Raw genomic sequence first — 72,089 nt, forward strand, 5'->3', positions numbered from 1 at the left:
GGAAATTTATAGCACTAAATGCACACAAGAGAAAGCAAGAAAGATCTAAAATTGACACCCTAGCATCACAATTAAAAGAACTAGAAAAGCAAGAGCAAACACATTCAAAACCTAGCAGAAGGCAAGAAATAACTAAGATCAGAGCAGAACTGAAGGAAATAGAGACATAAAAAACCCTTCAAAAAATTAATGAATCCAGGAGCGGGTTTTTTGAAAAGATCAACAAAATTGATAGACTGCTAGCAAGACTAATAAACAAGAAAAGAGAGAAGAATCAAATACACGCAATACAAAATGATAAAGGGGATATCACCACTGATCCCACAGAAATACAAACTACCCTCAGAGAATACTATAAACACCTCTACGCAAATAAACTAGAAAATCTAGAAGAAATGGATAAGTTCCTCAACACATACATCCTCCCAAGACTAAACCAGGAAGAAGTTGAATCTCTGAACAGACAAATAACAGGCTCTGAAATTGAGGCAATAATCAATAGCTTACCAACCAAAAAAAGTCCAGGAACAGATGGATTCACAGACAAATTCCACCAGAGGTACAAGGAGGAACTGGTACCATTCCTTCTGAAACTATTCCAATCAATAGAAAAAGAGGGAATCCTCCCTAACTCATTTTATGAGGCCAGCATCGTCCTGATTCCAAAGCCTGGCAGAGACACAACAAAAAAAGACAATTTTAGACCAATATCCCTGATGAACATTGATGCAAAAATCCTCAATAAAATACTGGCAAACCAAATGCAGCAGCACATCAAAAAGCTTATCCATCATGATCAAGTGGGCTTCATCCCTGGGATGCAAGGCTGGTTCAACATGTGCAAATCAATAAATGTAATCCAGGATATAAAAAGAACCAAAGACAAAAACCACATGATTATCTCAATAGATGCAGAAAAGGCCTTTGACAAAATTGAACAACGCTTCATGCTAAAAACTCTCAATAAATTAGGTATTGATGGGAGGTATCTCAAAATAATAAGAGCTGTCTATGACAAACCCACAGCAAATATCATACTGAATGGGCAAAAACTGGAAGCATTCCCTTTGAAAACGGGCACAAGACAGGGATGCCCTCTCTCACCACTCCTATTCAACATAGTGTTGGAAGTTCTGGCCAGGGCAATTAGGCAGGAGAAGGAAATAAAGGGAATTCAATTAGGAAAAGAGGAAGTCAAATTGTCCCTGTTTGCAGATGACATGATTGTATATCTAGAAAACCCCATCGTCTCAGCCCTAAATCTCCTCACGCTGATAAGCAACTTCAGCAAAGTCTCAGGATACAAAATCAATGTACAAAAATCACAAGCATTCTTATACACCAATAACAGACAAACAGAGAGCCAAATCATGAGTGAACTCCCATTCACAATTGCTTCAAAGAGAATAAAATAACTAGGAATCCAACTTACAAGGGATTTGAAGGACCTCTTCAAGGAGAACTACAAACCACTGCTCAATGAAATAAAAAGATACAAACAAATGGAAGAACATTCCATGCTCATGGGTAGGAAGAATCAATATTGTGAAAATGGCCATACTGCCCAAGGTAATTTATAGATTCAATGTCATCCCCATCAAGTTACCAATGACTTTCTTCACAGAATTGGAAAAAACTACTTTAAAGTTCATATGGAACCAAAACAGAGCCCACATTGCCAAGTGAATCCTAAGCCATAAGAACAAAGCTGGAGGCATCACACTACCTGACTTCAAACTATACTACAAGGCTACAGAAACCAAAACAGCATGGTACTGGTACCAAAACAGAGATATAGACCAATGGAACCGAACAGAGCCCTCAGAAATAATGCCGCATATCTACAACTATCTGATCTTTGACAAATTTGACAAAAACAAGCAATGGGGAAAGCATTCCCTGTTTAATAAATGGTGCTGGGAAAACTGGCTAGCCATATGTAGAAAGCTGAAACTGGATCCCTTCCTTACACCTTATACAAAAATTAATTCAAGATGGATTAAAGACTTACATGTTAGACCTAAAACCATAAAAACCCTAGAAGAAAACCTAGGCAATACCATTCAGGACATAGGCATGGGCAAGGACTTCATGTCTAAAACACCAAAAGCAATGGCAACAAAAGCCAAAATTGACAAATGGGATCTAATTAAACTAAAGAGCTTCTGCACAGCAAAAGAAACTACCATCAGAGTGAACAGACAACCTACAGAATAGGAGAACATTTTTGCAACCTACTCATCTGACAAAGGGCTAATATCCAGAATCTACAATGAACTAAAATTTACAAGAAAAAAACAAACAACCCCATCAAAAAGTGGGCAAAGGATATGAACAGACACTTCTCAAAAGAAGACATTTATGCTGCCAAAAAACACATGAAGAAATGCACATCATCACTGGCCATCAGAGAAATGCAAATCAAAACCACAATGAGATACCATCTCACACCAGTTAGAATGGCAATCATTAAAAAGTCAGGAAACAACAGGTGCTGGAGAGGATGTGGAGAAATAGGAACACTTTTACACTGTTGGTGGGACTGTAAACTAGTTCAACCGTTGTGGAAGTTGGTGTGGCGATTCCTCAGGGATCTAGAACTAGAAATACCATTTGACCCAGCCATCCCATTACTGGGTATATACCCAAAGGATTATAAATCATGCTGCTATAAAGACACATGCACATGTATGTTTACAGTGGCACTATCCACAATAGTAAAGGCTTGGAACCAACCTCAATGTCCAACAACGATAGACTGGATTAAGACAATGTGGCACATATACACCATGGAATACTATGCAGCCATAAAAAATGATGAGTTCATGTCCTTTGTAGGGACATGGATGAAACTGGAAACCATCATTCTCAGCAAACTATCGCAAGGACAAAAAACCAAACACCACATGTTCTCACTCATAGGTGGGAATTGAACAATGAGAACACATGGACACAGGAAGGGGAACACCACACACCAGGGACTGTTGTGGGGTGGGGGTGGGGGGGGTGATAGCATTAGGAGATATACCTGATGCTAAATGACGAGTTAATGGGTGCAGCACACCAACATGGCACAGGTATACATATGTAACAAACCTGCATGTTTGCACATGTACCCTAAAACTTAAAGTATAATAATGATAAAATTAAAAAATAAAATAAAATAAAGTTGCTCTAATTTTTAGGCAAAGCCATAATTTACTTTGTATTCATAATGTCTTAAGTTTACTGAGCTTTTCATTTATGAAAATTTATATTCTTTATCAAATTGTGGATTTTTTTGGCCACTGTTCTACAGATTTTTCCTTTCTCATCCTTTCTCTCTTTTTGTTAAGAACTTTAATTATGCATATGTGAGTTCCTTAGATGATGTCTCAAAGATCTCTTAGGCTCTGCTTCTTTTTATTTAAATGTTTTTTTCATCTTCCAATTAGATGATTTTAGTTCTTTCATCTTAAAGTTAACTGCATCTGTTCTGTAATAACTGTTCTAAATAAATCTAGTTATTATTTTTTACCCAATGTATTACATTTTAAGCTCTGAAATTTTCAGTTTTTTTATGGTTTCTATTTTTATGCAGACCTTTTGTATCTTCTCTATCATTGAAAGCATTTTTTTCCATTATCAAGAAAAATAATGATAGCTATCTTAAAATTCTTCTTTGCTAATTTTAACATCTGCATAACCCCGTGATATGGTTTGGCTTTGTCTCCACCCAAATCTCATCTTGTATTGTAGCTCCCATAATTCTCATGTGTCATGAGAGGGACCCAGTGGGAGGTAATTGAATCATGGAGGCAGGTATTTCCCATGCTGCTCTCATGGTAGTGAATATGTCTCACCAGAACTGATGGTTTCGTAAAAGGGTAGCTCCCCTGCACAGGCTCTTACCTGCCACCATGTAACACATGCCTTTGCTTTACCTTTGCCTTCTGCCATGATCGTGAGGGCTCCCCAACCATGTAGAACTGTGAATCCTTTAAAGTTATTTTTCCTTATAAATTATTCTGTCTACCTATTTCTTCAGAGCTGTATGAAAATGGACTAATACAGTAAATGGGTACCAGTAGAGTGGGGTACTGCTATAAGGACCCAAAAATGTGGAGATGACTTTGGACCTGGGTAACAAGCAGAGGTTGGAACAATTCAGAGGGCTCAGAGGAAGACAGAAAAATGTGGGAAACTTTGGAACTTCTGCACCATGCACCTGGAAAAGCCATAGACACTCAAGGCCAGCCTGTAAAAGCAGCAAGAATGGGGAGCCACAGGGAGGGAGCTGCCCAAGGCTGTGGGAACCCACTTCAGCATGACCTGGATGTTAAACATGGAGCCAAAAGAGATCATTTCAAAGCTTTAAGATTTGACTGCCCTGCTGGATTTCAGCCTTCCACAGGCCCTTAGCCCCTTCATTTTAGCCAATTTCTCCCATTTGGAATGGGTGTGTTTATCCAATGCCTGTACCCCCATTGTATCTAAGAAGTTAACTAACCTGCTTTGATTTTATAGGCTCATCAATGGAAGGCATTTGCCTTATCTCAAATGAGTCTTTGGAGTTGGACTTTTTAGTCCAACTCATGTTGAAATGAGTTAAGACTTTGGGGGACTATTGGCAAGGCATGATTGGTTTTGAAATGTGAGGACCTGAGATCTGGGAGAAGCCAGGGTGGAAAGATACAGTTTATTTGTGTCCCCACCCAATTCCTATCTTGAATTATAGCTCCCATAATCCCCATGTTTCAAGGGAGGGACCCAGTGAGAGGTAATTGAATCATGGGGGCAGGTATTTCCCATGCTGTTCCCCTGATAGTGAATAAGTCTCATGAGAACTGATGGTTTTATTAAAAGGGCAGTTCCCTGCACATGCCCTCTTACCTGCCACCATGTAAGACATACCTTTGCTCCTCCTTCACCTTCCGCCATGATTGTGAGGCCTCCCCAACCATGTGAAACTGTGAGTCCATTAAAGCTGTTTTTCCTTGTAATGTACTTAGTCTTGGGTATTTCTTCATAGCAGTACAAAAATGGACTAATACACAAGGCAAATATACTAATGATAATGACCAATGTACTTTTTATGGTAAAACAATTTGTGGCCAAAACAAAACAGGAAAATGAGAAATAATGTCTGCTAGATATGATTCTCCTAAAAAAAATTTCTGCATTATTTAAGTTGTAGCACACATTTTGTGGCTAGCTTGTTACCTTCGCTATAGTGAAATATGTATCTTCTAGATGTTTAATAAGAAGACTTCTCATAGCTGCTTATAATTATAATTTATCTTTATGAAAAATTAGTTTCAATGAGTATTCAAATAATTTTAAATGTCTTGTATTTTATAATTTTGTATTTGTACAATATGTAAATTATTGTATTCATATTTTAATTGCTTTGTTTTTTAAATATAAACTGAAAGCTAACATGTCAACATCAAAATCAATTTTCAAAATAGTAATAGAATGCATTAGCATCATTAATAATTATTAGTTAATAGGATTTGTTTTCTATGTCAAAAACACATGTTTATAATTTATATGAATTTGTTAGCAAAATTATATATTATATTTCTTTTCACTATTAATATAACTATTAATTATAGTTCCTACAAATTAACATCCATGTGACAATGTATCCTAAAAATCTCATGTAGTCCATTACTTATCAAAAAACTTTTAAAATTGTTTTACATTTTTTCAGTTTAAAAATTTTACGAAAAGAGAACAGATAAATTCCTACTGTATTGTATAAATAGAAGTTCCATAAGGAAGTTTTAAGGGATGAATAACTTTTTAACAGCATAACTTAAAATGAAGGTCACAGTGTTTTACAGATATGTAAGAAGAAATCCTTCACAGACTCCATCACTATGATGTCCAGGATGAGGACATGCTGGGAAATTAAAAGGAATATTAAGTATCTTTTTCAAAAACGAATTACAATGTAGATGAGGAGTAAAAAATACACACATGAGGCAGTTAAGTAGAAATATAAGGTAAATATGCTAAAGCTATTTTATGCAGATGATTTTAAGTGCAAATGAAAATCTTCAGAAAAGAACCAATGAAGCATATGGGTCTTGAGATAAGCCAAGCTCTATTGAGAAGGCCAATGAAAAGAGAAGTGCCAGGCTGTTCTAGAGCAATGTGAAGAAATTAATCAAGTCTAGAGAGCAAATGTATGTAATTTTCTGTGGTCCTGGAGCAAAAAGAAAGAGATTTAAATGTACAATAGAGGTCTTCAGAGTCTCTAACAACTCCACGTACATCATGTATAGACTTTCTATGTATGCAGTTTTGTTAGAGAGTTGAGTAACCCTGATTCTTAGCTGTAATAATTAATGGATGATTGAAAGAACTTTGACAAAAGTAAATGTAAATAAATATAAGTATATATATATGTATGAGATCAAGTTATCATTGTTAACACAATATAATGGAGATTCTGCACCTATAGAAAATGTGCCTTAATATTACTGCTTTCTGAGGTGCTTAAAAAGCAAGGGTAGGGTTGATACAATTTGAAAGTTTATATCCCCCCTAAATTTATATGGGGAATCCTAATCCCCAGCATCATTGTAATGGGAAGGTGAAGTCTTTGGAAAGTGATCAGAAGTAAGGATTTTGGGTAAACCCCTCATGAAGGGGATTAGTTACCCAAAGTGTCCCCAGGGATCTGCTTTGCCTCTTCCACCATGTGAGAACTCAGTGAGAAGGGGCTATCTATAAGAAACTGAGTCCTTGCCAGACACTGAGTCTGCCAGTATTTTGATCTTGAAATTTTCAGTGTCTAGAACTGTAACAAATGTTTTTCTGCTGTTTACAAGCTACCCAGTTAATGGTATTTTGATTTATTAACCTGGATATATTTAAATAGGGGCTACTAAAATTATTATGAATTTAAGTGAAGATAGAGGCATACTTTCCACATTTGCTATAGAAATAGCATACTTGTTTTAATTATAGAAATTATATATTTTAATGCATTCACAGTATAAGTCTAATTGTTACAATTCTAGTCACAATGAGTAATAGCCTCTTACTTAAATAAGATAATAAGACAAGTAATCTCAGTGTTTAGTTTGTTTTGTAATGTTGTAGAACTTAGGAAAGGAAATCTGGGTATGAATGACTTTGATCCCTCCATTATTCACAAAGTGGAAGAAGAAGAGTCTAGCTGTTATTTTAGCACTATTTTCCCTGTGGTTTATTATAAAGTCATTTTAAATGAGTCTTTAAAACAAAAACTAAAGAGGAAATCTTTTTAAATTTTAAAAAAACGTTAAAAATAACTTTAAAAAATTATTTGAAAGTCAATATTTATCTTGCAGGAAAATATAAAATAAAGGGGAAAAAAAGCCTGTTGTATTAGTCTGTTTGCATACTGCTAATAAAGACATGCCCAAGACTGGGTAATTTATAAATGAAAGAGGTTTAGTTGACTCACAGTTCCACATAGCTGGGTAGGCCTCACAATCATGGTGGAAGGGAAATGAGGAACAAAGTCTTACATGGCAGCAGTCTAGAGAGCTTGTGCAGGGGAACTCCCATTTATAAAAGCATCAGACCTGGTGAGACTTATTCACTACCAGGAGAGAATAGTATGGGGAGACCACATCCATGATTCAATTATCTCCATCTGGGCCTGCCCTTGATATGTGGGGATTATTACAGTTCAAAGTGAGATTTGGGTGGAGACACAGCCAAATCATATCATTGCACCCCAGCCCCTCCCAAATCTCATGTTCTCACATTTCAAAACCAATCATGCCTTCCCAACAGTTCCCTGAAGTCTTAACTGATCTCAGCATTAAATCAAAAGTCCACAGTCCAAAGTCTCATTTGAGATAAGGCAAGTCCTTTCTGTCTATGAGCCTGTAAAATCAAAAGCAAGTTAGTTAGTTCCTGGGTACAATGGGGGTACAGGCATTGGATAAATACACCTGTACCAAATGGGAGAAATTGGCCAAAATGAAGCAGCTACAGGCTCCATGAAAGTTCAAAATCCAGCAAGCAGTCAAATCTTACTGCTCCAAAATGATCTCCTTTGACTCCATATCTCACATCCAGGTCACACTGATGCTAGAGGTGGTTGGCCATGCTGATGCTTGAACAGCTCTGGCCCTGTGGCTTTGGAAGGTATAACCCCCTCCTGGCTGCTTTCACTGTCTGGCCTTCAGTGTCTGGAGCTTTTCCAGGTGCACTGTGAAAGCTGTTCAATCTACCATTCTGGGATCTGTAAGACAGTGGCCATCTTCTCACAGCTCCACTAGGTAGTGCCCCAGTGGAGACTCTGTGGGGGCTCTCACCCATATTTCCCTTACACACTGCCCTAGCACAGGTTCTCCATGAGGGCTCCATCCCTGCATCAAACTTTTGCCTGGACATTTAGGTGTTTCTGTACATCCTCTGAAATCTAGGCAGAGGTTCTGAAACCTCAATTCTTGACATCAGTGCACCTGCAGGCTCAACACCACATGAAAGCTGCTAAAGCTTGGGGGTTGGACCCTCTGAAGTGAGTGCTTGAACTTTAATTTGACCCCTTTTAGCCATGGCTGAGATGCAGGGCACCGAGTCTTGAGGCTGTATGAAGAAGCAAGGCCCTGGGCCTGACACTTGAAGCCTATTTTTCCTCCTAGGCCTCCAGGCCTTTGATGGGACGAGCTGCCTTGAAGACATCTGACATGCTCTGGAGACATTTTCTTCATTGTCTTGGTGACTAACATTTGGCTGCTCATTACTTATGCAAATTTAGCCAGCAGGCTTGAATTTCTCCTCTGAAAATGGGCTTTTCTTTTCTATTGCATCATCAGATTGCAAACTTTCCAAACTTTTATATTCTGCTCCCCTTTTAAACATAACTTCCCATTCCAAATCATATCTTTATAAATACATAAAACTAAATGCTTTTAATAGCACCAAAGTCATCTATTGAACACTTTGCAGCTTAGACATTTCTTCTACCAGTTGCCATAAATCATCTCTCTCAAAGTTCCACACATCTCTAGGGCAGGAACAAAATGCTTCCAGTCTCTTTGCTAAAATATAGCAAGAGTCACCTTTGCCCCAGTTCCCAAGTTCCTCATCTCCACCTGAGACCACTTCAGCCTGGACTTTATTGTACATATCACTATCAGTATTTTGGTCAAAGCCATTCAACAAGTATCTAGGAAGTTCCATACATTCCCACATTTTCCTGTCTTCCTTTGAGCCCCACAAACTGTTCCAACCTCTGCCTGTTACCCAGTTCCAATGTCGCTTTCATATTTTCAGGTATCTTTAGAGCAGCACTCCACTTGACTGGTCCCAATTTACTGTATTAGTCTGTTCTCACACTGCTAATAAAGACATACCCAAGACTGAGTAATTTATAAAGGAAAGAGGTTTAGTTGACTAACTTTTCTACATGGCTGGGGAGTCCTCACAATCATGGCAGAAGGAGAATGAGGAGCAAAGTCACCTCTTACATGACAGCAGTCAAGAGAGCTTCTGCAGGGGTACTCTCATTTATAAAACCATCAGATCTCATGAGACTTTTTCACTACCATGATTACGGTATGGGGGAAACTGCCTCCATGATTCAATTATCTCCACCTGGCCTTGCCCTTGACAGGTGGGGATTATTACAATTCAAGGTGAGATTTGGGTAGAAACACAGCCAAACCATATCATCTGTCAAACAATATTTTATAAATTTTCAAACTTTAGGTAACTATACAAAAATCTAACAGATAATCCAGAAATGATGTCCATGACAAATATAAACAAATCTGGATTTATGTAAGGAGAGACTTTATTTGAAAAGACTATTACAATAGGGAGGTCATTTTACTATTTATTTGTGTCTCTCAAAGTTCATGTGTTAGAAACTTAATCCCCAATTCAAAAGTGTTTTAAGGTGGGCCTGATAAGAAGTGATTACATCATGAGGGCTCTACCCTCTTGAATGGATGAGTGTAATTGTTATGGAAACAGGTTAGTTATTGCAAGAGTCAGCTTATTATAAAACAAGTTCAACCCTTGATCTATAGCTCTCTCTCTCAGGCTTTCTCACTCTTCTGTCTTCTTTCATAGGGAGATTCAGCAAGAAGTCCCCCCATCAAATGTGGGTCTCTTGACCTTGGCCTTTTCAGCCTGTAGAACCATAATATATATATCCTATTGTGTAGTATTCTGTTTAGCAACACAAAACAAATACACACTTTGACCTCTGAATTTCTGGGCATCTCAAAAATCAAAGATAAAAATACTTTTCTTTTGAAGAAAGGGTTAAATATTAAACATGTATAGCCTGAACTTTATGAGCACTGAAGGTGAGCAGACAGCAGGATCATAGAGGTTTAACAGCATATATTTATGTGGCCTGCCAATTCTTAGTGTGAGTTGCTTAAAAGGAATGTTCTGTATCTTAGTGCTTGCTTATATGTGGGGACAAAATAGAGTTCAGGAAACTGTGAGTTGGAGAGGAGTCTGACAAGTCTTTGACAAGCCAAATGGATGGGTAAGTTATGGATAATTGTGAGCACTTGGTCACTGGCAAACAATAGTCACATGTGAAAGTGGCAGCCTAGTGATACTTTGACTTTTATACTTTCTGGGCTGAGTGTTGTGGCTCACGACTGTAAACCCAGCACTTTGGGAGGTGGAGGTGGGCGGATCACCTGAGGTCAGGAGTTCGAGACCAACCAGGCTAATGTGGTGACACATCGTCTCTATTAAAAATACAAAAATTATTCTCTTGCCTCAGTTTCCCAAGTAGCTGGAACTACAGGTGCTTGCCACCACACTTGGCTAATTTTTTGCATTTTTAGTAGAGACGGGGTTTCACCATGTTAGCCAGCTTGGTCTCGATCTCCTGACCTCGTGATCCGCCTGCCTCAGCCTCCCAAAGTGCTGGGATTACAGGCGTGAGCCACGCCACCGCACCTGACCTGTAGTAATATAATTTTATAAAAGAAGAGACATTGAAAAATGTTTGTAATGGCAACTAACCTTTACTGAGTGTTTACACTCATGTTTACAACTACTTCATGGATTAGGAATTATCTAAATGAGAAGAAAATGTAGGCTTAAAGATGTTAAGTAATAAATCCATTTAACAACAGGTAATTACAGAGAAATGTTTCAAACTGATGTCTAATAATGCAGAGCCTAGGCACATGAGAACTGCTTCCTCTGACATGATGGACAAGAAAAAAATGATTAAATAAGGATAGGATTAACAAAGAATATATATACCTTGAAATATAGAATACTATCTAGGGACAGATCACAAATTTTCTTCGGACGTGTCTACCAGCCACAAGCTAAGGAAAAATAAAGATAAAAACCAGACATTTTAGAAAAAAATCATCTTTGCCTTTTTTTGACATTCAAAAGTTAAAAGTTTATTTAAAAATCTAAGATAATCTCGGGGACATGATAGAAACTTATTATTTGTTGAAATGGAATTTAACACTAAGAGCCCACACATTTTCTTTGAAAATTATTTTCAATCAACCATTCTACCAGAGGTTTAATAAATATTTTAATGTCATCTTTTCATAGTTTTGAATGGCTCATGATTTGTATATTTAATGAATTAATATATAGTGTATTCACTTCTGTACGTCATGATCTATGATTTAACATATTTTTCAAAATGAAAGAAATGCCACTCAATTTATTGACTGATAATGCTCTTCATCTTTGATTTGTTACAACTATGTAAACTATGTAAAAAATATATTGTATTATATTACATAGTTACATATTTTATTATATATGTATGTCTGTGATACATGTGTAATATGTATGCACATGTATACATGCATATATGTATATAAAATATAAGTTTACATACATATGTACTAAATATGTGTACCTTTTAGTGTTTATTGTTGAATTATTTTAGTGCTCTAAATTTTGTGTCATACTACAAAAGTTTTATATAGATTTACATTTATGACCTAGAATGGAAAATCATTCCTTTTACTGTTCTTTTGAAAAATACCTTTATACTTTTGCTTCTGTGGATAAAAATTAAAATAATTTCGTTATATTAAATATAAAAATAATTTAAGAACTTATATTTTGCAGTTGTTGTTGTCCTCAATGAAGAACATGATGTATACAAATACATAGATTAAAAAATAATTTTCTCTGTTGCATGGGAATGTAAAGTTTGGAGAAAAAATATTCAGCTCTGTCACTATAGTAATCTGATGACTGGAATTCAATTATTGTTTAGGCAACCTATTTATAACAAATAAATGATTCCTAATAGAAAAATGTCATCTAGTCTATTTGGAACTATGAATGAACTTTAAATACCCAGTGTGGACACTATAGCATTGGGTATCTCTGAAGACATAACTCTTATAGTGAGAAGGGTAAATAGATGCTGTACAAAGAAATGTTAAAGGTGATATTTATTGCTATGGGAAATAAAGGTTTTAATCCAGAGGATGTTATGTGAGGGCAGCTCCCACACCTGCCCAATATGCATCTCCTCTATTCACACCTGGACTGTTCGCTGAGGAGAGACTAGCTCCCAAACTGTCCTAGAGACTACTTTAGGAACTGCTGCCACCAGGGTTCTTGCTGAAAGAAATGCCTGGCAATGCTATACTGTGAAGCTGTTGTTCCTACCTGGTCATCTTCTAGGTAACTGATGCCATGTGTTGGCCTATGGTAGTCTTTGATTCGGAATATTTATTTGAATCCTAGACAATTTCCTGGTCCTTATTATGGTGAAACTGAAACTTCAAATAATATTTAAATCCTTTTTTGTCACTTAAGCCCCCTACTCGTTCTACAACACCTACCTTTAAAAAGAAACAATCACCACTCCCCAGTAAGCAAATCCTTCTGCAGGTTCTGACCTCCAAGTCTCTTACATGTTAAAGATTTTGAAAATAACAAAAGACTATTATTTATATTTTTCTCTAAAGTTTACATGACATGAGAAAAAAAATCTACATTATTTTAATGAAAGCTACTTTTGTGTATCTTGTTCATGATAATTATTTTTCATTTAAAATTTGATATTTAACAGTAATGTTTCAGATGAATTTTTTTCCCTATTGACAGCTTATCAAAATATTGTTAGTTGTTTCTTCTCATTTATTCCATTGAATCCTCAGAAAATATGTTGTAAACACTTCTGGGAATTACATGTTGCACTTGATGACCCAAGTAGCCTTACAGGGTGTTCTAAAGGTTAATGGATTTTTGTGTGTTGATTGATTTTTTTTTAAGAATCAAAGGGAAACCATTTCAAGTGTCATCTTCCTTTCTCATTTTCTCTAAAATCTATATTATAACATATTCATTTGAATATTCATATTTTATTCTATTGCTGAGACAGTTTTTAAAAGTTTGTCAAATTCTTTAACTGTTAAGGTTAGGTGAGGCATGTATGTTAATCTTGATAAGATTAAATCAAATGTTTATATTTTACTTAAAATTTATTATTATAGAAATAAATTCCAAGACTATTTTTGTCATAACATTAATGACTATGGTTTAAGTCACACTACTAGAAAGCCTATATGCATACAATGCACATTTTTTTGCATCATATTATGATGTTATAGATTTTAAGAGCATCTAAAAAATAATAAAAATTATCTTCAAGTAATCTAGGTTCACCAATGGATTTAAGGAGTTGATTATACTCAGATACATAAGAAAATGTCTGAATTTGCTCCTAAAATGCACAAACCAATGTGGCTGGAATACCTATTTGATATGTTTATTGTATTAGTCTACTCTGGTTGCTGTAACAAAAATGTCACCAACTGGCTTATAATAATAGAATTTATTTCATACTTCTAGAGGCTTGAAGTCCAAGATCAAGGTGCCATCAGAGTTGGTTTTTGGTGAAGCCTCTCTCTTGGGATTACAGATAGTGACTTCTTGCTGTGCCCTTACATGGTGTTTTCGTTGGTGTCTCCTCCTCTTCTTTTAACGACATCAGTCCTATTGAATTAGGCCTTCACCATTTATAGTGCCAAACTAATGTATATCTGGGCTTAATTTACAAAATCTTAAACTAAGTAAATTCTAATAACATGGATATGTGGCTTGAAAACATTACTATGAAGAAATAATTTTTTAAAATGATAATGAAGTCACCCACAAACATCAGGGAGATGACACTTCCCTTGCTTTTAGTTCTAGGAAATCATAAAGCACAGGAGGTTAAAAAAAGAAAATAATTTAACCATAATTCCCTTATGAATGGCCCTATCTTGAAAAACAGTCACACTGGGGGTTAGAACTTCAACATGTAAATTTGGCAAGGAGGGTGCATGGTTTAGTCTATCCAGTTATAGACTGGATAGATTCTCACCAGGGACTTTTTCAGCCCATACAATCATAGTTCAGTAAAAGATCCAAGAAAGCTTCAGTGAATCTCAAACAATTCCAAAGAGATTCAGAAAATTCAAAGCTAATATTACATTCCTCCTATATTCAATTAAAATGTGTAGGATAACTAAATTCTATTTCTAATGTCTACAAAGTTTTCTTATAAACTTCATTCAATAGATAAATATCAGCAAGTATCCTTTATATTCAGGATTACCTTAGATTATATCGGATATTTCCTTAATGAGGTTATTCTTGAATTTTTCTTTTTCCTTACATCACCCACCCAAGTCTTCAGCAAGTAAACTTAGCTTCTCATCATATTAATTTCTACAATCCCAAGGAAATGTATTATTGAAAGGTCTAGTAATAGTAGGCAGTCTACAGGTCTTTATTGATATTTAACATTCTAATTGATACTGATACTTTTCCTCAATGCTTATGTCACTGATGGTACAAGAGGTGTACAGAGGGAAGCAAGGTAGGGATAAAAGTATGGTAGACACTGAAACCTTCACTTAATCTTTTGGCTCAGTATAAAGTGTCATATTACTGTAGGTCTGGGTTTAATTTATAAAATATTAAACTAAACTAAATCAACTACATCAAATGTATATGTAACTTTAAAACATTCCTATGAGGAAATAATAAAAGAATGATGAAATCACCAGCAAACATCAGGGAGAAGACATATCTCGTGCTCTTAATTCTAGGAAATCATAACATACATTAGGTTAAAAAGAGAAGACAAGCACTGTCCTCAAAAATAACACAATAATTATGACATAATAATATATTGTGTATATTTATATTGTTTTTATTTTATATTTTCAACTTTGATTTTAGATTCAGGGGGTACATGTGTAGGTTTGTTACATGAGTGTATCGTAGATACTGAGATTTGGGCCACAAATGATCACATCACCCAGGTATAAACATAGTATACAATAGGGACTTTTTCACCCCTTGCTCTCCTCCCCATCTCCCACCACCATCAGTTCCCAGTGTCTATTTTTGCCATGTTTTTGTTCATGTATACTCACTGCTTAGCTCTCACTTACATGTGAGAACCTGCAGTGTTTGGTTTTCTGTTCCTGTGTAAATTCACTTAGGATAATGGCTTCTAGCTGCATTCATGTAGCTGAAAAGGGCATACTTTCATCCTTTCTTATGGCTGTGCAGCATTCCATGATGTATATATACCACATTTTCTTTACTCAATCCAGCACTGATGAGCACCTAACTTGATTCCATGACTTTGCTATTGTGAATAGTACAACAATGAATATAGAAGTGCATGTGTCTTTTTTGTAGAACAACTTATTTTCCTTGAGCTATATAGCCAATAGTGGGATTACTAGGTTGAATGGCAGTTCTGTTTTAGGTTCTTTGAGAAACTTCCAAACTACTTTCCACAGTGGCTGAACTAATTTACATTCCTACCAGCTGTGTATAAACCTTCCCTTTTCTCTGCAACCTTGCCAGCAACTGTTGTTTTTTGACTTTTTGATAATAGTCAGACTGACTATGAGATGGTATCTAATTGTGGTTTTGATTTAGATTTCTCTGATGATTAGTGATGTTGAGCATTTTTTCATATGTTTGTTGGCCATTTATTTGTCTTCTCTAGAGAAATGTCTGTTCATGTATCTTGCCCGCTTTTTAATGGGGAACTCTCACAACTCCTATTCAACATAGTACTGGAAATCCTAGCCAGAGCAATCAGACAATAGAAAGAAATAAAAGACATCCAAATAGGAAAAGAAAAAGTCAAATGATCTCTCTTCACTGAAGATAAAATTCTATACCTACAAAACCCTGAAGACTCCACCAAAATTATCCCAGAACTGATAGATGACTTTAGTAAAGTTTCAGGACACAAAATCAATGTGCAAAAATTAGTAGCAATAATAACATTCAAGATGAGGGTTAAATCAAGAACACAATGCCATTTACCTAGACACATAAAAAAATGAAATACCTAGGAATACACCTAACCAAGGAGGTGAAAGATCTCTATGAAGAGAACTACAAAACATTGCTGAAATAAATCACAGGTAACACAAACAAATGGAAAAACATACTGTTCTCATGGATTGGAAGAATCAATATCGTTAAAATGGCCATAATGCCCAAAGCAATCTACAAATTCAATTATATTACAGTCAAAATACAACATCACTTTTCACATAATTAGACAAAAAACAATTCTAAAATACATATAAATCAATAAAGAGTCAAAGCAATCCTAAGCAAAGAGAACAAAACTGGAGTCATCTTATTACCTGGCTTTGAACTATACTTTAAAGCAACAGTCACCAAAACAGCATGGTACTGGCACCAAAATAGACACGTAGACAAATGGAGCAGAATACAGAACCCAGAAATAAAGCCACATAGCTCCAGCCACCTGATCTTCAACAAAGTTGACAAAAATAAGTATTGGGGAAAAAAGTCCTTATTCAGTAAATGGTCTGGGGTAGCTGGCTAGCCATATGCAAAAGAATTAAACTGGGTCCCTACCTTTCACCATATGTGGAAATTAACTGAAGATGAACCAAAGATTTAAATGTAAGACCTCAAACTATAAGAATACTAGAAGAAAATCTAGGGAAAAACATTCTGTACATTGGCCCTGGCAAATAATTTATAAGTAAGCCCTCAAAAACAATTGCAACAAAAACAAAATGTGACAAGTGAGACTTAATTAAACTAAAGAGCTTCTACACAGCAAAAGAAATGATCAATAGAGTAAACAGACAACTGACAGAATGGGAGAAAATACTTGCAAACTATGCATCAGACAAAGGTCTAATATCCAGAACCTATAAGAAACTTAAACAATTCAACAAGCAAAAATACAAATATGTTTATAATTATACATACAGATGGTCTCTGACGTATAATGGTTCAACTTATTAATACAATTTTTCAAATTTATCATGGTGCAAAACCAAATTGCATTTAGTAGAAACCATATGTCAAATTTTGAATTTTGATCTTTTCCTGGGATAATGATATGATTTACTTTATGATAATCTCTTGCTATCCTGGGCAGTGGTAGACAGCCTCAGTTCCCAGTCAGCCATGTGATCACATGGGTAAACAACCAATACTTTACAAGGTACTATGTTGCCAGATGATTTCTACCCAACTGTAAACTAATATATGTGTACCGGGCACATTTAAAGTAGGCCACACAGCTGGGCATGGTGGCTCATGCCTGTAATCCCAGCACTTTAGGAGGCTGAGATGTGCGGATCACTTGAGGCCAGGAGTTTGAGACCAGCCTGGCCAGCATGGCGAAATCCCATCTATACTAAAAATACAAAAATTAGCTGGGTGTGGTGTCACTGGCCTGTAATTTCAGCTACTAGGGAGGCTGAGGGACAAGAATCACTTGAACACAGCAGGTAGAGGTTGCAGTGAGCTGAGATCACGCTGCTGTACTCCAGCCTGGGTGGCACAGCATTACTCTGTCTCCATCAATCAGTCAATTAATCAATCAATCAATCAAGTATGCTATGCTAGGCCATGATGTTCAGCAGATTAGATGTATTAAATGTATTTTTGACTTAGGATGTTTTCAATTTATGATTGGTTTAAGAATAATTTAATAATTATTATATGTGATATATGATATATAATTATATATTTATAATTACATACATTCATTTTACATTCTTCTTACATTGTTGTACCTGACTTAGAATACGCATGTTGATCAAGCTAGTAGTCATGTATATCATTCAAAAATAAATATTTTCCAGCGTGTATGCTGAAGTCATCTTTTATCATCTAACTGGATGGTTAAACAACCAGTTTTGGTGACCATGTGGCTGAATAACTGAGGCAACTCCATACTGGTGAATCCGCCTCTCTCCTCTTGGTTCTGTCATTCACACAGCAGTGGAGAGGTCTTCTTAAAACTGACACCAGAACAAGTTATTCCCTTTTTACAATACTCCAGTGACTATCCATTATTTCTATTTAAGGTTCTTGGAGTTTCTAAAAGTTCTGGCCTCTATCATTTTTCTTGACTCGTCTTGCTCCTGCAGCTCAGTGATAAAAGTTTTCCTATGTCTAAATCTTTCATACATTTGTTACATTTTCAGTTTTGTTTATACATATTTTTTCCTTAATAAATATTTTAGAGGTCTTTAGTCTATCCACCAATCTAGTGTCTAATTCACCTTTAAAGTAATCATACAACTTACTAATCTTTACTGAGTTGCAGTTTGTTTCTTATTTGCAAAAAGAATAAAGCAGTTTGGCATATTCTCTTCTGAGTTAGTGCATATTTTATTCTGTGATGTAATAGTAATGGAAAACAGAAAAGTGTGGAGGCTAAGATCCTTCTATATTCATATAAAATTTTGCATATATTTGCATTTAAATATGCAAAAAATTTACTTCCCTACATTCTATTATAGAAATAGTCCTTATGGTTTTGTAAACAAAAACTGGTCTATAATTATTTTTTCTTTGTTGTTTTAGCACCAATATTGCAAGAGTTGTTTGGAAGTTAAAAAGGGAGATGCATTATTTGTACTTCTTAATGTATAATGTGAAGTTGAAGTGGAATTATCATTGAGTTTATTACTCTTGTTTCAATAATGTTAAAACAAGTTATCTGTGAGTTTGCATTACAGGATGACTGACTCAGCCCACTACACTCTCAAGTTAGAAATAGATGCCCCTTTAACTTTCAAATTTGTTTTCAAATTTTATCCCAGTCTATATGACAACTCTATCAATTTTCTCTTTCCTCCTGACTTTGAGTGTTTTATATTCATAATAAATATTTAAAAAATAAATGCCTCTATGTCAGTTAGAATCGTCAAGCCATCCATTTTTTTACACAAGATAAATGCAAGAGGAATGATTTTGGAGGTATATTTGTTTCATTATTTCTGTTCCTTTTATTGATAAATATTCCAAATATCCAAATTTTCTGTCTCTTTTGGTGACCTAGCTTAGGTGTTCAAATTTGAGCTGTTGAGTATCGGAGGTTAAAATTGTATCTATGAGAGACACAGAAGCCATTACTGCATGACATCAAGCATAGTTTGATAGGGGTTGTATATTTTATCATTATACATTTTATCCCAGTATTACCCACAATTATTTTGTCACTTTGTCATTTTATCTAAGGATGCCTTGTTGGACATATATGAAGCTGCTGTCTTTCCAAGGAGAAAGCATGCATAATGCCCACAGGTAGAGTAAGGCCCTGGCTGAAACTAGTTTGGAAGTACCGTGTTATAATTTTAACAGTTGATGAACAGAATTTTGCAATAAAAGGAAGAATATTTCAAAAATCATCATAAGTCCTCAGAACTAGACAACCAGATGCCCACTTGATAACAACACACTAGGTCTCCACAGAAGACTAGTTATTTAACTGCAAGCTCCATAGTTCCATACCACTATTCACATCCTATTCATGAATAACAAAGGTTTGTGCAGATCAGTCAAGAGACAGGTGTTTATTGGGCCCTGGTGCTGGAAGCATTTCTCTTTCTTGGTGTGTGGTTTCTAATATTTTTTTCTGTTTCCCTCCAGCTGCCCCCCCAGCACCCACCTGTCTAATGGTTATTATATTAATAATATAGTCAGGGATGGACAATTCCTTCATAGCCAAATCTTCCTTAGGAAGACATTGTGTAAACAGGGGATAACAACAACAAACACAAACCAACAGTAACAATAGCTCGGCCCTAAGGCTTATTGGAACTTTTCTCTTATTTAGTTATCTTTTATGAATTTTTCTACTGGGGGGTGTGGCACTGGGGAGTGAACTTAGAATTTTAAGAGTCGGTGAGTTTGACGAAAAGATTAATTAAAACTATTATTTAAGCTTACCTCTATCATGGAAAAAAATATTGTGCACAATTTATACTAAGAAAATACAGAGTGATTTTGAAATCAACCACTAATACCACCATCACTAGTTTCCTTACAATCACTCCTTTTTCTCACATCAAGTGCGCTACTGATACATTTTCCTTTAAAATCCAGCCCGGCAGATAGATGCTATCTCAGTAGCTTACTGTTTGAAAATGAGATTGAGGAATTGTGATTCAGCCATGTCAATGAGACACATGAGACTTCTTTTTGCCATTGCTGCTAGATAGCAAAATAATTGAGGAAATGCATGTAAATTACACTGAGAAATTTATTTTCTGGAGTATTATTTTTACCATATAAAATAGTTGAACTAATAGTGAGGTTTCATATTATTAAATTCCATGGAATCTAAGTGGTGGTATTATATAACTTTCTTTTGAGTTTGTTTGGACATTATAGCAATGTAAGATTCAAATCAGGAATAACTCATCAACTGACTTTTCTAATGGAATGTGAAGTCTTGAGGTGAGGTTGATTAACATTCTGTTGTGTCCCATTTAAGATTCTTCAGAGAAAACAGATTCATATAAATTTTAGTGGGCCAAAGTGTTGGTAACATAATTCTCAAATTGATTCAAAGGCCAGGATAGATGTTTCTGAAACTCTGTAGTTCTTTATTTCTGAGAGGTATAATAGCCCTCAGAGAGAGCAGTTAACTCCTATTAATTATTAACAGCTTATAATTATTAATGAGAGAAAACAAACTTACTTGGCCTTTAGGGACAATTCTAGGTTGACCTCAAGTACTCATTTCTATTGATTTCATATAGAAATATATAAACAAATAAGGTGGCCAAATAGTAAGGGTATTTCTTAGGCCATAATATAGGCACAGCTTCTTTTTATTCCTCATTAGAGTTTGGTGTCTGAGGAATTTCTTTCTTTCTTGTCCTGCTGCTTGTAGGAGAACAGCCTGGAGTTACCTTCACCCAGCAGTTGCCCCACCCAGAGGCCTATGACTTAGAATGAGTTTCCTTGAATAGGATTTTCTTTACCATTGGAGTAGCGCATTTAAAAAAAAACTAAAGAAATGGGGAAAAATAATGAAAATTAAATAATAAGAAAGTCCCCTCTATGCTTATGTCTACCTTGCAGTCTTTGTAAAAGGACGGTAAAAAAAATCTTGGCAACAAAACAGGATTTAGAAATTTGTGATCCAATGTCTGCAGTTGTTCTATCTCTATCCTTCACAAATATGAAAAACAGAAGGTAAATGGCATTTATTCTAGAGAAAAGGAGTGGCATCTTAGAGATGAAACTCTTCCTTTATTTAGGTAATAAATGATCAGAATGATTCAAACAAGTTTGGATTTTATGTACCTATCTGTTTTCTTCATAAGGTACTACCTCTTAAAAATACTATCTTAAGCTATTTATGTGTTACAAACATTTTGAACATATCATATTTTTCATCCACAGATTATTTAAAACACAAACTCACAAAAACACTAATGCATATAATGAGATTTAAAAGTTAAGGCATTTTAATACCTGATAAGATAATAGCAGCTTAACGTGCTACAAGCAGGCCTCCAGTATTTGAGAAAGGATTTCTCCAATATTTGAGAAATACTGGAGTCCTCCAGTATTTGAGAAAACGTCAGTATTTGACATTATAAGGCCTACAAGAATAGGCCTCCAGTATTTGGGAAAGTCCATTTCTCTGTCTTCACTGCTTTGTTTACCAAACAAGAAGGCAGCTTTACTAGGGAAACACATGGAAGGGTAAGACAGTACACAAAGAGTCAGGAATAGACTTGATAAACTGCTGGGGTGGCAGATGTTGCACCATGTCACAGTTTGAGGTCCATGCATGTGATCATTTTCTTAAATAAATAAATCCACAGTTTAAATCAGGTTGTCACAGGTTTTTACAATTCCCTCCTACCAACCTCCAATATCAAATAAGGACTAGTGTTTTAGAAATCTGTATGCTTCTCCTCGAATTTTTCTTATTGAGATGTAAAAAATATTTTTAAATTAATTACCATTTTAACTATTGTACTTTTGTAATTGACAGAATAATTTCTAATTATTTACATATTTGTAAGAAAGACAAACCAAAACCAAATGCTTATTCTTTTTCTGAAATATGTGTATGTGTGTATATGCATATATTAAATCATATCGTTTTTTGTGAGTAGGAAGAGTTAACCAGCATAATTTTAATGAAGGGTTTTTTGGTTTGTTTATAGGCAGAGACCTTCAAATATTGACTTGTTGTTTGTTTATCATGGGATGCAACAGAGAGGCATAAAAGAGTAACTGAGGAATAAAATCTCTGCTTCACTCATAATAGCCCTGCTTTTGAAGTTTGTGTCTGACCCTTGTAACTGCCTGAATGTAGCTTTTATGGTTTAATCATAATTTGGCAATTCAAAAACATTATTACATATGATATATTTTTTTCTAAGCAATAAAATGCATTCAGAGATGTCAAGTTGAATAGGATATAAAAAGAGGTTGAGATTTCATTGTTATCTGGTGACAGCATGGTAAATTAAGGAGATAATTACTAAGATACCACTAGATCCAGACACAGGAGATCAACTTGCATATCTTTCAGTTTCTTTAGTAGGTTTATTATTATCAACGTTTACACCCTTTGTTTTTTTGTAGTATCAATATGATATCTATCTATATCTATAGCTATATCTATTTATATGTATTTCTGTATCTGGTGACAAACAAGAGCAGATTTAAAGGAGTGATCTTAAAACGGATCACTAATATGACAAGTTCAAACAGATTCAAGCTAGTAAGCTACATTAGAAAGATTATTAGTTCTCAGAAATAATTAGCAGAACTCAGGAGGAATACCTTTCTTTTTTGGACATCTTTGCAACAAAGATCAGATACAGAGACAGTAAAATTGTTTTTTTTTTTTTTTTAAGTTTAATCCAAACTTCAGTGTTTTTCAAATCCCCTGCTCAACATAATTTATTCTTTTATAATGTAAACATTTGCTTGATATTTACTAATTTACTTCCTTCTCCCTCAAAAGAAGTCCCATAACATGTTGCTTAGTTTCTAAAACTCAGAACTCCTCTGTTGAATAATGACGTCATCAAAGCAAATATTTTTGTAATTTATTACGTGCCAGACATATTCTTAAGTCCTTGCATGGATTACTTCTCTGTCTCACACACACTCATATACACACACACACACACAAACACACACACACACACACACACACACACACACACACTCCCCTTGAGAAAATAATTCATATCATATCTACTTTTCAAATAAGAAACAGAGAAAGATTAGAGTTATTGAGCAGGTAGACTGAGTTATGATTACAGACCATAGTCTAGCCTGTGCTATTGACAAAGCCTACGTTACTACATTGGGTTATTATACTAAGTTAACATATGTAACATACTGTTATCCTGCATATTTTTGTAACAGCTTTAAGCTATAATTGATATGCAACACAATTCACCCATTTAAAATGTACCACTCAATGCATTATGCAACCACAAACACAATCAATTTTGAAATATCCATCACCCTCCAAAAATAAATACCCCTTTTACCTTTAGCTATTATCTCCTCAATACCTCCTGAGAAATCACAACTAAATACTTTGTCTCTGTGAATTTTTCTTTTAATGTACTCATATAATATGTGGTCTTTATGACTGTCTTTCATATAGCCTAATATTTTCATAGTTAAATCATATTGCACTATGTATCAGTACTTCAATCCTTTTTATGGCCAAATAATATTTCAATATATGGATATAACACATTTTGTTTATCCATTTGTCAGTTGATGGACGTTTGGTTTTTTTCCACCATATGGCTTTTATGTACAATGATGTTATAAATATTTGTGTGCAACTTTTTGTATAAAGATAGTTTTCATTTTACTAGGGAATATATCTAGAAGTGGAATTGCTGAGACATATGGTAACTTTATGTGTGATTGTTTAAGGAACTACCAGACTGTTTTAGAAAGCAGTTGTAACATTTTACTTCTCCGTCAGCAGCATATGAGTGTTCTCACTCTCTGACTCCACACCTCTCTAACAGTTATTATCTTACTTTTTTTTTCTTTTTTGAGTCAGGGTCTTGCTCTGTTACCCAGGCTGGAGTGCCATGGTGCAAACACGGCTCACTTCAGCCTCCTCCTGGGCTCCAGAAACCCTCCTGCCTCAGTTTCTCTTATAGCTAGGACTGCAGGTGTGTGCCACCACACCCAAATAATTTTTTAAAAAAATTTCTGTAGAGATGGGGCCTCACCATGTTGCCCAGGCTGGTCTTGAACTCCTGGGCTGAGGCAATCCTTCCATCTTGGGATTGAAGTGCTAGGATTACAGGCATGAGCCACTGCACCCTGCCTGGCTTTTTAATTCTAGCCATTCTAATGGGTTACCTAATAGTATGATTGCAAATTTGATTTGCCTTTTCCTCCTGACTAATGATGTCGAACATCTTTATGCATGCTTATTAGCCATCTGTATATCTTCTAATCAGAACTTTTGCCTATAGAGGATATTATGCTAGGTGAAATAAGCAAGACATAAAAAGACAAATACTGTCTGACCTCATTTATATGTGGAATCTAAAAAAAGTCAAACTCATAGAAGTAGAGAGTAGAATGGTAGTTTCAAGGGTCTGGAGGCAAAAGAAAATGGGGAGATGTTGCTCAAACGGCACAAACTTTCAGTGAGACAATGAAAAGTTCTAGGAATCCCATGCACAGCATAGGTGGTGATGGATGTGTTAATTGTAATTATTACACAATGTGTACTTATACCTAATCATGTTGTACACATTGAATATATTTAGTCTTCATTTCTCAATTAAATATTTTAAAATAAATAATTATAAAACAAGAACTTTTACCCATTTAGAAAATAATACGCTATTTTCTTAAGAAGAGTTCTAGGTGTACAGAAAAGTTAAGGGGAAGTACAGAGAGCTTATATATGTTTGCTCCACCCCTGCACATGGTTTCGCCATTAATATCTTGCATCAATGTCATCCATTTCTTACAATTGAGGAACCAGTATTTTTTTTTTTAATCTACATTCATGGGTACATGTGCAGACTTCTATATATATAAATTGCGTGTCACAGGGGTTTGGTGTACAAATTATTTTATTACCCAGGTAATAAACATAGTGCCCAATAGGCAGTTTCAATCCTTATATTCCTTCCACTCTTCTTTCTCAGGTAGGTCCAGGTGTCTGTTATTCCCTTCTTTGTGTCCATATGTGTTCTGTGTTTAACTTCCACTTATATGTGAGAACATGTGGTATTTGGTTTTCTGTTCCTGCATTAGTTTGCTTAGGATAATGGCCTCTAGCTCCATTCGTGTTGCCGCAAAGGAAATTATCTCATCCATTTTTGTGGCTGCATAATATTCCATGGTGTGTATGTACAACATTTTCCTTATCCAGTCTGCCATTGATGGGCATTTAGGTTGATTCCATGTCTTTGCTACTGTGAATAGTGCTGTGATAAACATACATGTGCCTGTGTCTTTATGGTACAATTGATATTCCTTTGATATATACCCAACAATGAGATTGCTGGGTCAAATGGCAATTCTAAGTTCTTTAAGAAATTGCCAAACTGCTTTCCACAATGTCTGAACTAGTTTACACTCTCACCAACAATGCATAAGCATGAGAAACTGATATTCATGCACTCCATGGTTTACATTAGGGCTCACTCCCTGTATTTTACAGTTTTATGCATTTTGAAAGATGCATAACTTCACACATCCAGTATTATAGTATCATACAGAAGAGTTTCATTGCCCTAAAAATTTGCTGTGGTCTGTCTTCGCATCCTGCCCTTTCTCCCTCTGAACCCCTGGCCACCACTGACCCTTTTTCCTTTCCACAATGTCAGATAGATGGGATAATACAGAATTTAGGCTTTTCAGGCTGATTCCTTTCACTTAGCAATAGGCATTTAAGATTATTCCATATCCCATATCTTCTCATGTCTTTATAAATCATCCAATTTCATTTTATGGATCACCACAGTTTGTTTATCCTTTCACCTATTGAGGAACATCTTGATTGTTTTCAATTTTTGGAAACTGTGAATATGTTGTAAACATTTGTGCATAGGTTTTTGTTTTGGTTTTTGGGTTTTTTTTGTGGACATATGATTTCAACTGCAATTGCTGGATTATACAGAAACACTATGTTTAGCTTTTAAAAACTACAAAACTGTTGTATACAGTGGTTGCAACTATTTTCATTCCCACCAGCAATGAATGAGAATTCCTGTTACTTCACATCCTTACTAGCACTTTGGAGTTGCCAGTGCTTTATTTTTTATTTCTTTTTAAGTTTAAAAAGTAGTTTACTAAACAGGTCACATAACATAGGAAAAAGTCCAGAAGGTTACACACCAAAATTCTTACAGAGGTTATATATTTTCATGGTAGGATTAAAAAGGTTTTTTTGGTCTGTTTTTCAAATGCTCTCTGGACATTTAATTAGTAATTACATCAAAAAGGTCTTGCTTTCATATTTCTAAAGTGAAAATTAACCCTCAGAATGTTTCTTAATTCTAATTGAAGTTTTCATGGTTTTTAACATAAAATTCAAGCAAGCAGAACATTACCAAATAAACACCGGAATTATAAAAGTGCATTTTAGATATTACTATTTGTTGATGAAATAAATGATAATCAGATACTTTCTTTAAAGTTATAAAATACAGAAAACTAAGCATATAGCTTAATATTTTGTTTCTCAATAATCTTCATATCAAGGCACATTTGTCATTGTCTGAACTGACTATAATACATCTCATTTATAAAAATATTTGTTGGTTAGCTTTGTTAGTGGAAAGATGAGGAAGTTGGACTTTTGAGAATATACTTGATCAGCAAAGTTAAAATGGAGAAGAGTTGATTTGTTTTTTGAGTTTACATAGGATATACTGTAATTCCTAAAGTCAGAGGTGTACTAAGGGCCAAAAATCCAAACATACTCTAGTTCCATATATGGGCAAAGAAAGACCATCTAGCAATTAGCTAGTCAGGCTTAGCTAAGCCTTTGCAAATTCAGGAGTCCCACAGTAGCTTTCTGTCTCTGTACATACTGTGGCTCCCTTCTTTTGGATTAGAGCTCTCTCTTTTTAAATTTGTATTTTGAAAAAAAATTAAACTTCAATAATACTTGCAGGAATTGTTCAGCGAACTTCCATATACCCTTTATCTAGTTTCACCAGTTGTTAACATTTTGCCACATTCACTTCACCACTCTCTACATAGCCATGGTGTTTTACTTTTACTCAACAATTTGAGAGTAGGTTGCAAACATCTTGGACCTCTCTTCTAAACATTAGCATGCATGTCCTAAAAAACAGATGTTCTTTTATGTAGTCCTGATACAGTGATCGAATTCAAGAAGTCAAACTTTGGTACAATGGTATCATATAAATACAGAATTCACGTTAAATTAGTTTCTAATTATACCAACAATGTTTTCTTTTTTCTCTTTTCTTTAAAACTTTTATTTTAGGTTCAAGGGTACATGTACAGGTTTGCTATATAGGTAAATTGCATGTTGCAGGGGTATGGTGTACAAATTATTTCATCACCCAGGTAATAAGCATAGTACTCGATAGGTAGTTTTTCCATCCTCACCCTCCTCCAACCCTCCACCCTCAACTAGACTCCAGTGTCTGTTGCTTCCTTCTTAACATTTGAATGTGCACGTGTGTGTGTGTTGTCTCTTTATGACATGTAAGAGTTCTTAAATATTCTTGCTATGAGTCTCATCAGATTTATGATTTGCAAATATTTTCTTCTATCTTGTGGGTTTTTCTTTTCAGTTTCTTAAGATTGTCCCTTCAGGCACAGAAGTTGTATTTTGGATTAAGTCCAACGTATGTATTTTTTCATTTATTACTTGTATTTTGATGTCATATCTAAGTAACCACTGCCAGTTCGGTGGTTAGAAATATGTGTGCCAATGTTTTCTTATTACAAATTTGTACCTTTTCTTCTTACATTTCTATATCTGATCTATTTTGAGTTAATTTTTGTATGTGATATGAAGTATGAGTACAACTTCCTTCTGTGTGTGTGAATATCCAATGGACTCAGCACCATTGATTGAAAATACTGTTCTTTCCCTGTTGAATGCCTTCGCACTCTTGTCAGAATCAATTAACCATGTTTGTTTGTTTTCTCTGGACTCTCAACTCTATTGATTTGCAAGTCTATCATATGCTGCTGCCACACTACCTGGCTTACTGTTACTTTGTCACAATTTTTGAAAGCAGAAAGAGTAGTTCCTCCATCTTTGTTCTTTTTCATGATTTTTTAGGTTGTTTTGAGTACTTTGAGTTCCTAAATTAAATGTAGAACTGCCAATCTTTACAAACAAGCCTGCTGAGATTTCGATAAGAATTCCATTGAATTTGTAGATTAATTTGGGGAATACTGCCATATTAACAGTATTAAGTCTTAAGTTACATTAACATGGATGCCTTCCATTTATTTAGATCTCTAATTTATTTCAGTGACATTTTTGTAGTTTTCAGAATATAAATTGTACTGCTTTTGTTACATTTATTCCTAAATATTTTTAATCTGTTGCAAATGAAATTGTTTTATTAATGCCATTTTCCATTTGTTCACTGCTGTCTTGCATATTTTTTCAACTCTATTTTGAACATTGTTAAGTACTATAGTGAGTTATATTAAAACTAACAAATATCTGAGTCAGATGTAATCTGATATGTTCTGACATTCTAAATATTTCATTAATAGTTATGAATAAATGATATAAAAGAAAAAATAAATCAATAATATATAAAATATATAAAAGAGAATATGTTCAAGTAGAAATAAAACTCAGTGCTATAAAACTTCATATTAAGGTATAGTAAGAATTTTGAACAGATTAAAATAGTTTCTCTCTACTTTGAAGGAGAGACCTTCAAAACTGATTTTAGAGCACTAATAAATTAATATATTACATTCCACTCCCAAGATTTGTAATACTAGTTTAAATTTAACTACTTACTCAATTTTCAATAAAAGATTTTATGTGAAATATTAAGCCTGAAATAATAATTTTCCGATATATTTTTATTCATTTTGTAATAGTGAATCCCAGAAATTAGGAGGTAACAAATTAATACATATCATCTTCCTGGAAGCTGTTATAATAAACAAAGTACAGCAAATATCCGTTGAAAAGAAAATATTTTCAAGATTGTTAAGTGAAATTAGCTGATAAACAATTTCTGATTCCTTGTGCACATGTATATACAGAGTTTGTTTATGTACCCTTGTATTTTTGACAAGAAATAGTTCATGGGCAATAAAATATTATTACAAACTACTTTTTGTTTTACTTTTTTTCTCTCTTGAAAAATTAATAAATTTGATAAAAGCAACTAGCTTAATGGAAAATTCAGGCTTCACTTTATAAAAATAAAATATTGTTTGTACAGAATTTAATACAGATAGAAGGTGAATTCCTGAGATAGAATCAGTCATAAGATCTCAAATCTACTGCTTTCCTCTGCTACTTTTCTGGGAGGCTGAAAACCTTAAAACATATTTAAAACACTGCACTGAAAAAACACTTACGTGCCAGGGAATTGACTTTGCTCTTTTTAAATGCTAATATGTGAGTCAGCCACATTTATATGGATGTTGACAGAAAATGCCACATTCCTGGATCAGAAACAAAGAAATCATATCACCATAGTTGTTCTGGTTTCCTCAACTCTAAATCCCACAGGGCAATGCCTAGGGCCAACTGATGCTGGCTTGTGTGGTGGATTATTCCACAGGAGAGGAACTCTGAGCATAAGAAACACATTGATGTAATCACAGCCAGGAAACAAGCCCACTCTCTTTGCAGAGAGAGGCATTTCTGTCCCTCTCCAAATCCCATAATACATAAACAGGCCAGAAAAAAAAAATAATGATCAAGGTTCCAGATCCAATAATCCCATTTACATAGCAAGATCTATATGAGCACAATAATTTCATGGTGGACTTCCTCTCAACAATCCATCTTAGGTCATACAATTTATTGACCTTCGGAACATTTTCATATCAGTATGCTATTCTGTCAACTACTTTAAATAATGTGACACATAGAGGCTGGAACTAAATCCTTTCAATTTGTTTTATATAAGATTTAGCTAGTGTTCTTATCAACGAGACTCCAAGCAGGAAGATAAGGCTAAGATATAGTGTTTTTCTTAACCATACCTTCAATATTTCATGCCTATCCAGATGGGAAAAAAATCCCATAAATCATTGAGTCTACCTTAGAAAACTAGGAGGCTTTCTTCTTAAATCTCTGTTTTGAATTTCCATTTGTCCCAAAGCAATAATCCAACTATTTCAGGATTCATCACTTATTGCACTGATTTTGCCTACATCTGCAAGTGGAAAGTATTGGGCAATTCTATCAACCAAATCCACTATGTCCAGTGACTTAAACCTGACCTGATCATCTTCCAAGCACAAGGTGGTGTTATTGATACTGTAAGCTAACATCAGGGAAAATAATCTCATTACATTTTCTAATTGAACAATCCATAACCTAGCAATAAACTCCTACACGTTGTACATAAATCGTAAGCCAGTCATCACTCTGGTGAACTTTATCAAGCAACTTGGAGTCACCTCCTACTGGAGAGTTTCTGCACTTGTCTGAGGGCTACCGATAGAATAGAATTAGCATTTCTTAAAAATGTGAAATTCTCTTTTGACTTCAACAATGCACAATGCATTACAGTTTGAGTAGCAGAAACCTTCCTGCCAGGCTTCCACATAGAAAGTTTAATCATGTTGACACACATGGTGCCCTCAGGATAAACGTGTTATTGTCGCAAGTGTTGTTTAGAATTTTCACACTAGAAATTTCTTTAGTTGGGAGGGGTGACTTGGTTCCATTTGGTTGCATCAGAGAACAGATCCTTACCATAGGCATCTGCATTAGTAAATCAGACTTTCTGGTTGGCAATAAAGATTTTATTCCCTGACAGTATACAGCTCCAAAGAGAAGTTTCTTTAATCTTCCATTATCTAGTCTCCCAAGTGGCAGTACAGACGGCTGCAGTGTAGGCAACAGCCTGAGATAATAAAAATGTCCCTAAGTTCATCGAGGTAAGTATTGGCTTGGTTATGGGTACTTTCTTGAGCTCTGCCAACTGAACAGATAGACCATATTGGCTTTTGGTTGTATCTAGCTTGTGCCGATTTTGGACAGATGGTTTTCCAAAGCAGTACAATGCACACTATTATATTTCAGCATGGGCAAGCAATCAGTGAACCAGGTCCAAGCATTTAGGGAAACCTGTGTGAGTGGAAAACCTCATTAAGTCAGCAGTTTTACTTAGGGCAGTGAAGTGAGAGACAAATTTCCCCCCAAAGGGGTAGCTTTTACTTTTTAGTATAAATCTGAGATGCTAAGGCCGTGTCAGCTGAACTCCTAAAAATACCATTTTTGTTTCTCTTGATAAGCAAGGCTGGTGGGCCCATCTCACCTTGTTTTTCATTAAGTCTAAGGTGATCCATCACAAGATATGAACATTAAGCTGGAGACTCACAGGCCTGCATGTGACATGAATTCAGCTTTTTCAAAAGAAGTATACTTGGTATTTAGCTCAGACAGGTGAAACCATTGCTCTGGGAAATAGCTTATCCAGTACCATGATTGCAGCCAATTTTCAAGCTAAAATATTGTCTTTGTCCTCCTGTGATCATATATCATTTCTCCTAGGCTACCTGGGAGAGGATAGGAGGGCAGGTTGTAGAATGAATTACATGTCTCTCTATCTATCTCTGCACACAATTCTTCTTGAGTGGGAGAATCCTCTCTGACATATATGGACTAAGAAAGTGCGAATATGTAGCATATCAACTATGGGGGCTTAAGCAATAGTCAATTTAACATTTTTTCCTCACTATGGATGCCTTCCAAAGCCTATTTAAAAAATTTGTAGTGCCCCTTTCTTCTATGGAACCAGCTAAAATAGTAATTTGGGCACTTAATTCCAGTAGAATCATGAAAATGTGTGTCTTCCATCCTCTTCCCTGGAAAGTTGCCACAATACCCATCTCAAGTATGACTTTGTCCCCACTGGAGACAAGGAGACTATGTACATATTTTCCTCTAGAGTAAATAAAGTCAGGGTAAAGAAGCGGCCTAGGATCTGGACACACACATACACACAGGCATACAGAGAGGTCATTTTCAGCAGCATTCGAGAAAAAGCCTGGGACAGTAAGAGCCTAAATACCAGTCAATGATTCATATATTGTTTCCCACGAGAGGTTTTCAGTCTTATAAAACTCTCCTTGTATGAACCATAGCTCCCTTATAGCAGCCAGGACTCACTGCTGAAAACTTGGAGAGGTTTTATTGTCATCTCAAAATAGATCAAAGGTTGGCAAAAAAAAAAAAAAAAAAAAAAAAAAAAACTGTAAGAGGAAATGAGCAGTAGGGCTTTCCACTTGCCACTTGCTGTCATTTCTTACTGTTGAGCATCATATGCCTCAAACCTGCATGACTCAGGTGAACTAGCCAGTGCTGTAATTATGTGGTTATAGAAGTCATGAATTTCACGCAGTTCATGCTCACTGTAAGTTTATTTCTCTGTAAATATTGTCATATTGTCTGAAGTTGGTAGAACCTTCCTTCAACCCCTGAAGAAATTTATTGCTAATTGTCACAATGGGGCTGACAGCTGAATTGGCAAGGAGGTCCACATGCCTACAGGAAAGGTGTTTTTGAGCCTACTACCTGCTAGTTGTCCCGTTTATTAAAAAGCTGGATAGTAGAGAGCCATTTATTGGACAAAAGACTATATAATTTGTTCAATATATGAAACTCAAGGACTTCCCTTAAATCTCATTAATTGGCTCTATTTCAGAAGATCATATCTCTATCAGTATCCCATCTGTCTCATAAAAAGTGTAAAGGGATTGACTTTACCCTATTTATAAGTCAATAAATTCGTCCGATATAGTCAATGGATGCCGACAGAAGACCCAAGTTTCTGTGTCAGAGGCAAAAAAACTGTATTACTCACAGAATAAATAACAACCAGAGTATTATCAAAGTTGCAATCTGCATGGGCACTTAATTGCCTCATAATAAGAGAAATATGAGCTTAATTTCTGTCACTTTCATCGAAAGCAGTAAGCAATGTTTGTTGTGTAGAGAGAGATATGATATCACCTCTCAGAATTGCCAGTTGCATAAACAATCCTAAGAAAATCGTCCCAGGTGAAAGAGTGATGAGGTCTTGCAATTTTAAAACAGTCTGCAAGATGTGCACGGTTCAACAGGCCCATAGAGGGCTGACTCCAAACACCACGTAACGAGTATCCGGAGTAAGAAACAGGATACTACCAGCATCTGAAAAACCATCCTTGTGCTACTTCCTTTCAATTACCACTTGCACTCTAAAAGTTTCCTTATTTCTAAATGTATATATATCTTCATTTCTAAATGCATCAATTACATTTTTATACTCAGATAAATTAGGAACAACCAGTATATTCTCATTTGAGTCTGGCTTCTTCTGCTAGAAATTATGTTGATGATATTCATCCATATGGCTGTATATAGTTGTGGATTGTTCATTCTCATTGCTGAATAGGATTCAGTTCTGGTAATATAGGATGCCTTATTTATCCATTCTACTACTGGTGTACATTTATATAGTTTTCAGTTGGAAGTTGTTATGAGTAGTGTTGATATGACCATTATAATGTATGCTTTTCGATGAACATATTTATATATTTCTATTGAGTATATACCTAGGAGTAATACTATTGGGTCATAGAAAATGCACCATTGCCTAACAGAATTCTAAAGCGATTGTAACAATTTACGCTCCCTACAAATATCCAAGTATGAAAAAAACAGTTATTCAACATCTTCTTCAACACATGGCATTTTTCATCATTTTCATTTTAGCCATTCTGGTGAGTGTGTAATGTTATTGTATTGTCATTTTCATTTGCATTCTCTTGATGACTAAAGATGCTGAGTATTTACCCATGTTTACTGGCAATTTTGATATTCTCTTTTTATAATGTAATCATTCCAAAATTGTCAAATTTTTATGTCTTCCTAATAATTTTTGTAAGAATTTTATATAATTCTAAATCAAGTCTTTTGTTAAATATGAAAATATTTCACATACCTTTTCCAGTCTTAGGGTTGCCTATGTACTTTCCTAATGTTATCTTTTGATGACCAGATGTTCATAATTTTAACAAAGTGCCACACACACACACACACACACAAACACACACTTAGGTACTGTGCGTCTTGTTTCTTCAATCTTTGTCTATTCCAAAATCTTGCAGATGTTTCGTGATAATATTTTCTTAGGCTTTTGTTTTATCTTTCATAATTATATTAACAATCCATCTGATGTTGATTTTTTGTGCATGTGATTGGCTAAGTCTCATATTCCAGAGGACATGGCACCATTTATTGAAAAGACTCTCCATTCTTGCTGTGTTCCATTTGTCATAAAACAAGTTACCTTTTATGCGGAAGACTACTACTAGGCTTTCTATTCTATTCTACTGCTCATGTTTTCTATTCTTACACCATTGCCTTTCTGTCTTAATTATCTTAACTCATAATAGGTCTTACTAACTTATGGTACTAATCTTTAGCTATAATTATTTTTCTTTAAGATTACCTTATTTAGCCCAGACAAAAATTGATTTTCATTTTCATAGGAATTTTAGAATCAGTTTTCAATGTCATTACATACATACATGCACACGCATATTTTTATATATATACACACACACACATATATACATATGTACACACACATATATATACATACATACACACACAAAACCTGAGGGGCAATAGGTACTAGGATCTATTTGTGGACAACTGACAACTGTAGAATATTGAGCTCTCTAATTTATGATACTAGAATATTCCTTCATTTATTTAGGTCTTGTTTTATTTCTCTCAAAAATGTTCTATAATTTTCAGTGTGGAGGACTTTTATCATTTTTCAATTAGATTTATTATAATAAATTTGATGTTTTTCTTGCTAGTGTGAATATTAATTTAAATTTAATTTTCTCTTATCTTGGCACAGCATAAACAAATAATTATTTTTATATGAATACCTTATGAAGTGACTTTATCAATTTATATTGTGTAATATGCATGTTCTTTTGAAGCCTTTAGATCATATGTTAATGTTGTATGTTTAATTTCTTTCTTTCCAATTCTTATAGTTTACATTTATTGATACATGCTGTATTGCACTGACTAGTACCTACGGCACAATATTGAATAGAAGTATCAATACTGAGCATCATAATTTTCTTCTTGATCTTAAGAGGAGATGGGAGTGAATGTTTCATTATCGATCATAATACATCTCAGTTTTGATGTAAATATTATTTATCTCTTTAAGAAAGTTTCCTGCTTAGTCTATTGAATTTTAAAAAGCATATAAATGAATGTTGATTGTTGTAATTTTTTCTGTATCTATCAATTCTGCCTCTCTATATCTTATGTCAATCTCATTTTTTCATTAATCTATGAAATTATTTTGGTTTAAGTGATTTTCATATATTAAATAATTTATTATTCTTGTAGATTAAATTCTACGTCATTATTATATATTTTCCTCTCTAACATGTCAATAGATTTGACTTGATAATGCCTCAATTAGTGCATTAAAAGTTGCTTTTTAATTTTTTTCTTGTAATAGTCTGTCAAGTTTTATACTTAAGATTTTTATGGTCTTGCTTAGGATTGTCTTCACTATACGGGCTCTATTTTGGTTCCATATGAAATTTAAAGAATTTTTTTCTAATTCTGTGAAGAAAGTCCATGACAGCTTAATGGGAATGGCACTGAATTACTTTGAGCAGTACGGCCATTTTCACGATATTGATTCTTCCTATCAATGAGCATGGAATGTTTTTCCATTTGTTTGTGTCCTCTCTTATTTCCTTAAGCAGTGGTTTGTAGTTCTCCTTGAAGAGGTCCTTCACATTGCTTGTAAGCTGTATTCCTAGGTATTTTATTATCTTTTCAGCAATTGTGAATGGGAGTTCATTAATGATTTGGCTCTCTGCTTTTCTATTGTTGGTGTCTAGGAATGCTTGTAATTTTTGCACGTTGATTTTGTATCCTGAGACTTTGCTGAATTGCTTATCAACTTAAGTAGTTTTTGGGCTGAGATGATGGGGCTTTCTAAATATAGAATCATGTAATCTGCAAACAGAGACAATTTGACTTCATCTCTTCTTATTTGGGTACCGTTTATTTCTTTCTCTTGCCCGATTGCCTTGGCCAGAACTTCCAATACTATATTGAATAGCATTGGTGAGAGAGGGCATCCTTGTCTTGTGCCGATTTTCAAAGGGAATACTTCCAGCTTTTGCCTATTCAGTATAATGGCTGTGGGTTTGCATAAATAATTCTTATTATTTTGAGATATGTTCCATAATGCCTAGTTGAGATTTTCATGTGAAGGGATGTTAAATTTCTGCATCTATTGATATAATCATGTGTTTATTTGTCATTGGCTATGTTTATGTGATGGATTACATTTATTGATTTGCATGTGTTGAACCAGACTTGCATCTCAGGGATGAAACCAACTTGATTGTGGTGGATAAGCTTTTTGATGTACTGCTGGATTCAGTTTGCCAGCATTTTATTGAGGATTTTCACACAGAGCTGAAGACATCACACTACTGCACTTCAAACTATACTACAAGGCTACAGTAACCCAAAACAGCATGGTACTGGTACCAAAACACATATATAGACCAATGGAACAGAACAGAGCCCTCAGAAATAACACCACACATCTAAAACCATCTGATCTTTGACAAACCTGACAAAAACAAGCAATGGGGAAAGGATTCCCTATTTAATAAATGGTGCTGGGAAAACTGGCCAGCCACATGCAGAAACCTGAAACTGGACCCCTTCCTTACACCTTATGCAAAAATTAACTCAAGATGGATTGAAGACTAAAATGTAAAACCCAAAACCATAAAAACCCTAGAAGAAAACCTAGGCAATACCATTCAGGCCATAGGCATGGGCAAAGAGTTTATGACTAAAACACCAAAAGCAATTGCAACAAAAGCCAAAATTGACAAATGGGATTTAATTAAACTAAAGAGCTTCTACAGAGCAAAAACAACTAGCATCAGAGTGAACGGGTAAGCTACAGAATGGTAGAAAATTTTTGCAATCTACCCATCTGACAAAGGTCTAATATCCAGAATCTACAAGGAATTTAAATAAACTTACAAAAAAAAAACCCCACAACCCCATCAAAAAGTGGATAAAGGATATGAACAGACACTTCTCCAAAGAAGACATTTGCGAGTCTGACAAACATATGATAAAAAGTTTATCATCACTGATCATTAGAGACATGCAAATCAAAACTACAATGAGATACCATCTCATGTCAGTCAGAATGGTGATTATTAAAAGTCAAGAAACAATAAATAGATGCTGGCGAGGCTGTGGAGAAATAGGAATGCTTTTACACTATTGGTGGGAGTGTAAATTAGTTCAACCATTGTGGAAGACAGTGTGGCGATTCCTCAAGGATCTAGAATCAGAAATACCATTTGACCTAGCAATCCATTACTGGGTACACCCAAAGGATTATAAATCATTCTACTATAAAGACACATGTATATGTATGTTTATTGCAGCATTATTCACAATAGCAAAGACTTGGACCCAACCCAAATGTCCATCAATGATAGACTAGATAAAGAAAATGTGGCACATATACACCATGGAATACTATGCAGCCATAAAATTGAATGAGATTATGTCTTTTGCAGGCACATGGATGAAACTGGAAGCCATCATTCTCAGCAAACTAATACAGGAACAGAAAACCAAACACTGCATGTTCTCACTCATAAGTGGGAGTTAAAAAATGAGAACACATGGACACGGAGGGGAACATCACACACCGGGGCCTGTAGGGGGTTTGAGGAAAAGGGGAGGGAGAGCATTAGGACAAATACCTAATGCATGTGGGGCTAAAAACCTAGATGATGGGTTGATAGGTGCAGCAAACCACCATGGCACATGCATACCTATGTAACAAATCTGCACATTCTGCATATGTATCCCAGAACTTAAAGTAAAATTAAAAAAGGAAAAAAAGAAAAAAGATTATTGTGGTCTTAAATAAAAATTAAAAATATTTCTCCATTTTTATTATCTGGAAGGCTTTTGAATAATAAATATGTAATTAGGAAAAGTCATGTATGAAACCTTCAACTTCAAAAAATGTTATCATTCTGCTCTCTATGAGTTCAATTGTTTTATTTTTTAGCTCCGATAAATGAGTGAGGATATGTGAAATTTTTCTTTCTGTCCCAGGCTTATTTCACTTAACATACTGACCTCCAGTTCCATCCATGTTCTGCAAATGACTGAATCTTATTATTTTTTTATGGCTGACTAGTACTCTATTAAGTATATTATGGTTACTAGAGGCTGAGATGGGCAATGGAGAGGGGAGACGTAAAGTGGGGATGGTTAGTGGATGAAAAAATATAGTTACATAGAATGAATAAGATCTAGTAAATGATGGCACAACAGTGTGACTACAGTCAACAATAATTTATAGTACATTTGAAAAGAATGAAAATATAATTAGAATGTTCCTAACACGAGGAAATGATACATGCTGAGATAATGTATTCCTATTTACCCTGATGTGTAACTACACATTGTATGCCTGTATTAAAAATCTCATGTGCCCCATAAATATATATACCTACTATCTACCTATAAAAATTAAAAATTAAAAAAATGTATTTTACCACTGAAAGACCTCTAGACTTAAATTTCTTTAAGGTTGGATTTTAGCAAATAATTCAATCTATTTAATCTATATAAGTTATTCAGATCTGTCTTTATTTCTTAAACATTAATAAGTTGTATTTTAGCCAGGTTTTCTATTTTGCTATCATGAGATCCTTTCATCTTTTTAAAGTCTGGAGGATCTGTAGAGATTCTTTACTTTCATTCGTAATACTGGTAATTTTTCCTTGCTTCTTACATTCCTCCCTCACTTCTTTCTCCCTCTTTTCCTTCTGAAACACCCTCCGCACTCCTTCTCTTCCTCTTCTCTTCTTTCTCTCTTCTTTCTTTCATCAGACTAGCTATGGATAGACCAATTATATTCTTCGTCTTAGGAAGCAACATTGGTCTTTTTGGTTCTGTTTGTTGTATGTTTAATTGATTTACATCCATAGAATAGATTGTTTATTGTTTATTTTCTTCTACTTTTGCTAAGTTCATTTTTATATTTTCCTAATTTATTTCTAATATAGAACCTTAAGTTTACAAATGTTAGCTTTTCTCATTTCAATTTATCTTTAGACACTGCTTGAATTTATCAATTTATTGAAAGTTATCCTTAAATACCTTAGACACTGCTTGAGTGGAAGGCTATAGAATGTGACATGCTATAATTTCACTGTTGCTCATTTCAAAACATTTTCTAATTTTGATTTGACTTTCCATTGATGCACATAATGGTTTTACTTGCAAATGAACAAACCTGATATTTACTCCTATGTAAGAGAACTTCCTTATTCCTATAACATGGGATGCTGGAAAATGTGGACTGGGTGAATTGGTCAAAACAGTTGTCTTACAAATATCATTTTATTTGTTGCTATATTTTCCCAAGTATGGAAGCTTACACTGCAGTAATAAACAAGCTTAAAATATCAACAGCTTTTCAGAACATATGTTAATTTCTTGCCCACCCAGAGTCTTCTGCAGTTTTTGGTAAGTGCCCAGGGTCAACCCCCAAGCTGTTTAAATCTTCCTACTCTACTGTCTAAACATGGGCATTTTACATTATCCATGGTAAGGGAAAGAGACTGGTGACTTACTTGTGAACTGTCTCAGTCTCAGGCCATGTATAATACACACACCTGTCAGTCATGTTTTAGTTACAAGGACTACTCCTGTGAAAAATATAAGTATCTGGGAAATTAGATTTTGTGTCTATTCAAAGAAAATTGAGAGACAGATGTCAATAAATATCAGTAATGCCTACCACAGTTGGAAAAGATTGCTTCATAAATTCTGGACGTTTTTTGTATTGGGTTGGAAATTACTTCTGAATCCCAAATTATCTATGTAAAAGGTATATTTATTTGTTAATATAATTTTATTAATTAATAAATATGATTTTATTAAGACTAATACCAGTTAGTATTCTGATGTTCAAAATGTTCGGCTTCGATCCAAATGTAGCCAATGGATAGAACTTACTTTGCCCATATAGTGTTAAAAAGATTGATATATTTATAAACCAAAAATATCCAGACTTTTTGTCATTTATTTAAAAGCAATTACAGTAGCAATTATCTGAAGCCAAACAGTAAAAATCATTTTTTGATAGCTTAAGAGTGTTTTATTTTACTTAATTTCTCACCATTATCTGCATTTCATGCACTGCTTGTTAAATCCTGGATTAAATTAATGATCCCAAAATACTCTTATGTATGTATAAATATTATAAATATAAATATCAATCCTGTGATGAGAGATATTTTTAATTGCTTTAACCAACATCACTGGTTAGTCTTCAATCAAGTGAGAACTTATGAGTACAAGAGAAAGTGTGTTAGAATATTTGTGCTTAATTATTAATATCAAATAATGGTGACAATACGTTCAAAAACTAAAATAAACATGTATTGAATTTAACAGAAAACTAATTGTTTGCACTTTTAGTTTGTTTTTCATTTTTAACTCGATGAGCCATCATGTAAAAGAGATAGGTTTTTTAAAAATAAAAATATAGAAGGTATAATATTTAAATGGCTCATGTCATTATATTTTGTTATCTTGGGGATCCATTTGACGAACCATTTGACACAAGTTCTAAATTTATTTTGTGTTTTTATCATGTATGTATTTTAACTCCAAAAACTACCAAATAAAAACACTTATTTACTTTTTTGATTTTTTAAATCCAGTATTATCTATATTATTTTTCTCATTTTATTGTAGCACACTAATATTTTTGGGGGTTTTTTGGTTTGCTTTTATTTTGTTTTGTTTTTAATCAGATACCTGACTTCAGCCTCATGGAACTTTTTATTACTTTCTACTTGTACTCTGTTTGCCTGCATGTCTACTAGCTAATTTCCTCTGGTTTTTCACAGCATCACTGTAGTAATGTAGAAAATTTGGATGCAGAGGTTCCAAATGGCAATTAAAAAAAATTGTATACTTTGTTCTATTGTATTTTTTTAAAAGTGTGCTATATATTTGTGGACGAATATTAGTGCCTCACATTGAAATGAGAAAAGTAAGTCTGGAAAATTTCTGGAGTCAGCTCTGACATGAAAGGAGCCTGGAAGTCATCACTGCTGTTCTTATAACAAGAAGAAAGGAGAACACTAGTATCAAAGACTTTTTATGGACTCAGAAAATTGAAGTCACAGGGAAAAACACCAGCTGAAAATCTAGAATACAGAGAATCATAGCCAAAATCAGCTTACAGGGAGCAGAAGTTAGTGGATCTGATAGGACTGAATGGTAACTTTGACAAATCACTAGGGGTGGTATATAATCTTGTAAGAATAAAAATTTCTTGGGGCCACAGTCTTACAAAGCTCTATACTTTTATGGAATTTACCTCCTATTACTCCTGAGGTTTTGATGGTAAAGATAGAAGAAAAACCCTTCCACTTCTGGCAGGGTGAGGGGAATAGCAGCCATTGTGAAATACTCCCAAAGTGTTCAGCAACAAATGTATGGTCAGCAAAGGAAGATAAGTTAGACAACTTTGTCTCTGACTAGACTTCCTTTCTCACCTCAGGGAGGAAAAGCAGGGAAACTTAAGTTCACATCCAAGGAACACAGTTCAACCAAGAGAATTTGTTTTGATCATACGAATAGTAATTTGTATAACTTTACAAATAATAATAACAGTCATTGCATATAATAAACAAATAACAATACATTGTTAACAATAGTAACAATGAATTGGGTGATGGTAGTATATAAATAAGTGAAATGAATTATAGCAATATTATAAGGGATGGAAAGAAAGAATTGGAAATAGTATATTATAAGCTATATGCAATACTTGTGAAGGGTTAATAGTGTTATTTAACAGTGGGATTCGGTTAGTTGTAAATTCAAGTCTAGAGCAATCAATTAAAAGCTACAAAAAGTAAAATTGATATGCTGAGAGTAGAGAAAATTGAATCATGTAAAATTCTCAATTAAAACCAGAGAAGGCAAAAAATAAAAGGTCAAAAATAAATAAGATTACAATTTTTTTATAAAAAAGAATAAGGTCAACAAGTAGAAAACTTTTATAAACATGGTAGATATAAAATCAACTATATCAATAATTACTTTAAAGGTGAATGATAGAAACACAAAACTTAGAAGACAGAGATTGTGAGTTTGGCAATAAGTTTGTAGATAAAATACCAAAAGCATGATCCATGAAAAAATTGATTTGTTGGATTATATTAAAATTAAAACTTTAAATCTGCCAATGATCCTATTAAGGTAATTAAAAATATAAAAATAATTATTAAAACTCAAAAATAAGAAAACACGCCAATTAACAATATAAAAATGATCAGAAAAACATGTCACCAAAAAGGTATACACATAGACAAGAAAAATATTTTTACCATAACTTTGCTCACTATCGTGTTTCCACAGAACTTCATATTGAAACAACAGTGATCTATCAATATAAAATATTTTTAAAAAACTGAAAATACCAAATGCTAGTGGTTCTCAGGAGACAAAAATTGTAATTTAGAGGCTATTAAGAAGGTCAACATTTCATACTCTAAATTCAATCTCTGATGGCCTAATGCAAAAAGTTCAGGAAAAAACAGGAAAGAGATCAGACAAATGCTGCTGGATTGAGTCTGCTGGGTGAGGTGGCTCATAATTGTAATCTCCTGCTTTGGGAAGCCTAGGAGGGAAAATTGAGGTACACTGCCCCTAATCTAATTATCTGTTTGGTGGATTTAGTAAAAATTCCTTGAGGAAAGATCACATTATTCATGGACTCTACAATTTTTCACACACTTTTTCAAATATTCATTATAGTTAAGACTTTTCTAAAGCATGAAAAGGTAACCATCAAGAAGTCATGGGCATAACCATGGTAATCACATCAATGAAAAATATGCACACCCAGGGAGAGTGTTCAGAGAGAGGACAGCCGTGAGCTACCTTTTGGAGAATCGCAATACTGAGAGAGGGAAAGAAGGGAAAGAACAGAGTTGTTATTCTCTTTTTAATGTGTGTTCCTTCAAGTATTTACACAGAAGTTTCTAGACTCAGTAGCTTTGGTTTGTTGGAAGAGATATTTTTTCTATTTATTTCATTGAATATAGTAATGATTCATGAAAATAAATTATACACTTCTTAAAAATGATTAGCTTACTTCCAGTTGATAGAGAATTTTTTATTTTGAGTACTGGAATCAGAACATTTGGAAACGTAAAAATGCCTTATGCGATACTTGGCTAGATTATCTAACTTTTATGGAAAGCCTAAAGGCCAAAAGATGTAGAAAAATATGCAATATATGCATAAGGGAGAAAAATTAATGATCCAAATCTTGGAACTATAAGATATGAAAAGCTTAAAGGGATGATGACTAGGTAGCTTGAGAGAATATTGCTGGCGGGCGACTTAATAACTTGTATTCTGTATAAGAATGGTCATTATATTTTTAAAAATGAATCCTTTCTGAAGCAAGAGCCAAGGAAGCTGTATTTAATTATGGCAAGATAGGTGTACATTTCACTGAATGAAACCATTTCAGCGTTCAGAATAGTTACTAGCAAAATGAGTCTCTAAAAGTCTTTTTTTTTTCTTTGAATATTTAACATAATACCGACTTTGGACAGGTAATATGTAATTCTACCTTTAAAAATAACAGAATGTTAAGGGAAATTAAAAATTGGTAGTTTAGAAAGGGCTTCTATAAATTCAATTTAATGCTGAAGTTATCATGTAATTAACAGATCTGTTTCACCAACAACTGACCTACAAGCTGTGGCAATTATAATAGTGAAATTAGTTATTAGTAAGCTAATAAGAACAGTTTAAGTGTAAATCTAAATGTATACATATACATATGAATTACAAAATATAATTCAACAATATTTTTAGGGTAACATTAGGCATACCCTTTTAATCTAACAATATCATTCTTGGAAATTTTTTTATTAGAAATGAAATCACAGGAATGTAAAAAATAAGATATTTTAGCATGCACAAAATGTTTATTGTAGTATGATTTACAGTTTCAAAAACTTGCAAAACAAAGGGAATGGTTGTCAATAAAATTTATGAAATGATTTTATATACCAATCAATATACATTACTCAGTTAAAAATTATAAATTTAAAATTTACCAGAAACATTTGCAGAGGCAATTGTTGAGTGAGAAAATGTAAAACAAATGCGGAAAGGTGGAGGTATGATTACATTTTAGTAAAAATAACACTCTGGTCATGCATATAAATATGTGCACATATACATTTGCAAATACTTACATGAGCATGGAGATTACAATAGAGGTTGTTGCTTGTCAACATGGGTTGATAGAATAAATAATGAGGAAGAAATGGGGAGTGAGAAGCCAGCCTCCTCCCCAGAAAAGACAAAAAAACATTATGCCGACTCAAAAAAGGGTTTGAGCCAGGCGCGGTGGCTCATGCCTGTAACCCCAGCACTTTGGGAGGCCGAGGCGGGAGGATCACGAGGTCAGGAGATCGAACCCATTCTGGCTAACACGGTGAAACCCCGTCTATACTAAAAATACAAAAAAATTAGCCGGGCGTGGTGGCGCCAGCTACTCTACTCAGGAGGCTGAGGCAGGAGAATGGTGTGAACCCAGGAGGCGGAGCTTGCAGTGAGCCAAGATCGCGCCACTGCACTCCAGCCTGGGCGACAGAGCGAGACTCCGTCTCAAAAAACAAAGGGTTTGAGTACATTATGATGCTTTAAATAAATTATATTTAAAAAATAAAATCTAAAATAATTTTAATGATGTATCACATACTTCAAACTTATATGTTGTTCATGTGATTATGACAAAGAACATCATTATGAATTATTGGTGGAAACATGAATGCAAAAGTCAGGGAACGCTGATGAGAGAGGCAAAAGAAAAAAAAGCACCCTATTGTCATGGCGCACTAGTATTAATATTACCTAACAAACTCAGATATAAAATATTTTTTCTGCTTTTTACTTACTAAAATTAAATAAATGATAAATACAATTAAATAAAATATGATTGAAAGTGTTTGTTCTCTTGAGAAATTTAATATTAGTCATTTTGTGGCTAGTTGATGGGGTTTCCCAGCTCAGGGGTTAGACGAGAATCTAAGAAATTTGGAAAGCACCTGAAAAGTGACAAAAACACGTTTAATTTTCAGTACTGCAATATCACTGTGACCTAGCTTGCATCTGAAAACTGGGTTACTTTAGTAATAAGACACAATTAAAGGACCAGAATTGTTCCCTTTACAGCAGTCCATTTTCTCTATGCATACCCCATCTTTGCCATATCCATCATTTATTCTTGACCTTATTATATTGCTTCTAGGGGGTCAGTCTCAGAATCTAATCTTCTTGGGGTATTGATACAGTTTCTAGGCTGTGGATTTTACCAAATAGCACTTCCCTACTTTAGTAAGGAGCTTAACCTGCCAAAAAAAACCCAAAGACCCTGAATGAAGCTGATTTCCAAGCAGTAAGAAAGTTCTTCCCTGAAGCAGGAAACACTCAAGCCTGGAATGTAAGGAGACAAATCAAGAAAAAAAGAGCAAATTAATATATGAAGAAATCTTGCCAAACATATTTTCCCTAATAATCAATTTTTAGTTTGTACTTCATCAAAATGGAAGTTCTTACTAGAAGAGTTTGAAGACATCTCTCAGTTAACTTGGGTCCCAGAATAATAAAGCTACACACACAGCATATAAGAGTGATAATACTGCTATTCAGTTTGCAAAACTTAATAGCTTAATATTTTATTTCTTGATAGCATATTTCCTTTTATCACTGAATAATGTTTTATTGTGAGAATTTACCCGTAGTTTGATCTGCTGACCTGTTTAAAAACATCTTGGTTGCTTCCAGTTTTTTGTGATTATGAATAAATCTAGTAAAGATTCTCTTGCAGGATTTTTGTGGGATAAGTTTTCAAATCACTTGAATAAACACCTAGAAGCATGATTTCTAGATTTTATGGTAATACTATAATTAGTTTTGTAAGAAACCACCAAACTATCTTAAAAATTAACTAACTTTGTTCAGTTCCATTAATGAATGAGCTTTCTTGTTGCTCTGAATCTGCTCCAGTTATTGGCATTGTCACTTATTGTTTGTTTGTTTTTGTTTAATTTTAGATATTCTAACAGCTATGTATAAGTATCTCATTGCTGTTTTAACTTACTATTCTCTAATGACAAATTATGTTGTGCATCTTTTCAAATGCTTATTTCCATCTGTATATCTTCTTTGGTGAGGTGTTTAGACCTTTTGCCAATTTTTAAATTGAATTGTTTATTTTAATATTATTGAGACATATGTGTTCTTTTTATATTTCGGATAATGGTATAGTGTCAGATTCACATTTTGCAAATATATATTTCATCTGTGGCTTGTCCTTAGATTCTCTTAATGGTGTCTTTTGCAGAGCAGATGTTTTTAATTTAATAAAAGTCAACTTGCCATTTTTTCTTTTATGGATCATACCTCTCATGGCTAAAAATGTACTGTCAAACTCACAACCACCTAGATTGTCTCCTATGCTTTTGTCTAGACGTTTTATTGTTTTATGTTTTATAACAAGTTTATGACTCCTTCTAAGCTAATTTTGTAAACTTGTGTAAAGATTGTTTCCTGATTCATTTAATCATATCCAGTAGTTCTATCATCATTTGTTAAAAAGACAGATTGTCTAATTTGTCTTATTTTCAGATAGTATAGATTGGATTACTTCTACTCCTTTGTTACTGATCTGTTGACTAGATTAGTATGCTTCTATTTCTGGACTATTTTATTGTGTTGACCTGCAGTTCTTGTTTCATCAACACCACACTCTCTAAATTATTGTACTTTTTAAGAAATTATTGAAATTGGATAGTGTAAGTCCTTTAACGTTTTTCTTCTTTAGTATTATGTTGGCTAGTCTACCTCCTTAGTCATTCCATATAGATTTTAGAATCAGTGTGTCAATATTGACAAAATAGCTTGTTGTGATCTTGCTGAATATCACGTTAAATCTCTAAATCATATGTTATAAAAACTGATATCATTACCGAGGAACATGAGATATATTTCTCGATTTTCATATATTCTTTAATTTCTTTCATCCAAGTTTTGTAGGTTTCTGCACAATGTTTTCAATTTAATATTTTCATTTGCTTTGTCACAGCAGTTAGGTCGAAATTTGAACTATATTCTTAAATGCCTTCCTTATAATTGTTTCATTTTTATTCACAGATAATAGTTTAAAACCTTCAACTTTCCAGTTTCTATTTATACTTCATGTGCTGCATAATTATTACCTCATTCCCACATCTTAACGTCTCCTGTAAGAGGTTTATTCTATAACCTTTCACTGGAAACTCATACTTTCTTACCCATTGTGAGACCTTGGTTCAACTCTATCATTCCACCTGCTGTGGCTTCAATCTCTATTTCTTATTTTTCATTTACCTTCAAACTGCACATATTACTAAATTCTTTCAGTCTGAAGCAAAACTCACCTGTAACTTAAGTTAAATAAGTTGCCTTTTCTTAACTGTTACTAAGAAAAGAAGTTGCTATGGAAGCCTTCTTCACACTCAATTTCTTAACCCATGAAATCTGGACACACAATAGAAACTTTGCCACAGTCATTTGTGAGTTATTTCCCCCAAACAATGGATACTTTAGAGTAAACATGTCTCTTGGTCAGTCATGAAAACTCTCTTCTCTTGATTTAGAGACAGCTACTCTCTTCTGGATCATCTACCTCTGCTGACACTACTGCTAATAGCCACTGATGGGTGGCTATTCTGCAACATACCTCTTTTAAATCTTTTCTTCCCCTAACAATATCCGACTTAATCAATGGCAATACTGCTCAAGGCCTGCAAGCCAGAAATGTGAGAAGCACCCCAGACTCTTTCTAATCCTCTCTTTCTCATAATACATAATTAGCTAAAAAATAAGATATTTCAAATTCATTTCCTAAGCCCCACTGTGATTACCTTAGTTCATGCTCTCATCATTTCTTGTAAGACTCATGTTAAAGCTTCTTAAGGGGTTTTCTTACTTCTAATTTATCCCCTTAATATATTCCACACATTGTCTACAAAGCATTCCTTCCAAAGTGCACATAAAATACATTTCTTCTCAGCTTGTTTTTCTTCAATGCTTCACCATTTCCTTGGACACAATTTTCAAACTTCTCCTTATGCCCTTTTCTAGAAGTTTCTCTTCTAGATCCCTCACTTATTAGCTATGTGATCTTTGACAATTTATAAACTCACATGTTATTAGGCTTATCATGGTAAAATTTGGTATCATTTCCTATATCAGAGTGTTTTTGGAAAAAAGTAAGATCTTAGCTTTTCTTTGGATATGTGGGATTCTGTTGGGTTTTGTTTTTCTTTTCTCTTAATGACTGCTATTATAGATTAATTTCAAAATTCTAAACACAATAGAATACTTATGGTTTATAACATATATTCTATTTTTCTCTTCTCCTGTACTCAATGGTAGCTATTCTTTTGCACTTTTCCATGACTGATTCCTACTTATCCTTCAAATATTTATTTGGAACTATTCTCCTAATGCCTGTTGCAGAGATCTGCTTTATTCTCTGAGTACACTATTCATTCACCTATTTAATATCTTTTTATTTTTTTCTTTTGTGTGTGTATTTATGTTTTATTTTTATTTTTGTATTTACAGTATATTGTGCTGGCACAACCATGTTTAGCTGTTAAACTCTGCATAAAACCCCAAGAGACAATGTTGATGTAGACAGCGATATGTTTGGCACTTCCCAGAATGGTCAGGAACTCTGCTTCTTTTTGAAACTTATAAAAACATTCTAGTTACCATAAGCATGGTAAACTAAAATTAGACAATGATAAAGAAGAAGAAATAAAGAAGAAGGCAAGAGAAAAGGGAATCAAAAAGCTGAAGAGCTTGTTAATGAAATCGTTAATAAAAACAGATCACAATAAAAAAAGAAAAGCAGGAATACTAATGTAATCTCTGGCATCTTTCTAAGACCTCTCCCCTCTATTTCTCTTCATCCTGAGATATCCCTCTAATACTTTTAGAGCCTATCTCCAGTAATTTTTAAATAGATTATCAATACTGATGCACCTGTGATGTGCTTCTGTGACTACTTATCTCATCTCCAAGGCTACCAATGTACGTCATAGACTACGAGACTAAAATTATTTGAGCACCTACTATGTTGTAGAATGTATATAAAGAAATTTTTCAAAAGTTATTAATTCATCACAAATACCTCTGTAGTCAGTATTGTATGTTTTGCAAGAAAGAAATAATTTCAATTAAATGTCTCATATAAGCAAGCTTTCTGAAAAGGACTTGAATGGAAGCCCATAGTCTTCCCACATCAACACATTTCTAAACTCCTCTATACTCTTCAAACACCCACACATATATTCTTCCTCACAATTAGACACATGTATATCATTGTGCATCTATACATGGCATATACAAACTAAAAATATGGAACTAACATTAGATGAACTTTTCTATCCTCTGAGTTCTGTGAAACCTCAAGGCTGAAGACAACAGATTGCTAAGTACCCACACATTTTTAAAGGGCTCTACCAGCTACATTATCTTAATACTGTTTAAAATATTTTCAAACATGCCTGGAATGATTACCAATTATGTATGACCACTTTTAACATACACATAAGAAATTAGAAATAGAAACTAATGTGAAAATGTTAGTAATATTAGTAATATCAAAAGTAAGTTCTTTATATTTTCTTCCTTCCTTCCCCCAGAGCGAATGGGAGGAAAGCAAGTGTTGTGAAACACTCACTAAGGACTCTGTCTTTAGAAAGTACTTGATATTTGTTGACCTACCAAATTTCACAGCCTTTCCCTCCTGCACTGAGTGTAGGTAGAAAGTCCTTGGAAGGCTCCCAAAGTTTACCTGGAAGTGTAGATGATCACACTTGAAGGCTAAACCTTGCTTTCTTATTGGAGAAACTTAAATTTGAATTGTGGATGCAGCATCTGGAAATCAGAGGATGACTAGAGTTTAATCAAGGGACAAACATTACTTCACCTGCCTGTTCTAGGAAAAGGTGAAGCAATCTATACATCTCGTGGTCTGGTTCAGCTGTCTTGAAATATACAAGTCCAAGAGATTGTCTCTGAGAGCAAGAAGACCCAGCTTAAGGGGCTGTGAGATGCATTGCAGGCAGGGAATTTCATTGGGGCACTGTCACAAGAGGCCCATGGAGTAGGGTGTAGCCCAGTTAAGGTATCATCCAGAGCTGAAGCTCCACGGGGATGTCTGAAAAAACTTTTACTTGCACCCTTCAGCAAAGTGAGTATTTGAGAGGTGTGACACAGAAGATACAGATCTCCCACCAGACTTTTGCATTTCCCTCTAATACCCCTTCCAATAACTCTACTGTGGTGGAGATATGTGAAGGTAACTATGGAAGAACAGGTAAAAATAGACTGTATTTCCCTGTCCCTTTATGATGGAAATTCAAGAAGCTTGAGTCAGTCTTTGAGTCATATATATAATTTCCAGTTTTTAACTGTTCCAATGTCTTTGGTTTATAATTCTGTTTGGTGCAAAGCTGATACAACGTAGGGTTCAAAGAAGTGTGTATGAGTCCACATAACATTTTGCGGACTAAACATACAACCCAAATACAATGGCCACACAACCCCATTTAATGATGATATTATTATTACTAGCATAACTATGTATTATAGTGTTATTTTCCTTTTATGTTTCTGAATAAAAAATAAACTAATAAAAGTAAAGTATTTTTAACCACAAGTGTCACATATAATTTTATATTTTGTTGCTCTTTACAATTCTAAAAAATGGCTAATTTCTCTGCATTGTTAAATTATCTTCCATTCCTAAGAAGTTTCCATTCTTTATTTAATTTCTTATATTTCATTTAATATGTTTACAAATTTAACAGATAAATGAGTATAGTCTTATGTGTGTGGTTATATTTTTCTAGTTAATTTCATTGGGAGACTATCATATTTGCCTCAGAATCAATACATCTTTATGTCTTTGATATTATGTCTGACATATTTTTCTTCAGTCTACACTTAAAAATTTTCCAGGAAATATATGATTTTTATTCGCAAATATTTAAGTGATATTAAAATATGACTCAAATGATAATAAACGAACAAGGTGAGAGCAAACATAAATTGCCGAGAGATTGACTTTTCACATGAAGAAGATTAAAGAAAGTATCAATTTATACCTCTAAGTAAAAGTTCACTTTATCTTGACATTATACTAACTATGGTAGTAGTTTATGATAACTACTAAATTTAATAGTATTTGAAAGTGTACTGTTTTATCTATATTAATACTGAATAAATGGTTATTCAACTTTAAATATTTAATTTCATTAAAAATTACTTAGCCATTAAAAAGAGGATATTCACTACTAATGGAACAACATCTCTTTTGTATTGAAATGGAGAAAATCACCAAAATTAAAATAAGAAGAATATTATATTGATGGTGAAACCTTAATTTTCTCTAGACTAAATAATAAACTGATTATTTTTAATTTGTTATTTTTTATTACAGAAAGTTTCAAGCATACACAAAAGAAGGGAAATAACTAATTAATCATATGTAAGTACAACTCAGTTATAATAATTATGAATATTTTACAATTTTTGTCTCAATTATTTATCTTAAAACTTCTTTTCTGGAGTGTTTTAAAGTAAATGCCAAACCAATAATTTCATCATACAAATATTTATCTCTAATACACAAATATGTTTTTTCTTCTATATTAACCTTTTTTTCTTACATATTAATAAAAATATATGTTTTAACAATAACAACATACCTATCTTTCATATATACTAATAATATTATCACATCTAACAAAATTAAGGATTAAAACCTAATCTCATTTAATATAGAACTGTGTTGTTTCCTTATTTTTTTTTAGCAAAAATTACTTGTTGTGTTGCAAAACTTACTTTGAATGTCTGTATTTTAATATGTACATAAATATCTTCATCATTCAACAGCAACATTATAGTTAAAATGCAATGAAGAGGACTGCATTAATATGCATGGTAATTATGACATGTTTCAAAATACATTCTTCATTTTCAAAGTAAGTTATACTCCTGACACATTTCAGATTATTGGAAAGTAGTGTAGTATAAAACTTCAATAGACATAATACTAAAAATATCTGGTTGCCTAAAAACATCAGGTAAGAACTTTTTATGGCATTATTACTATTATTATTAGTTTATTTACTATGCAGTTTAAAAACAAAATTTACCTTGTGTTTCAATTACTTGGAGAAAACATTTTTTGAAAGTCAGTGAAGTTGTAGAAAAGTCTCATTAGAATGTTCAATATTAATGACATCTTTAAACTCCATGCTTAAGAGTTAGGGAAATAAGAATAGGAATACAATAATTTGCCAATGCAAAACTGAATAATCTGAACTTTTTAACTCTGGGTTCTGTGTCCAACATTATGACCTTGAATGATGTGAGAAAATACATTTCTTGCTTTCTTTTTTTGCATAATTTGGAATTTACTGTTAACCTAGGTCATTGAGTTGCTGGGGGTTAGTGACCAAAATGTTCATAAGAAAGATGATGGCTTGGGAAGTTGAATTTAACTTTTTCTAAGGATGTAGGGTTTTTTTTAATTACTTAGAAACACAAGTTTTAACATAGAAGAGAAAGGAAACATGTCTTTCAGGAAATTTGTAAGTAACAGAAAATCTTTCTGTTCTGCAATGAGAACACTTGGACACAGGAAGGGGAACATCACACACCGGGGCCTGTTGTGGGGTTTGGGGAGGGGGGATGGATAGCATTAGGAGATATACCTTATGTAAATGACGAGTTGATGGTTGCAGCACAGCAGCATGGAACATGTATACATATGTAACAAACCTGCATGTTGTTCACATGTACCCTAGATCTTAAAGTATACAAAAAAAAAATCTTTCTGTTCTGGACATTCTAATGCATTTGATAGAACCCTCAAACAGGATGCCCTTTTTATAAATATTTATCTTTTCAAAAGGTACGTAATTTCTTTTACATCTTTGGTAACTTTAGGGATTAAACAGATTAGAAAATTTTTTCAATATATACTGCAAAATCAATTTGGGTCTTTATTTTACTAGCTCCATGGCCTTATGTAATAAAATAACAACAAAATCAATCAAACAAACAACAAAACAAAACACAAATGTGTATATTTGAAAGGTATGTGTGAGAAATTTCTCTTCTAAACTCTATTTTTTCTTATCTAAAGACAACAGATTTGTTAATAATTTCTGCTTCTTCATTGAACTACCTGTATATATGTGTGTGTTTTCCCTCCAGTACCAAATCCCTACAGAGGCATTTCCTATAAGCCAGACTTGGGATAAAGGAGAGTAGCAAATGGAGCCATTTGCCCTTGGGGCCAAGCTCATTTGACCAATCACAAAATACAAAAATACAAAAAATAAAAAAGAACAAAAGACTTTGTGTTAAATATTTTTAAAATGGTTAACTGTGTTTAAAATGATTAAAATTATTTGAGTGAGGAGAGGTGAATATTTCAGAACCCTCAAAGCATAAGTCCTTTGAATTTATTTATTTAGCTTTGTAGAGTTTTGTGTTTTCAGCAATTTATAGGTGTAGAATCACATACATGGCTGCTCATGCGAACATGCACACACACATGCAAACAAGGCATCACACACCTAGGGTCACAGAACCAATATATTCTATATATTCTCTCGCTTTCCTGGAACTACAACCATGGGAACAAATTCTTTTATGTAGGGCTCCAGCATCATAGGAGAACTGGGGGAACTTGGCATGGGTTATTGTCCTTCTGTGGATTCCACACTATGGAACATCAAGATGGTGATATAGGTCTCCCTTGCCCTTCCTTATGATGGGTGTTGTCTGTTGGAGTTTATCACTACTTCATTTGTAAATACTAAGCATTCCTGTTTTCTATCCCCCTTAAACCTTGAAAGCTCAGTTTGGATATCACTTCTTTTGGGTAGCTTTTCTGCTTGTTGCATAACAAAACCGTCGTTCTAAGATTTCAATAGCTTCTCTGATATTATGGCAAAATTCAAAGTCCCTTTTTATGCTCACAAGACTCTTCAAGATCTTTTATCAACAATTCTGTCTCTCTCCACTCCCCAGCTTGCATGCTGTTTCATCCTTGTTAAGGCAATATGGCTTAACGGTCAAGATTGCACAATCTGAAACTAAACTGCTCGGCTCACCTCAGGTATTTAGTAGCTCAATGACCTTGGGCAAGTTACCTTCCTTTTATTTCTCATGTTCCTCACCTGTAAAATGGGTGTAATTATGGTAGCCTTTATGATAGGGTGGTTGCGTCTGTATGGTTCCTGTAATCCTTTTCTCAGTCTCTAATTATTCTCCTATACCCTCCCACTATTCTACAACGTTATGAATTTTAGAGGTTATGTATGGGGAATCCTTGATACCCTAAATTCTGAAAAAGCTTTAGGCACATGAATGTTCTCAATACATATTTCGTGTTTAAATGACTCTGAAAGGGAGACTCATACTCTGATAGTAATATCTGATACTGATGTCTAATACTATATTTTATAAATGTATATTTCCTCTTATATTCTGAACTGTTTCTTCCTCATAGTGTTGCCCAGCATAGAGTTTGTATTCACCTAGCATCAATAAGTAATTTTTGGAGTGATCACAGAATAATTATAATGGTAGTTCAGAAGATCTAAAAGTCTTGGAAATAACATCCATTTTCAAATGATTTCTCTGAGAGATTACTCCCTCCAAACCTTATCTAAAACAGAAAACAAAAAACAAAATTTAATTGAGAGATATTTTATCTATGGTCAACTTTCCTGCTGCAAGGTCTATGAAAGAAGAAAACAGAGTTTGATCTACACATTACAGAGTTTGACTTAAGGGATGCTAATATAACTGTGTCCTTTCATCATCACCCTGTGATCCACTTTATCTTTAGCAGCTTCCCTTGTAGGAAAATGACCTGAGTATACCACATCCTCAGCAGTCAGGCAGAGTTATTATTTTAGGGAATCAAAACCCAAACAGAACATGGAAATATTTTTAGGATGCTAGCAAAACACATATAAGAGTATACGTGTTTCACAGTATCCATGTATTCCAGAATTATCTTGCTGTATAAAAGTATTTTACTATGTAAGAAATGCAAATAATAAACGAAAAGGTGACTAATGCTTCCTCACTATAGATATTTGGCATTATAGGGCATTCAGGAAATGTACTAATATTACTAAATCATTTGTTCTATAGAAACCCAGATATTTCACTCTTGTCTTACATTCTCATTGTCTTCCATCTTTGTTTTATATACCTATTGTCTTTTTTCAGAGTACTTTAGCCACTAAAGGCTAGAAAAAGGCAATTCCTCAGTAGCAGACATTAGGCCCTGAGCAGCAAGAATCACAGGCAATACATGGGTTGCAGAGCAGTATTGCCACAAAGAGGGATGTGGGGATGGTAGGGATTTCATTTCTCTAGAGCAATAAGCTCAATGTAAAATGGTTCCCAATTCTTACCTAAAGACTGTGCACCATCATCATCTCTCATAACATCACTAAACAGCTAAATAGTGTCATTCACACCCTTCCCAACTGAAATAATGCCAAAGCTTTCCCAAGTTTATTCATCTGGATAAGAATGTGGGACAGCTGAGTAATTAGTCATAATGTCTCTTCTACTATTTAAGTTTCAATAATTGCTATTTAAAATAATGTTTAAATAAAATTTACAGACATTTAGATATGTTACATATAAAGGTTTCTTATATTAATATAATAAATTACATATTTTTGAAATTCAGGATATACAGCTTACTCTATTTTGACTTTAAATATTCAATTATTTCTGAAATAGTGTGTTAACCATCTCCTAAAATGTAGCCAATATTAACTGTAATACACACCAGACACTTTGAAGAATTTCTTTAAATTTAAAATATTTTAGAAAAAATTTTGTAATGGAAAAGCTAAGAAAAATTTAAATATTTTAAGAATAGCCATTCTAACCAGTTTGAGGTAATATTTAGTTATGGTTTAACTCACACTTTCCTGGTGATTAGTAATAAGTGTTGGCAAGGATGTGAAGAAAAGATAACTCTTGTGCACTGTTGGTGGGAATGTTAAATTAGTATAGTCACTATGGAAGCTCCTCAAAAACTAAATATAGAATTGCCATATGACCCAGCAAATTTACACTACTGGTTATAATATATCCATAAAGAAAGTGCAATCAGTACATCAAGAAAATAAGTGTACTCACATGTTCATTGTAGCACTATTTACAATAGCCATGATATGGAAAGAATCGAAGTGCCCATCAATAGATGAATGGAATAAAAATGTGTTTTGTATATATAAATATATACACACACAAACACACACACACACACACACATATATAATGTTCCATTGTGTATATACAGTTAGCCTTTAAAAAGTAGGAAATTCTGTCATTTGAGATAACACAGATGAATCTAGAGGATACTATGCTAAGTGAAATAAGCCAGGCACAGAAAGACAAGTACCACCTGATCTCACATGTGGGATGTAAAGAAATGGAACTCATAGAGGTAGAGACTAGAATGTTGGTTACCAGATGCTAAGGGGGAGAGGAGAGTACAGGAAAGGAGAGTATTGGTAAAAGGGTACAAAGTTTTAGTTAGAAAGAGTAAGTCCTAGTGATTGATTGAACAGCATGGTGACTGTAGTTAATGATAGTGTATTGTATGTTTCCAAATTGCTAAAAGAATGAATTTTAAATATTTGTATCACAAATAAATGACAAGTATGTGAAGTGATGGCTATGTTAGCTTGATCTGAAGAGTCTTGAATCACTGATGCCACCTGCCCCAAACACCCCAGCAGTGGCTGCATGGCATGGAAAGAGAATGTGTGTGTGAGAGAGGGAGAGGACAGGGATTCTGAGACATTGCATTGAACTTACCCTGTCATGGTAGAAAGCAAAACTAAGCTGAAATCAGTTGATGCCTGCCCACAGAGGGAGTATTTAAATCAGCTCTAGCCGGAGGGAAATTGTTTATCTCAGCAGTCAGAACTTGAGTTTGAGCAAGACCTGCCACCATGGTCAAAAGTGCACTGGGACCTAAATAAACTTCAAATGCAGTCTAGGCCACAAGGACTACATCTACAAGCAGTAGATGAGTCCTACTGCTGAATTGGGCTCAGAGCCAGAGGATGTGGGTGGTATGTGACTACTGAGGCATCAAACATGGTGGATGAGGGAGTGCTATGTCACCCCTTTTCCAAACCCAGGCTTCAGAGCTCATGCCTCCAAATGAGATGCCTACCTTTCAACTGAGGAGATGGGAAGGAAGAATAAAGAGAACTTTGTCTTGCATCTTGGATACAAGCTCAGCCACATTAGGATAGAGCACTAGGCAGAGTCATGAGGACCCTTTTCCAGGCCCTAGCTCCCAGATGGCATTTCTAGATACACCTTGGCCAGAAGGGAGCCCACTGCCTTTAAGAAAAGGACCTTGTCCTAGCAGAATTCTTTGCCTGCAGGCTAAAGTGCCCTTGGCCCCTAAATAGTACGCCATGGGCCTTGGGTAAAACTGAGACAAACTGACTTCAAGTGAAACTTAGCATATTCCCAGCTGTGGTGGCTATGAGCAAAAACCGTTGCCTGAGACAATAGATAGAAAAGGAAGGGAACTTTGTCTTGCGCCTTAGGTACCAGATTGTCCACAGTGGGATGAAGCACCAAGGAGGCTCTTGGGATTTCCAAAGCCAGGACTTGGATTTTGGAAGACATTTCTGGACCTTCTCTGGGTCAGAGAGGAGACCTCAAGCCTGAAGGATGAATCCCAGGCCAGGCAGCATTCACCACAAGCTGACTGAGGAGCCCTTGGACCCTAAGGGAACATTGGCGGTAGCCTGGCAGTACTCCCTGTGGGCCTGCAGTGGTGGGTAAATCTCCTTTGCCTGTGGAACTGGGAGAAAAAAAGTGAGAAAAACTGCATCTCATTGTTTGTCAGCTCATCCATAGCACAATAGGACAACAGATAGACTGCTAACATTTTGATTCCAGTCCCTGGTTCGTGGATAGCACCTCATGACTAACCTGGGGCCTGGGGGAAATAACTGCCCAGGTAGCCAGGTAGTTGTTTCAGCAGGCATTGGGCAAGATCCTGGCTTCAGGTATGACCCAGCACAGTCCCAGTGACCACAGGGGTGCTTGTGTCACCTCATCCCCAGTTCCAGGTGGCTCAGAAAGAGAGAGAAACATTTTTTGTGAGAAAGTAAGGGAAGAGAATAAGAGTGTCTGCCTGGCAATCTATAGATTTCTTCTGGATCTTATTCAAAACGATCAAGGTGGTACCTCTATGACTGTGCAAGAACCACAGGATAACTGGGCTTGGGGTGGCCCCCAACAGAAACACAACTTATAACACAACACCTTATTCCTTTTGAATATTTGGAAAGCTTTCCCAAGAAGGACAGGTACAAACAAGCCCAGACTGTGAAGACCACAGTAAATACCAAACCCTTCAATGCTCAGGCATAGATGAACATACACAATAATCAAGATCATCCAGGAAGATATGAACTCACCAAATGAACCAAATAAAGTACCAGGGACCAATCCTAGAGAACAGACATATGTGACCTTTCAGACAGAGAATTCAAATCAGCTGTTTTGAGGAAACTCAATGAAATTTTAAGATAACACAGAAGGAATTCAGAATTCTATCAGATAGATTTGCCACAGATATTAAAATAATTAAAAGGTTTAAAGGAGAAATTCTGAAACTGAAAAATTCAATTGAAATACTGAAGAAGGCATCAGAATATTTTTCTAGCAAAACTGGTCAAGCAGATGAAAAAATTAGTGAGATTGAGCATGGGCTACTTAAAAATACATAGAAAATACAAAAGAAAAAAGAAAGCCAAGAAGCATGCCTATCTTATCTAGGAAACAGTTTCAAAAGGGAAAATCTAAGAGTTATTGGCCTAATAGCAGAGGTAGAGAAAGAGATAGGGGTAGAAGTATATTCAAAGGGATAATAACAAAGAACTTCCTAAACCTAGAGAAGGATATCAATATCCAAGTATGAGAAGGATATAGAACACCAAAAAGATTGAATCCAAAGAAGACTACCTCAAGGTATTTAATAATCAAATTCCAAAAGGTCAAGGATAAAGAAAGAACTCTAAAAGCAGCAAGAGAAGAGAAACAAATAACTTTCAATGCTATTCCATCAGGCAGCAGACTTTTCAGTGGAAACCTTACAGGCCAGGAGAGAGTGGCATAACATGTTTGAAGTGCTGAAGGAAAACAAACAAACAAAAAAACTCTTTATCCTGGAATAATATATCCACAGGAAATATACTTCAAATATGAAGGAGAAATAAAGACTTTCCCAGACAAACAAAAGCTGAGAGATTTCATCAACAACTGAACTATTCAACAAGAAATACTAAAGAGAGTACTTCAATCAGAAAAAAAAAAAAAGATGTTAATAAGCGAAAGGAAATTACCAGAGGTACAAAACTCATTGATGATAGTAAGTATGGAGAAAAACACAGAATAGTACAACAGTGTAAGTGTAGTTTCTAAACTATTCTTATCTAAAAAATAACCCAATCAAAAATAACTACTATGACTTTTCAAGACATAGACAATACAATAAAATATAAATTGAAACAACAAAAGTTAAACACTGGGAAAATAAAGCTAACATGTACAATTTTTATCAGTTTATTTGCTTGTTTATTTTTTATACAAACAGTGTTAACTTGTTATCAGGTTAAAGTGATGGGTTCTAACATAGTATTTGCGAGGTTTATGGTAACCTCAAATCAAAAAACTTACAACAGATACACAAAAAATAAAAATCAAGAAATTAAATCATACTGCCAAAGAAAATTACTTTCTCTAAAAGAAAGACATGAAGGGAAGAAAAAAAAGAAGTGAAGACCACAAAACAATAAAAAATAATAAAATGGCAGGAGTAAGTTCTTACTCATCAATAATAACATTGAATGTAAATAGACTAAACTCTCAGATCAAAAGACAGAATGGTCAAATGGATAAAAAGCAAGACCCAATGATCAGTTGCCTACTAGAAACTCACTTCACCTATAAAAACACATACATACTGAAAGTAAAAAGACGTAAAAAGATATTCTGAGCCAATGGAAATCAGAAAAGAGCAAGAATAATTATACTTATGCAAAACAGTTTTCAAGACAAAAACTATTAGAAGAGCAAAGAAGGCCACTATATAATAATAAAGAGTCAATTCAGCAGGAGAATGTAACAATTATAATTATACATGAACCCAATGCTGGAACGCCAAGATATATAAAACAAATATAATTAGAGCTGAAGAGAAAGATAGACCTCAATTTAAAAAAATATCTGGAGATGTCAACACCCTGTTTCATCAGTCTATAGGTCATCCAGACAGAATATCAACAATGAAATATTAGACTGAATCAGCCCTACAGACTAAATGGACCTAATAAATATTTACAGAACATTTCATCTAATGGCTTCAGAATATTCATTCTTTCCCTCAGTACCTGGACCATTCTCAAGGCCAGATTATATATTAGGCCATAAAACAAGTCTTTAGACATTCCAAAAAACTGAAATAATATCAAGCATCTTCTCTAAACACCATGGCATAAAACTAGAAATCAATAGCAAGAGCAATTTTTGAAACTATACCAACACATGGAAATTAATCAATATACTCCTGAGTGACCAGTGGGTCAATGAAGAATTAAGAAGAAAATTGAAAATTTCCTGGAAACAAATTATAATGGAAACACAATATACCAAAACCTATGAGATACAGCAAAAGCAATACTAGGAAGGAAGTTAATAGCTGTAAGGGCCTACATCAAAAAACAGGAAAACCATCAAGTAAACAACCTAACTGCATGGTAAAGAATTAGAAAAACAAGAGCAAACCAAACATGAAATTAGTAGAAGAAAAGAAATAATAAAGATCAGAGCAGAAATAAATGAATTTGAAATGAAAAAACAATACAAAAGATAAATGAAACAAAAACTTTTTTTTTGAAAAAGTAAATTAAGAAACTTTTAGTGAGACTAAGAGAAAAATACAGAAGATCCAAATAATAAATTAAGAGATGAAAAAGGGGAAATAGCAACTGATATCACAGAAATTCTAAGACTCATTAGTGGCTAATATGTGCAACTATATGCTAATATATTGGGAAATCTAAAGGAAATGGATAAATTCCTTGACACTCAGAACCTACCAAGATTAAATGATGAAGACATTCAAAACCTAAACAGACCAATATCAAGTAACAATATCAAAGCTATAATAACAAGTTTCTCGCAAAGAAAAGCCCAGGACTTGATGGTTTCATTGCTGAATTCTACCAAATATTTAAAGAAGAACTAATACCAATTCTACTCAAACTATTTCAAAATATAGAAGAGGAGGGAATACTTCCAAATGCATTCTGCAAGACTAGTATTACTCTGAAACCAAAACCAAAAAAAGACACCTCAAAAATAATTAAAAAATAAAACTACAGGCCAATATCCCTGATGAATATTGATGCAAAAATTGTTAGCAAAATACTAGCAAACCAAATTCAACAAGATAATGAAAAGATTATTCATTATGACCAAGTATGATTAATCCCAGGGATGCAAGGATTGTTCAACATATGCAAATCAATTAATGTGGCACATCATATCAACAGAAATAAGGACAAAACCATACGATGTCAATTAATGCTGCAAAGCATTTGATAAAATGCAACATCCTTCCATGATAAAAACCTTCAAAAAAGTAGGAGTAGAAGGAATATATCTCAACATAATGAAAGCCACACCCGGCTTTTATTAGGCTCATAGCTAGTATTATTCTGAATGGAGAAAAAGTGAAAGTCTTTAAGGTCAGAAACATGACAAGAATGCCCACTTGCACCCCTATTATTCAACATAGGACTGGAAGTCTTAGCTAGAGCAAACATGCTAGAGAAAGAAATAAAGGGCATCCAAATTGGAAAGGAAGAAGTCAGATTATCCTTGTTTGAAGATGATATAATCTTATACTTGAAAAAACCTCAAGACTCTACCAAGACAATTAGAACTAATAAATAAATTCAGTAAAGTTGCAGGATACCATTCAATGAACAAAAATAAGTAGGATTTCTATATGCCAACAGCAAACAATCTGAAAAGGAAATCAAGAAAATAACCCTATTTACAATAGCTGCAATATAATACAATTTCTAGAAATTAACTAAAGAAGTGAAAGACCTCTACAGTAAGAAGAAGAAAACATTGATGCAAGAAACTGAAGACAACACACAAAAATGGAAGGATATTCCATGTTTATGGATTGAAAGAATCAATGTTGTTAAAATATCTATACTACCCAAAGCAATTTATAGATTTATTGTATTTCCCATTAAAAAATAATGAAATTCTTCACAGAAACAGAAAAAAATTCTAAAGTTTATATGAAGCCATGAAAGACCTAGAATAGCCAAAGCTATCCTAAACAAAGGAGAAAAAAAAAACTGAAGGAATCATATTACCTTACCTGAAATTATACTGCAGAGATACAGTACCCACAACGACATGGTACTGGAAGAAAAATGGACAAATATATCAGTGGAATGGAATACGGATCCAAGAGATAAATCCATACATCTACAGTAAACTCAATTGACAATGGTGCCAAGAACAAACATTGGGGAATGTACTGTCTCTTCAATAAAGATGCTGGGAAAACTGGATATCTATACACAGAAGAATGCACCTTGACCCTCTATCTCTTTCTCTATACAAAAATCAAATCAAAATGAATTAAAGACTTAAATCCAAGATGTCAAACTACTAGAAGAAAATACTGGAGAAACTATCCAGGACACTGGATTTGGCAAAGATTTATTGAGGAATTAACCTCAAGCACAGGCAACCAAAGCAAAAATGGACTAACAGGATCCTATTAAATTAAAAATCTTCTGCATAGCAAAGGAAACAATCAACAGGGTGAAGAGACAACCCACAGAATGAGAGAAAATATTTGCAAACTACCAATCTGACAAATTATCAATAATCAGAATACATAAGGAGTTCAATTGTATAGGAAAAAAGATATCTGATTTTTTAAAAAATGGGCAACATATCTGATAGATATGTCTCAAAAGGAGAGCTACAAATGGCAAACAGGTTTATGAGAAGGTGCTCAACCTCACTGACCATCAGAGAAATGGAAATCATAACTACAATAAGATATCATCTCAAATGATATATCTCAAAAAGATATCATCTCAAATGATATATCTCAAAAAGATATATCATTTGAGATGTCATCTCAAATAAAATGGCTTTTATTTAAAAGACACGCAATAACAAAGGCCGGTGAGGATGTGCAGAAAAGGGAACCCTCATACACTGTGGAAATGTAAATTAGTACAACTACTATGGAGAACTGTTTGGAGGTTCTTTAAAACTAAAAAGACAGCTATCATGTGATCCAGCAATTCCACTGTTAGATATATACTCAAAAAAAAAAAGAAAAGAAATATCATGAAGAGATATCTGCACTACCATATTTATTGCAGCATTGTTTACAATAGCCAAGATTTGGAAGCAACCTAAGTGTCCGTCAACAGAAGGAAACATAAAGAAAATGTGGTACACTGACACAACAAAGTACTATTCAGCCATTAAAATAAAGACATGCTGTCATTTGCAACAACATGGATGGAACTGAAGGTCATTATGTTAAGTGAAATTATCTAGCCATAGAAACAAAAACTTGACATGTTCTCACTTGCTTGTGGGAGTTAAACATTAAAATAATTAAACTCATGGAGACAGAGAGTAACAGGATGGGTATCAGAGGCTGGGAAAGTGTATTGTGGTGGTGGCGAGAAGGAAGTGGAGATGGTTAATGGATATGAAAAGTAGTTAGCAAGAATGAATAAGACCTACCATTTGCTAGCAAAACAGGGTGACTATAGTAAAAAAAAAAATTATTGTACATTTAAAAATAACTAAAAATGTGTAATTAGGTTGTTTGTAACACTAACGATAAATTTTTGGGGTTATGGATACCTCTTTTAGCCTGATGAGATTATGACACATTGCATGTCTGTGCCAAAACTTTTCATGTACTCCATAAATATACCTACCATGTACCCACAAAAATTAATTAAAAATTTTTAACTATTAAATTATTTTAACTCAATTGCATGTGGGAATTAATTTATTAAATAAGTTTGTTTAAGCTTCTTTTTATTCTTTGTTCAGAATGCCTCAAAACATTCACCAAGTCTCCAAAACATTGGCATGGCACACATTCCTCACAAACCATAAGAAGTTACAGGCCTTCTATACAAAAGGTCAACAAGCTTCTTTAAGTAGCTAAGTAGTAAATACCTTAAAATTGTGACTTTTATGGTTTCTGCAGAAAGTATTTAACACTCTCTTGCAGCAGGAAAGCAGTCTATGGCTGCTTGCTTGTAAACCAATAAGGATGGCTCTGGTCTGATAAAACTTTATTTACAAAAACAGGCAACAGACAGGAATTGGTATATGGTCCATATTTCAATGACGTCTGCTCTAAACCCTTGCCCTTCAACCTTTAAAATGCATATTAACCTCATGCATTGATGAAGTTTGTTTTGATAAAGTTGTAACAGGATGTTATAATCCAGTTTTTAATCTGGAATATCTTTGACAATGTCTATCTCTAGAGTGCTACTCCATAAATAATCCCAAGGTATCATGGGCTATTACCTGAAGCTATTACACACATTGACAAGACAATGGCACATGAGACTTTGAATCACATGCCAAAACATGCCTTGAAAATTGATGGTGCGTATGTATGTATGTGTGTACATAAGTTTGTAAAAGAGTACAAATTTTTGTCATTTCTTCTGAAAATTTTCATGCACAAACCCTTATTTGTATTATTTATTAATCATATAATGACATTAACCCTATAACCAATAATCTCTAAATTTTTCTTCATTTCCCTAGGTAGGAAAGCACAGCCATCTCTTCTCTTTTCTCCTGAGCAACACTCTAATTTTGTCTTACACCTCAATATTATTTATAAGTTTAGTAGAAGTACGAGATACAAAATCTGGCTTTATATATCCTGTGTAGTCAAAGCTTTTTTTATTTTTAAATTAGATATGCATATACATATACATACTTTCAAAGTCTTTGTGAAAAAAATTATTCAAAGATTGAAAGAATATAGGCCTATATTAATAGCTAAAATGTATAGCCCATACTCAGTATCAGGTACTGTGAAAGCATTTGGTGTGAATTAGTTCATGTAATATCACAACTGATGGGGTCAGTACTCATTAGAGGCCAATTTCATATATTAGAAACATAAACCTATGTAAGTTAAAATAAAATACTAAAATTTTCAGAGCTATGTATCAAACTCAATCTCTAAGACACCATAAAGATTATAGTGCTTGAAGGTACGCCACGATGATATAATGTGACAAGTAGGTTAGGCAATGAAATACAATATCTTACTTCATCTGAAGCTACTCATCTTTTTAAATGTTAATAATAGTTTCTTTTGGGAAACTTGGGATGTCACACTTCTACACAACAAATATTGCTTGGCTAAGTTTATCTTCAGCTACAAAATACATGTATAAAGATTTTCAATTGTGCCTTTTGGGGTAAGGATAAGTAAATGAAATAGTGAATGTATTAAAATATATGTATATATATCATACTTAAGCACCTAGTATTGTTGAAAAGTAGAGAAGAATTTCATATTAGCAAAACTACATCAAATGGTCTTGGTTTTAAACAGGTTTAATAGCATGGTACTGGTAGAAAACAAAAACAAAAACAAAAGCACACACACATAGACCAATGGAACAGAATAGAGAAACCAGAAATAACACTGCATCTGATCTGCACAGCCATCTGGTCTTGGACAAAGTTGACAAAAATAAGCAATAGGGATAGAATTCCCTATTCCATAACGCTGGGATAGCTGACTAGCCCTATGCAGAAAACTGAAACTGTACTTTAACTTTTCACCATATGCAAAAGTTAACTCCAGATGGATTAAATCCTTAAATGTAAGCCCTCAAACTGTAAAAATCTTAGAAGAAAACCTAGAAAACACCATTCTGGACATCAGCCTTGGAAAATAATTTATGATTAAGTCTTCAAAAGTAATAGCAAGAAAAACAAAAATTCACAAGCGGGACTCGATTAAAGTAAAGAATTTTGTGTAACAAAAAAGAAAAAAGCCATCTACAGAGTAGACAGACAACCTACTGAATGAGAGAAGATAGTTGCAAACAATATGTAGAATCTTGGCAAAAGACATAATCAGGCACTTATCAAAAGAAGACATGTAAGTGGCCAAAAAGCATATGAAAACATGCTCTACATCACTAATCATTTGTTTTGTGCAAATCAAAACTGCAATCAGATACCATCTCACACCAATTAGAATGTCTATTATTAAAAAGTCAAAAAACAACAGATGCTGGTGAGGCTGGAGAGAAAAGGGAACACTTACACACTGTTGGTGGGAATGTGTATTAGTTTAGCCATTGTGGAAAGAAATTTGGAGATGTCTCCAAATTGAACTTAGAACAGACCTACCATTTGACCCAGCAATCCCATTACTGATTATGTATCCAAAAGAAAATAAATTGTTCTACCAAAAAGACCATGTACTTGTGTGTTTATTGCAGCACTATTCACAAAAGCAAAGAAATAGGACCAATCTAAGTGCCCATCAACAGCAGACTGGATAAAAAAGAAAATGTTGCTTATATATAGACCATGGAATACTATGCAGCCATAAAAAAGAATAAAATCATGCCCTTTGCAGCAACATGGATGCAGCTAGAAACCATTATACTCAGCAAATTAATGCAGGAACAGACAAGGAAACATTGCATATTCATGTTCTTACTTACAAGTAGGGACTAAGCACTGAGTAGGCATGGACATAAAGATGGGAACAATAGACACTCAAGAGTACCAGAAAGTGGAGAGAGGAATGGCCGCAAGGGCTGAAAATGTATCTATTGTGTACCATGCTCACTATCTTCATGACAGGACCATTCACACCCCAAACACCTCAGTGTCACACAATACACCCATGTAACAAACTTGCACATGTATTCCCTGAATCTAAAATAAAAGTTGAAATTATTAAAAAGAAAGAAGTAAAACATGAACAGATTTGGGTAGGACTATCTGAGAGAAGTCTAGCGCATTCAATGGAGACAACTGCAAAGGGAATTAAATTTAACAGAAAAGAGGAAACACAAAGGTAAATATACAGCAAAATGACATTAATATAATAAGAATAGTAGTGGAAAACATTAATATATGTTGTCTATATAAACCAATCATTTATGTGGCACTTAAGCACAAAATTTATGTATCAAAGAACCATTTGTTTATTCAAAAATATTTATGGTTTTGTTGACTCTGTCTGCATGGTCTGAGGCTGGGTTCCGAACAATTCAAGAGCTTGGAGGCCTTCTAACAGGACTGGCTACAGGGCAATGCAAAGTCAATGAAGAGACCATCCAGTGGCTCTTGGAGGAAAATGACCAGCTAAGGTGTTATATCATGGAACATCAGAACAAGAGCTAGGCAGGAGAGCATCCAGAACCAGCATACCTTACATAGAAGTCTTGTTTACTTGGCTACCATGCAGACACCTGCCTAACCATGCTTCAAAAGTAATGGTTAATCTTCCAGTTGGTGGTTGTAAATAATTGAATATATCTCCTTTGAAATATTGACTGGATTTTTATCAACTCAACTGCTTAAGAGATGAATGAAACCGCTATGGGTTTCTTTAAGAAAATGGGAAAATGTGTGGCTGGGCGCGGTGGCTCATGCCTGTAATCCCAGCACTTTGTGAGGCCAAGGCAGGTGGATCATGAGGTCAGATTGAGACCATCCTGGCTAATATGGTGAAACCCTGTCTCTACTAAAAATACAAAAAAAATAGCCGGGCATGGTGGCACATGCCTGTAGTTCCAGCTACTCAGGAGGCTGAGGCAGGAGAATCACTTGAACCCAGGAGGTGGAGGTTGCAGTGAGATGAAAAATAAAAAAAGGGAAAATGTGAAGAAAGCTGCTAAGACAACTATATTCTCATCACAAATATTTATTTTATTAATTTATCAGATTCTTTAATGAGTAGACCTGGATGTGTTCTTTTCTGAAGTAAGCAAAGACAGGATGGGTAACTTCAAGCATACCTTTTTAGTTTCAAACAGAAAAGGGAATTGAGTAAGTGTCGAACAGCAGGAATTGGTGAGACTCATAATGACATGTGGAGCACGTGACAGTTAAGACTAAAAAGGGTAGCAGTGCCCATGTCAAAAAGTTCCCTGTACAACGTAGCAGGAAATTTTATTTTATGGACAGCAGTTAAGTATTCTATATTTACGTACAAAGATTAGTGGATAAAACGTGTTTTTGAAAGGTCACTCATGCTCCAATGTAAAGATAGAATGAGAGAAAGACGAGATTAAGATAGGAAGAGCAATTAGGAAACACTTTAAATAAACTAGGCCAAAAAATAACAGTGGCTTAGAGGAAAGTGCAGTCAGTGAGAATAAAAAGAAGTGGATAGAATAAAGAGATCTGACACAGATATTGAATATTAAGCACATCAGGGTGTTGAGGGACAGGTGAAAATCAAGAATTCCTTTATTAATTCCTTCAACAAATATCTGTTGAACTCCTATTTTATGCTTATCAACTCTGTAGACACATGGTGACCATGAATAAACAAGAGAGAGAAAAAAATCGCTGACATCATGAGAGTTATATTTTAGGGAAATACAGATAATACATATAATAGATAGAAATCAATAATATATTTGAAAATAATAAGCAATACAGGCACAAAAGCAAAGAACAAGTAAATAACATTAAGGTTAAAAGTTTTGGGAGGAGAAGAGTTTGTCTCACGAAATATGGACAATTCTTTCAAAAGAATTTATTGTAATGGGGAGAAAAGCAATGAAGTGGGACCTTTAAAAAGGAACTGCAGTTAAGAGAATGCCTTTTCTCTGGTAAAATATGAGTAAGGATACAATTTTTTGTGCATATGGAAAAGATAAAGTGGTTAATAAAAAAATTAAGATGCAAGGGAGTGAGAAGGAAAAACTGTTGAAGCAATGTCTTTGAATCAGTAAGAGAGGATGATGTATAGTGCACCAGTCACATGAATTCAATCTTTCAGATTCACTTAACTAGATGAATAATGGCCCCATTCACTGGACCAAGATACACAGGAAGAAAATTCTGGAAAGAATAAACATAAACTCACATTTAGATGTATTATAAAAGTGGCATCCTTATGAAATGTGTATGTATCTCTATACTTTTAATTAGGGCAAGAGTTCAAATAGTGTTTAAAATATAACGTGCTAAATGCTTAAAATTTGCATATTAAACTAATCAACAACTAAATAATATTTGTTTTATTCTCCTAACTTGACAACCATACATTCGCCCTGGAAAAATGGAAAGTACAACAGAGTGACTATAATCAATAGTAATTTAATTGTTCACTTTCAAATACCTAAAAGAGTATAACTGAATTGTTTGCAACATAAAGGATAAGTACTAGAGAGGATGGATACCTTGTTTATCATGGTGGGATATCATTTATTCTTTGTTCAGAATGCCTCAAAACATTTACCCAGATTCTTACATGTTGCATGCCTGTATCAAAGTATCTCATGTACCCCATAAATCTATATACCTGCTGTATACACACACAAAAATAAAGAAAATAGAAAGAATGAGTTATAAGCTTTTGGTATATGGCCAAAGCTGGCAAAATTGTGAAGACAACTAGTTTATTTAGATCTATATAGTATCCCTTAGGTTTATCTTCTATAATATTTTAACCATTATTCTAACAAAGATAATAGCACTATATTACTCATTTGTTTAAAAACTTCTCAACTTATTCAAATATTTTCCCATTGAGATTTCACCTTAATCTATAGTGCTCAGATACAGTTTCTAACTAGACTGCAGTCTAGTTTACATTTAATTTCTCCTTCATCATCATTTTGGCTTCTTTTCTAAATTCTTGTTTTTGTTTTGTTTTGTTTTGTTTTGTTTTGTTGTTTTTGAGATGGAGTCTTGCTCTGTCACCCAGGCTGGAGTGCAGTGGCATGATCTTGGCTCACTGCAACCTCCGCCTCCCAGGTTCAGGTGATTCTCCTGCCTCAGCCTCCAGAGCAGCTGGGATTATAAGCACGTGCTACCAAGCCCGGCTATTTTTTTGTATTTTTAGTAGAGACAGGATTTCACCATGTTGGTCAAGTTGGTCTCGAACTCCTGATCTCGTGATATGCCCACCTCGGCTTCCCAAAGTGCTGAGAGTACAGACGTTAGCCACCGCGCCCGGCCATTTTCTAAATTCTTAAAAATGTTATTGGAATAAAATCTTGGTGCACATTTCATATGTAACTCTTTTGATTCACGAAAACTTAATTTCTACAAGATTAACAAATATTTTAGAAATTATTTAAAATTAAAATACCCACATTAGAAGTCATTTTAAGCTATTGCAATATATTTAGCATATATAAATATAATATTCTATATCATTAAATATATAGTATAAATAATAGATGTAAACGATATATGTGTTATATACATATTCCAAAACTATGTCACAGTCATTAATTGAGTAGTGTAAATCTAAGACAATTTCATTTAGAATTCTTATAATTCTCTCTTCATATAAGGGATAGTTTTTTTTTCTTAAATCCTTTAGTTTATTTAGTGTCTCATCTAAAGTAAATCCTATTGAGTCAAGAGTATTTAAAAGGCATCCTCTCTGAGTTTTTATAATATTTTTGAGATACGATGTGATCATAAAGATATTCTGACTGTAAGTGGGTCCAGAAATATTCTATGTAATTTTTTAATTGATATAAACATTGCAATGGCTATTCATCTATTGATCTTATGTCTCATAGTGACAAATTTAAACTATGTGCCAACAATGAAAAAAAAATTTCTGGACTTTTTGCCAAAATTTGACTGATACTAAAACACTAATTTTTCATTACCATCTCCCTTAGAGCCATTAACACAATTTGAAAGACTTTTATTTAAACAACACTAAAATTGTAATTTATTTATAAAATGTTAATGTATTACATAATTTGTTGAATATAAAACTATTCACAATTCTTGTATTTAACATCATGTAATTGTCAAAGAAAAGAACTCAAATAACTATATATATGCATATGTATATATACACAGTCACATATATACACATGTATATTTATAAATTATTTAAAATTCCAAAATCTTTCCCAGCCACCATGTTCAATGTTTATAAATGTTACATTCATTGAGTGTCTCTGGAACCAATAAGTAGAGCATGGAGATAATCAAGAAAATTGATGCTTGACTCTACTGG

This window comes from Gorilla gorilla, chromosome 14 (assembly GCF_029281585.2).
Source record: "Gorilla gorilla gorilla isolate KB3781 chromosome 14, NHGRI_mGorGor1-v2.1_pri, whole genome shotgun sequence".
Lineage (NCBI taxonomy): Eukaryota > Metazoa > Chordata > Mammalia > Primates > Hominidae > Gorilla > Gorilla gorilla.